The sequence below is a fragment of the Aedes albopictus genome, chromosome 1 (genome assembly GCF_035046485.1).
Source record: "Aedes albopictus strain Foshan chromosome 1, AalbF5, whole genome shotgun sequence".
In the NCBI taxonomy this organism is placed as follows: Eukaryota; Metazoa; Arthropoda; class Insecta; order Diptera; family Culicidae; genus Aedes; species Aedes albopictus.
Window position 1 is genome coordinate 167,924,858 of NC_085136.1, and position 72,089 is coordinate 167,996,946.

Consider the following 72,089-nt stretch of genomic DNA (forward strand, 5'->3'; position numbering starts at 1 on the left):
CTCTCCAGGAGCAGTGATGTACCAGTGATGTAGAGGTACTAAGCATCAGCCACAATCAGGGCCACAATATATTCCGCCCTCCGGGGCAATGCTATAGCCATTCTTTTCCAAACGCTCTCCGGGAGCAACGCCGTGCAATGCACCAAACTTTATTCCGCCCTCCGGGGGCAACGATGTGCTACGCACCAGCCGTTTCTGAATCCGCCCTCCGAGGGCAACGTATTTGCTTTTTTTTTTTCAAACCGCTCTGCTCTTGGCTCTGCTGCACTTTCTAACTGCAACCACCAATTCACCAGGATCCTGCAGAACAGGACTTGTTGCGACCTGCTTTCCACCGCGATTCAGCTGATTCTCTATATCGACCAATACTCAACCCTCTTACCATTTCACGGTCCCAATCCTTGTCGCCACTGTGGGATTCAGTATATTAACCGTTCGGGAAACCTCACCGGAACGAACCCGGATAGCCGGACACTAAACGACCTCCAAGCGGATCCCGCACATTGCTCCTTCTTTCCTGGCCTGCTGTCTTCACTCGACTGTCAACAACACGCTTAATGTAAACTACTCAACTGTCATCAGTTAGCATGTGTTATCACGTATAACATTCCAAATATCTTATATGGATTATTACAGGGCACCACAGAATGAAATATTTATTTAATAAACATGTTGTTCTCATTTCATCAAAATGATGTGGACATGGCCTTACCACAGACAAACAGACGTAACACTTGCGAAATTTCCATCGACCACGCTTTTAACGATCATTTTTAATGATCATAGTTGTGGCTTTCACAACCAGAGGCGCGCGCATCATTTTTCTATGCGTTTGACGTTTCACACTAGCGCCTTCTGTTGACGATATTGCACAACACAGTGCTTCGTGCAACTTTTCCACCAGGTGATGGTAGTGTGAACTGGGCGATGGATTTCCATGAAAATCGTTCAAGGTGTTACGTCTGTTTGTCTGTGGTTTTCCCATGGGAAATGTGTTAAACTACTGTTACGCACACGCAAACGTATGCATTGTGTGGGGCACTTTACACCCCTTCTGGGCCCCTCTATTGGCTTATTAAGCGATATTGAGGCAATTGCATATTCTGAATCTGCATGCCAAACTGAGCAGGAATCCAAATTTTCATGAATTTTGGTTCCCGGAAACCTAATCAAAAATCAGTTTCAAATTTGTATGGGAGCGATTTGTTGAATCACCCCTCGTCGCATTTTGTACTGGGCGGAGCTGTCAAGCAGGTTTTTGAATAGGATCTTTTCTAGCATCCAGAAGGTGGCCAAAGCCGGAAGTATACGATGGGCGGGGCATGTTGCAAGAATACCGAATAACAGCTCTGCAAAGATTGTGTTCGCAAGAAATCCGGATGGTACAAGACGATGTAGAGCACAGCGGACAACGCGGGCTGATTATCTATAGATCGAGTGTGATTTGGCAAGTACATATAGGACGTTCCTGAGTTTGGAGTTTTTCGGTATTCCACGTTTCATATATTTTTGTTCGTATTGGAGCTCTGCTTAAAATAAAATTGCAATATTTTATGTAAAACCGTTGATGTGCCGCACTTGTTGCTCTCATTTCTACTGTTGTTGCCTATAATTTCATCTTATAAGTAGGTAAGAAGGGCACGAACCGCGTCCATTTCCAGCTGCAAGCACGATAGGAAAATTAGACATTTAATCTTGTATTTCATTTATTTGTGTCATCACTTACCTTCTTAACAATTGCATTCCATACGGGAAATCAAATGTTGATTGTGTTCCGTCGTTCACAATATTCTCGACGTTGAGTGCCATCTCATTACTCCATGCTTTTAATCCACGCTCCTCTGGTGTCCCTGGTATTAGATTGTCCAGGATGCATCCCAGACATCCGCCAACGAGAATGCTTGTGCCAAGTAGTACTGATAGCGTCGAGTCCACGGTTTTATTTCCAGTCTGAATGAAATCTGGATGATCCTTCAGCCACAAACACAAAACAAGAGGGAAGAAGATCGATAGTCCTAGGATGTACAGGTTCCGCGCAGAACGTAGATCAACGTATTGTAAGGCAGATAGTCCAAATGCGGCTATCATACCAAACATAACACAAAATATTCCTCCAACCACCGGATCCGGAATCATGATAAAGGCTGCACCAAATTTGTTCAGAACTCCTTGTAAAATCATGATCATAGCAGCCCATTGAATAACTCGCCTACTGCCTACTTTTGTAACGCCTATGGCGCCTACGTTTTCGCCAAATGTGTTTGTACCATTTCCGGATCCCCATAAGCCAGCTAGCACCGTGCCAAGCCCCTCAGTTCCAATTCCTCGGTTTATGGCGTGAAGTGGTGGCGGAGGAGCGCCGCACATTTGCGAAACAGTCGGATAGTAGCTGATGGATTCCACAGTACATGCCAACACTCCGGCTAGCATTCCTAACACCCCGGCTAGGGTAACTGTCGGTACGCCAAACTGTCCTGGGTACGGTATGCGGAACCACGAGGCATCTTGAAGCACACGCAGTCGCACATCTGTGCGCGCTGGATGGCCCTCTGGAAAGATGTTGGTCGCCGTTAGCACTGCACATAATGACCACATAATAATGATTGTCAGCAGGACTGGGAAAAGTTTGAACAACGGAAACCAGCCAATCTCTACACCGTGTCCTTTACGGTATTTTAGCGTTGGCACTTGTACATTGGTCATGGCCTGTGAAAACAGTGTCATCAGGAGGATCGTTCCAGCTGCTATTCCCCAGTGTTTTGATGCGGTTTCACTAGCATGCGAAAATAGAGTTAGGCCCACCAGAGACACGGTAGGGACTATGGTCAGCGGAGTTATAATCCGTAGCAACTTCCCAACCAACCCCGTGTATCCAATGAAAACTTGAAACAGTGCCGACACTGCAATCGCCCCGGAAAGTTCTCTCATTCTTATCTGCCACAGTTCGCTTTTGTCCTCCGGACTCATGGCCGCGATCACATCTTTTGCAGGGCATTGCCATTCCGGTAGGTTGAGAATGGCCAACGTTGGGACTAGGAAGGAAATGGTACCCCCTTGGACAATCGGAAGGCGACATCCCCAGGTGGCTTGGATGTATGTTACCAAACCGGTAACAAAAATCATTGTAGAGATGATTATTCCTCGAGAGGGATCTTCGTCTTCCATGCACAGAGCAGGCGTCAGTATGAACGGTATGGAAACAATAGCACCGATCATGGTGAGGTAGTGCTGAAAAAAAAAGAAACAGTGATTTTGTTAAGACTTTGAAGGTTTTAGAAGCCTGTACTGCCCATGATCGCATATCAGTCCCATCTTTGCTGGGTTTCCTATTCATATGGGACAATTATGCGATCATAGGCAGTGTAGTATATAACAGAGTAGTTGTTATCTGTCGATTAACACTTAAACTACAGACGGAGTGAAAATTCCTGCGAACTAGCAAGGGTCCGAAAAAAGTCAGAATTCCAACTTTAACAAGGCATATCTCGCTCGTTTTTCAACCGATTTCAAATCTTTTTTGGCGATATCTCTTTAGCAGACAGTCGTGGATGAAAAAAACTAATCATTATTAAAAATCTCTTTCGATGTACTTTCTGAAAAGGGTATACCCTTGGTATATATATACCCATTTGCACCTTTTTGCTTCTAAGAAAGATATTCATCCCGAGAAGTCGATGAAAAACATCATGGATTTACCAAAAACTCGTCTCATTGAATTCTTACAGTATTGATGTGTTCGACAAAATTGCGTATGTTATTGATACATACAATTTTTCAAAACATTGTATGTGCTTAAAAATTTAATAAATGTATGTTTTGCTTAAGAAACGTGTTTTTGGGATTAAATTTCAAGCACAGGCCTGTATTTCCATTGGTGTGAAAATTACAACATTCACGTCCTTATCAATGGTTTTGAATTAAAATATTCTACATATAAAAAAAATATTTTACCGAGATATCAGCTGTTGGATTCTCGGTAAACCGTTTACCGAGATCAATTTCTGAATTTAAGTGTGTTAATACTCAGTCGTACCTCGTTCTGCAGAAGTATGTAATCTAGAAAAAATGCTATTCAAACCTCATTTTTCGCAATGACCAAAAAAGTGTGTGCAATTCGTTGCAAAACTCGAGTTTTTCAGCACTCATTGTATTTATCTAATTCTGCAAGCCACGTTGGATAAATCAACGACTCGTACTGAAAAAATCGTTGTTTTGCAACTTGTTTCATAAATATTTTTTTGCAATTTCTCATCGAAATAGGCTGTTTTACCTCACGCAAGTTTGACAGGAAAAGGCCTACTTTCCCACATCAAATTAACAGTGCTGTAATGGTTCATTACAGCACTGATTTGCGTTGCGTAATGAACCATTACAGCACTGTTTTCAGTTTTGATCAACTTCTTGATGCTTTCAGGACGAAGTTTTGAAAAATTGTGACAACTGCGCAGTATAACCTGCTATGATCAGACTTTCTTAAACATGACTATGAACATCAGTGTCCAGCTTGATGAAAATTTTTTGTTAAAAACTATCCTCAAGTGGTAATTTATGAAATTGCAAAAAATGTTGTACGCAACTCGGTGCAGAACTCGATTTTTACAGCACTCGTCGTAATTATCCAACTCGGCAAGCCTCGTTGGATAAATGTACGACTCGTGCTGTAAAAATCTTCATTCTGCACCTTGTTGCGTAAACTACTATACTGATTCTCGGTAAAATTTTTACCGAGATTTCGGTACACCATTACCGAGTCTCGGTGAACTTTGCCGAGATCTCGGTAAAAAGTTGGATTACCGAGATCTCGGCAAAGTTTTAACGACATCTCGGTAAAACTTTTACCGAGATTCAGTGAACATTATTACCGGATTCTCGGCTGTTGGATTCTCGGCAATCCATTTGCTGAGGTCGGCGATTTAATTTAAGTGTGAAGGTCAATCAACCTCATTTAACATGGAGTTCATACTTCTATTAATTACACACACGAAAATAAATAAAAAAGGATGCTAGCAAAAGTGCCGAAAAGTGCTACTTTTCAGCACACGTATCGAAAAGTAGTACTTTTCGGCACTTTTGTTTTAATGAAAAAAGTAGGCCGTTTTAGCGCTCTTTTGCTCTGTGAAAAGTTGACGTAATGTCAAAAATGTTGAGTCTGCAAACACTGCTTCGTGCCCCTACTGAATATTATATGCCACACCTATGTATTTGAACGAATGTCAAGTGCTAAATGTTTATCTTTTATTGTCAAGTATTATAACCCAACTTTGAATATACAGAACGTGTTGTCTTTTACTCCGTAACTGTTCCGGGTTTTATTGCCGTGTCCGTTGTCCCGACCATAGTAACACTTTAGGTTACGGGTCCCAGTTGTCGCGAGTCGCGTAGCGTTGTCGGAAAAAGTGTCGAAATGGTGGATGACGAGAAACACGAACGGTTTTTGTTGCCTTTGTTCGATGGCACTAACTTCACCGCGTGGAAGTTTCGGGTGCGAGTGCTGCTGGAGGAACATGAGCTTTCAGATTGCATCGAAACGAAGGTGGAAGATTTGGTTGAGCTGATCGAGCAGGCGGACGATTCTGCGGAGGTGAAAAGAGAAAAGAAGGCAAAACGGGAAGCAAGAGCGAAGAAAGATAGGAAATGCAAATCCTTGTTGGTATCCCGGATCCACGATTCCCAATTAGAATATGTACAGGAAAAGGTTTCGCCAAAAGAGATTTGGGATGCATTGTCCCGCGTCTTCGAACGCAAAAGTATTGCCAGCCGGATGCATTTGAAACGTCAAATGTTATCGTTGCGTTTCGAATCCGGTTCGCTGCAAGATCACTTTCTCAAGTTTGATCGGCTGGTGAGAGAATACCGTGGAACGGGAGCTGTCATTGAAGATTTGGACGTCGTTTGTCATCTTCTTCTCACTCTGGGGCCGGCGTATTCCACCGTCGTAACAGCACTTGAAACCATGCCAGAAGAGAGTCTATCCTTGGAGTTCGTCAAGTGCCGCTTACTCGACGAGGAGATCAAACAGCGAGGAGCGGGTGTTGAATTGGCTGCTTCGAAAGTAGACGGAGCGGCGTTCACCGGATCGAAGAAGCAGAGGAAAAAGAAGAAATGGAGGTGTTTCGGTTGTCAGGAGGAAGGACATAAACTGTCGGAGTGCCCACGAAACCAACAACGGGACCGAGGATTTAAGCACGGAAAACAGCGACCAAATGCGAACTTAGCGAATGATAAAGCAGTGTCGTTCGTTACTTTGGCTAACGGCAGTGGAATTTCTGAAAAACGGCGAGTGCAGTGGTTTGTGGACTCGGGATGTTCTGACCACCTAGTGAAGGACGAAGAACTTTTCGAAGAGCTAAGGCCGTTGAAAAAGCCTGTGGAAATTGCAGTAGCCAAAGACGGAGAGACTATTGTGGCTCGGCATAGTGGGACAGTGAAGTTGATTTCCGTGGTCAACGGTGAGTGCATCCCTTGCACTGTAAACAATGTGCTTTATGTACCGTCACTGCGTTTTAATTTGTTCTCTGTGTTAAACGTAGAAAAACGAGGCATGAAAGTAGTGTTCAATGACGGAAAAGTGCACATCTGGAACGGTTCCGAATTAGTTGCTTCGGGGTCGCGTCATGGCAAGCTATACGAACTGAACTTGTACACTGTCGATGAATGTGAGAGTGAATCTTTGATAGCTTGTGGTCGTATTAAGAAGAGTCTTGAGTTGTGGCACCGCCGGTTCGGACATCTAAATAAGAGGCAGCTCGAACAATTGGTGTGCAGAAATTTGGTTGATGGCATGCAACCCACACAGTGTGATGGTTCGGACGATAAAGTGATTGTGTGTGAGCCATGCATAATTGGCAAACAGTCGCGTAAACCTTTCTCCGCTCACGAGGGCAAACGATCGTCGCGAGTTCTCGAGGTCATTCATTCCGATGTGTGTGGGCCGGTACAGCCAGCCGGTCGGAACGGTGAACGTTATTTTGTGACATTCACGGATGATTGGACCCATTTCGTGATGACATTTCCTATGAAGACGAAAGACGAAGTGCTTGGTTGGTTCGAATATTATGAGTCGTTGGTTACCGCGAAATTCGGACTGAATATTTCCCGGCTCAAGTGTGATAACGGCGGTGAATATCAGAATAAGGCTTTGTTGTCGTTCTGCCGTCGAAAAGGGATACAGGTGGACTTCACTGTTCCGTACACGCCCCAACAAAATGGGACTAGTGAGCGAATGAATCGCACACTTGTCGAGCGAGTGCGGGCGATGCTCGAAGATGCGAAGATTGAAAAAGTGTTCTGGGTGCAAGCGATTGAAACAGCCGCGTACATTGTAAATCGGTGTCCAACTAGTGCAAATGACTCGGGAAAAACTCCTGTTGAACTATGGAACGGACGTCGCCCTGATGTGTCACGACTGCGAACTTTTGGATGTGTCGCTTACGTACATGTACCGAAAGAGCGCCGTAAGAAATTGGACGCAAAAGCATGGAGAGGTGTTTTTGTTGGATACGCACCCAACGGGTACAGAGTGTGGAACCCAAAAACTGGATCAATCGTAGTGGCACGTGACGTCGATTTTGTGGAATCGAAGAGCGCGGAAGAAGAAAAACATGCGCAGAAGAAAGTGAATATCAAGAAGAACGATGTGATTGAGTTTGCTATTGAAAATGAAGAAAGAAGAGAAACCGAAGAAATTAGTGAAGAAGAAGAAGCAAATAGCGGCGAAGAAGATGATGAAGATGAAGAGTTTACAAGCATGATTGAAGAAGAAAATCCTAGTGCAGAAAGTGGTCCTGAAAATCCTGAGGAGAGTGTTGCTATACGAAGATCGGTCCGAAATCGTAGTGCACCTGTGTGGCATAGGGACTACGAGGTGGATCATGCGAGCTTTGCGTTGAATGCTTTGTCATTTGTGGAGGATCTACCAGAATCATTGTCGGATTTGCAGAACCGAGACGATAGGAACTTGTGGCAACAGGCAATGAAAGAGGAAATGGATTCACTAGAACGAAACGGTACGTGGACTCTGACGAAGCTCCCAGCGGGACGTAGTGCAATCTCGTGTAAGTGGATTTTCAAAATCAAGCCAGGTGAAGACGGGCAGCCAACCCGATATAAAGCGAGATTGGTTGCAAGAGGATTTAGTCAGAAGCGAGGGTTCGACTATTCGGAGACTTACTCTCCTGTAGCTCGCCTGGATACACTGCGGACGGTGCTGGCAATGGCAAATCGCGAGGGAATGGTCGTCCATCAAATGGACGTTAAGACGGCCTTCCTGAATGGTGAATTAACCGAAGAGATATATATGGAGCAACCGGAAGGATTCACCCGCAAGGAAAACCTCGTATGCCGTCTGAAACGATCGCTTTACGGCCTGAAGCAAGCTTCAAGGCAGTGGAATGAATGCTTAAACGAGTTTGTGAAACGATTAGGATTCGAGCGAAGTGTCAATGATCCTTGTCTCTACATTCGTGGTACCGGGAAGGATCAGGTGGTTCTAGTTCTGTACGTCGATGATGTTCTTATCGTGAGTCCATCCGAAAAGCTTATCTACACCGTCAAGGCGTGTCTCGCGAAGAAATTTGAGATGACCGACGTAGGAGAAGTTCGTAACTTTCTTGGGATGAAGATCCATCGAAACAAGGAGAAGAAAATCATGTGTATTAGCCAGCGTCGCTACCTGGAAGGTCTTCTGTCCCGTTTCCAAATGGAGGACTGTAGTCCAATCTCCACGCCGATGGAAAATCGATTGAAGTTGCCAAAAGGCGAGGAATCCAAACGAACGTCAAAACCCTATCGTGAGCTAGTAGGCTGCATTATGTATGCGTCGTTAACATCAAGGCCGGATCTAGCTGCAACCGCCAACTACTTCAGCCAGTTTCAGGCCTGCCCAACCGACGAACATTGGGTGCACTTGCGAAGAGTTCTGCGTTATGTAAAAGGAACACTAGACCTTGGACTAATCTACAGAGGAGACGCTGACGAGACCTTGTTGGCAGTTTATACGGATGCTGATTGGGCCAATGACATCGTAGATCGTCGATCAGTATCGGGAGCCGTTTTCAAAGTATTTGGCGCTAGCGTCTGCTGGTTCGCTAGGAAACAACCAACAGTGTCCTTATCGTCAACGGAAGCCGAACTAGTGGCCTTATGCGGTGCTGCGTGTCACAGCCAATGGCTGGTTCGTGTCCTGTGCGACTTGGGGTGGCCATCGAAGGAACCAGTCCGGTTCTATGAGGACAATCAATCCACCATTAAGATCGTATCCAATCCTAAGGACTCAGGCCGTTTGAAACATATCGACGTGAAACATTTCTACGTTCGAGAGCTTTTGGAGGGAGGCTGCATCCAGATCGACTACATTCCTTCGAAGATGCAGCAAGCAGATATTTTTACTAAAAGTCTACCAGCTCCGGCCTTCCGGAATCTTCGAGCCAACCTAGGAGTGGATGTGTGCAGAGTTTGAGGGGGCGTGTTGAGTCTGCAAACACTGCTTCGTGCCCCTACTGAATATTATATGCCACACCTATGTATTTGAACGAATGTCAAGTGCTAAATGTTTATCTTTTATTGTCAAGTATTATAACCCAACTTTGAATATACAGAACGTGTTGTCTTTTACTCCGTAACTGTTCCGGGTTTTATTGCCGTGTCCGTTGTCCCGACCATAGTAACACTTTAAAAAAAAATAATTTTGTATCTCACTTTTAGGGGGATTAATCCGGAATCTTCAACTATCAAAAGATGGAGCTGGTCTTCTTCTTTATGGCTCGACGTTCACCATTGGGACTTGGCGTTAATTAGAGCACTTTCACAGTTATTAATTGAAGGCCTTTCTTTGCTTGCCATTCCCGGGTAGAAGAAAATAACTAACGAAGATCAAATTTTGCCATTAAAAATGAATAGCTGAACGGCAAAATTTGTTATTGGTTTGTTGGGAATAAGAGCTAAAGAACAAAAATAATAACTGACTTTGTACCGGAAAATAACTCAATAATAACTAATTGTGTCCTTATAAGAACAAACCAATGACAAAATATTTCAAAATGGAGAATAACTGAATAAGTTATTATCGAGTTATTGAGAACAAAGTAAGAACAAAATAAGTTATTTCAAATAAAATCATCATAATTGTAAATTTTGTTCTTATGACTGGAAAAAACTATATTTTAAGTTCTGACATGTTTTGTCCTTGGTTTGATCTTAAAATAACAAAATAAGTTATTATTTACTTTTTTCTGGAACAAAGTGAGTTATTATTTTTTGTTCTTTTAGCTCTTATTCCTAACAAACCAATAACAAAATTTGCTCTTCATCAATATTCTATTTAAAATAAAATAAATACTAAATAACTCATCAGCTTAGCTTAGCTTAGCTTAGACTGACTGCACATTAGCCTGGTACACGGTTTATATGGGAAAATACAAAAAAAATGGAAAAACTCAAGCTCCTGTATACTTTTTGAGTTACCCTTTGGTCCCATATCAGCTGTGCAAAATTTCAGATCGATCGGAAAATAGTTATTTATGCAACAAGTTGCAAAATGATGATTTTTTCAGCACGAGTCGTACATTTATCCAACGAGGCTTGCCGAGTTGGATAAATACGACGAGTGCTGAAAAAATCGAGTTTTGCAACGAGTTGCATACAAAGTTTTTTGTAATTGCAAAAAAATACCCATCCAGTATAATCCTTGGTATAATCTTGCTACACGTACATGTATCAATACGAACCACGTGGCAGCATTCATGCGCGTCAGCGTGGTGCTTTTGTTTGATCAGGTAGGCTATGATAGGGTAGGTGTCAGAAATTTGCAAACTCCCGTCGTCGTCGTCGTACCGCAACCGCACCATGGGCAAGAGCAAAAGTAGCTTCAGCTGCTACTTCTACTCCTGATCTGCAGTCTTAATCTGAATCTGGATAGTCCTGATTCAGATTCGAGCTTATTAGAGGATGTAGAAGTAGCAGCTGTGTCTACGGTAGCCTCGAAAGTTATCGAAAAGTGGGCTCTGGCAAAGGTGCCGAAAAGTGCTACTTTTCAGCACTCTTAAGAGTGCCGAAAAGTAGCACTTTTCGGCACTTTTGTTTTAGTGAAGAAAAGTAGGCCGTTTCAACGTTACAACCGCGAGTGAAAAGTAGGGGAAAACGCAACGCAATTACAAAAACTATATTTTAGCGCCCGCCATTCTTAGTTTTTCATACGATTTACTATGGGGAAACTTTACTCCTGCAAAGAAAAATCGCTAGGAGTCACCCCTAGATCCCTAAAAATAAGTAGACGAATGATTTCTGTAGAAAACTTCACTAGGAATCAGACCTCTGAAGACAGAAAATCGATGCGACGTTCCTGGAAAAAGTTATTAGGCCTCACCCAATCGATTAAAAAAACGAGATTTTATTGTTTATTGTTATTCCTTACATGTTAAACAGCGTTTGCATGCCATTCGGTTTTCAGTCAATAACTTTTTTCACATGCCTCAGATCGCTTTGCAGTCTTCGGAGGGTTGGTTCCTCGTAAAATTTCCAACAGAAATCGATTTATTTTTAGGGGTTGAGGGGCAAGCTGTGGCGATTTTTCTTTGAAAAGTGATTTGCCCCATACTAAATCGTATGAAAACTTAAGATGGCTGGCACTAAAATATAGTTTCTCCGATCGATCTGAAATTTTGCACAGTTGATATGGGACCAAAATGGAGCTCAAAAAGTGTACAGGAGTAAAATGTCTTTTTGTGTCCCACGCTAGTAAGCATCCCGCAGAGCAGTTGAATAACATCCATTGATTGTTCTTCGTTTGCAGCTTGATCGCCAAATTTGCTGTACGATGTTAAACGACGAAAAATGTAGTTATTAATTGGATAAGTTTTACGACATCTTCTAAATAGCCGGGAATTTTAAACTACATAGAATCCCCTGTCAAAGTACCACGATTGGATAAATCAATTGAATTCCCCGTCATTTTTTCATCGGGATTCCTCGGCTGTCACCTTGTAATTAGAATAATAATCAGTAAAGTATGGTTCAAATCAATTATTTTGAGCAAGATAGACAGCCAGTGATACTGGTGTTATAATTATGAACCTAACGAGTGGAGCTAAACCGCGATGCACACGATATAGTGGTTTTGTTTCGTGCTTGTGGTGTTGCAATGATATAATAAGATGATTGTTCCTATAGGAGGCTGTGATTCCAATCAAGTGCATCGGTGAATACTGCTACAGCGGGAAAAAAATGGACGGATAATACTTTAATTGAGGTGTGAAAATGGAGCATTTTAGATCAATATATTAGTTTCACACTATTAATTTATTTTGATAGCAGTTGTGTCAAAAATTGTATGGTATACACTACACGTTGAGATGCTAACAATAATAAGGCCCCTCAAATATTTCCGAAACACGGCGTATAACTTGCAGTATTGACGATATTTGGTAGTTGATCAGCAAATCATAAAATCAGCTTGTCTGAACAAGACATCTTCGTATGAATTGGCTTCTTTAGCGGTGTTGAGATAATTCCATATTCTAAATCTGCATGCAAAACTGAGCCGAAATCCAAATTTTCATGAAGTTTGGTGCCCGGGAACCTATTTAAAAATCAATTTGAAGTTTGTATGGGAGCGATTTGTCGAATCACCCCTCGTCGCATTTTGTACTGGGTGGAGCTGTCAAACAGTTACCCAGCTGTCAAAAGGTGATTTCAAAAAATCTCTTTGAAATTGATTTTAGGTATCAAAATAAAGTTTCAAAAATCTGAAAAAAATCATAGTGGCTCAGAAAAAGGTGCTCTTTCGTATAAAATCAAAAATCAATACATTTTTCTTAATTTAAAAACCCAATTCTTATGATTCTAGGTCTGAGAATTTGAAACCTTTTCTTTTGCAATGTGAAGTGTTTTTTGCTAATTTTTTGCTAATAGGAAGCAATCAGTGAAGTACTAGATTGAAAGTAGTGAGCTGGATTTTTGTATGGTGAGATGATCAATTCTCCGTTTCTGCAATGAAATGGTGCAAACAGCTTGGGTTATTTGATTTCTTGCCTAATTTGATGCTGTTTGAGCAAAAGTTTGGGTAACTGTGTTGTTGTATTATTTATTTCTTGCAACCTCAACAACACAGTTACCCAAAGTTTTGCTCAAACAGCATCAAATTAGGCAAGAAATCATATAACCCACACTGTTTGCTTCATTTCATTGCAGAAATGGAGAATTGATCATCTCACCATACTAAAATCCAGCTCACTACTTTCAATCTAGTACTTCACTGATTGCCTCCTATTGCCGTGCTCCCTTTCATTTTCTGGCCTGGACTAAAAGTGTTGCATTGTAAAGCCACAGACAAACAGACGTAACACTTGCGAAAATTCCATCGACCACGCCACGACCACGACATTTTAAATCTTCATAGTTGTGGATTTTACAACCAGAGGCGTGCGCATCGCTTTTCTTTGCGTTTGACGTTCCAAACTAGTGACTTCTATTGGTGGTATTGCACAACACATTGTTTCGTGAAATATTTTCACCAGGTGATGGTAGTGTGAAGTGGGCGATGGATTTTCACGAAAATTGTTCTATGTGTTACGTCTATGTGCCTGAGCCTCATTTTCACCCAATTTCAAAACTTCAAAAATCTGATTCTCAGCCGTTTCTCAACGAAAGTTAATGAAATTTTGCAAGTTGATCACAAAATCCTTCTAGTTTATGTAACCGGTATCATGGTTCCGGATTTTCCGTTGTTCCGGATTTATGGTCGGGGGTACGGGGGTAACCTCCTTATCAGATAGAGGTGCAACCTATTATTTGCCTTCGAAAGCTAGCTTGCGGCATATAAAACTTCAAGATTTTGCAAAATAAGAGTATTGGACCTTGTTTCCAGAGATTTCAGATACACTGGCCTCTTCTCCGGATGTTCCGGACCCTGGTGCCCCCAGGGAAAAGGCCACTTTACTGACCGGTTCTGAAACCTAGCTTGCGACATATCATACTTTATGATTTTGCAAAACAAGAGTATTGGACCATGGTTCCAGAAATTTCGGATACACTGGCCACTTCTTCGGATGTTCCGGAAACCTGGTGCCCCCAGGGAAGTGGCCACTTTCTGACCGGTTCTGAAACCTAGCTTGCGACATATCAAACTTCATGAAGAAGTGGCCAGTGTATCCGAAATCTCTAGAAACATGGTCCAATACTCTTGTTTTGCAAAATCATGAAGTTTGATATGTAGCAAGCTAGGTTTCAGAACCGGTCAGAAAGTGGCCACTTTCTGGGGGCACCAGGTTTCTGGAACATCCGAAGAAGTGGTCAGTGTATCCGAAATCTCTGGAAACATGGTCCAATACTCTGGTTTTGCAAAATCATGAAATTTGATATGTCGCAAGCTAGGGTTCAGAACCGGTCAGTAAATGGCCACTTCCCTGGGGGCACCTGGGTCCGGAACATCCGGAGAAGTGACTAGTGTATCCGAAATCTCTAGAAACATGGTCCAATACTTTTGTTATGCAAAATCATGAAATTTGATATGTCGCAAGCTAGGTTTCAGAACCGGTCAGAAAGTGGCCACTTCCCTGGGGGCACCAGGTTTCCGGAATACCGAAAAAGTGGCCAGTGTATCCGAAATCTCTAGAAACATGGCCCAATACTCTTGTTTTGCAAAATCATAAAGTTTGATATGTCGCAAGCTAGGGTTCAGAACCGGTCAGTAAGTGGCCACTTCCCTGGGGGCACCTGGGTCCGGAACATCCGGAGAAGTGGCCAGTGTATCTGAAATCTCTGGAAACATGGTTCAATACTCTTGTTTTGCAAAATCATGAAGTTTGATATGTCGCAAGCTAGGTTTCAGAACCGGTCAGAAGGTGGCCACTTCCCTGGGGGCACCAGGGTCCGGAACATCCGGAGAACAGGAAAAAATGTGAAGGTTTCGCAATAGTTTTTTAGCATCTGGCGACATCAGCATTGTACACCGCATCTAGACCAAGCAACGAACCTGACAAGCATGACATGGCGACCGTGACAGGACCCAAACTTGCAATCTTTGGATGAACATATATTAAGTTTTATCTTTATTAACGAAAGCATCTCAATAAGTTCTTATGGGACCAACCACTATAGGTACACTCATTGCACAATTATGGGTCACACACAATTATTAGTCACTTTCCACTTCAATAGATAAGTACTATTTAATTGCAAGCTTTTGTTAACCATTATCATTTTTCGTTCATAAGTTGATGTGTTTTGTGTCACTACACGTATCGCACACAGGCTTATACGTCAAAACATACATATTTTCAATAATTTTTTGTTCGGCGCAAAACCATCTGTCAAAGTATCGCTTCGATTGTGAATATCGGAAAGTGCGTGCGCTGCTTTCGTAAGCTCTGTAAAAGCAAACTTTAGTGATTTTCAAGTGCAAAATGGTATCGTCACCAGAACAAAGGTATAATTTACATTCTAAATGTATACATTCATGTGACTGCAGCTAATTAAAGCTTATTTCAGGCAAAATTTAAGTGACTCATTATTGTGCCAAGGAACACCGAAAATCACACAATTATGGGTCACTTTTTGTGCAGTATAATATTGAGAGTTCTGCGTACATGGGCACTGCATACTTTTAGGCGTTTATTGGTGGTTGTGTTGGAGATATAGTCCCAATTTTAAAAAATGGATTCCAAATTGTGAAAACACGCTTCGTTAAGAGGTTTGAGACCAGTTTCAGATTTTACCATAGTTGATCTATCGAGAATAAATGATCATTCATTGAAAAAATGGACAAAACATTATTGTTGAGCCAATTCCTCTTGAGTGACCCATAATAGGCAACAAATTGACCCATAATTGTTACACAGCGAATTTTGACCCATTATTGTGGTTTTCATAACGCACCAACATATTAGTAATTTTCACCGCCTAAAGTGAATTTTTCAAGCAGATTTTTATATAAAACAATAAAAAGGAGTTTCAATAAAGAGAATATAAAATAAAATAATAAAAGTGTTATTTTTGTATGAAAAACGATTCATATTATGAAATGATTGTTCCTTGAGTGACCCATAATTGTGCAATGAGCGTACAAAGGAGCAGGGCCGGATCTAAGGGGGGGGGGGGGGGCGGGGGGGCCCGGGCCCCCACATTTTAGGGGCCCCCACAAAAATCTTTTTTGGTTGCTAACATTAGCTTTATTTTTCATATTGCTCAAGTACTGTTCGAAAATAAGGAAAAACATTTTTGGTCATCTCTCCGAGGGGCCTCCACATCCGCTCGGGCCCCGGGCCACCACAAACCTTAATCCGGACCTGCAAAGGAGCAAACATTAAAATCAAAATGTTAAAAATAGGTTTTTGCGCAAATATCAAAACAAAACTCCAAGTCAGCGTGTGCTCTGTTGAGCCACCGCGTCACCATCACTTTTCTTTTCCCATCACAACTGGACTGATTGCGATGGCGGGTAGATACAGTATTGTTCCGATTTTATCACCCCCCTTTTTCAAAACTGCTTTAAAATATTCTACAAAATCTATACGCATTTTCAGCTTGAAGAAGAGGAGAAACACTTGCTCTCGAATGTAACAGCAAATTAATGAAAAATAAAGGACTGACGCGCGGAGGTCGTGATAAAATCCGAACATTACTGTATCACAGATAGACCATCTAAAATTCATTTAAAAATCAAAATAAACACTTGAAGTGATGAAATTTAAATATGTGTACAGAACAAAAATCGCAAAAATATCAGTTCAGTTGCTATGATAGTGCTCTGGAGTGTGGGTCAGTATCAAGCCTTTGCCGGTCACTATCGTTTTGATATTGATCGGCCCACAGTGATAGAGACGATGGTGCAAAATCAGTAGTCAACTGACATGACTTATATTTAGCAGCTCTGCCCTAGTGTGACAGGCACGAAAGTACTCTATGCCCAATGAAATCGAGGAAATTTACATTACAAAAAGTTCTTGAATCAACCGGGAATCGAATTCGTCACTCTTTTGCGCGTGCACTGTTTAGCTCTTTTGGCTGCCACTAGTATTAAATAATGTGACATAATACTTATACGCGGTACAAAAATGTTCAACACATTGGTCACGTGATCGAATAATTAACGAAAGACCTGTTCCAGAAACAGGATTGCCGAGAATTTTCAGCAGTGCATCAAAAATTCAGATAGGTATATGTAAATACATTTTCTGAAGTAGATAATTTCAAACGATTTATAGTATCAACGACAGCTAACACGCCTTCCTGTTTAGAATAACAAACAATTTTTGCATTTCATGAGACTGAGTTGCTCAACTCCTATTAAGGTTGAAATTCATTAATAGTACCAGCCAATTGATCGTGCAATAAACTGGACAAATCTGCTTCATTAAGTTATGGATACCGTGATCCGAGGTAACACCTCTCATCGGATACATGGGGGAACAATAAAGTCAAATAGGGCTGATATATATTTTATTTTTGTCATGTTTCTGCCACGACTATTAGTGAATGTATAAGAAAAAAAAACACCTTTTCTCCTTATCCTGCATCCAGTAATTTATTAACTAAATAAAAAAATATCTCAAACGTATGCTACTCCCATAATTCCGTGCTGTTCCTGTTGTCTCGAGATTGACTATTGAACCCTATATTTTTGCCACTCACCATGAGGAGTGAGTCAATTAACGTCGAGTCGTCGAATATTAATAAACCGAATGGGTAACTGAACCAAGTATTAGATAATTGGTTGATGCTAAATAGGTTCGTATACGGTCATTAGTGGCTAAGCATTATAATTGTTTTCAATCGATGCGGCTACTTGTAAAAGTGATTTTGGTAGCAAATTGTTGTATGTGTTTTTTCGTTACATTTTTAACAGTTAGTGACTACTGACTAGCTGAAGCTGGAAATCTTTTCAATTAACCTTAGTAAGGTCTTGGGGTCTTTTTTGACCTGTTTCAAATTTCAATTCTCTGTAGCTTTTGTTTAACGAATCCTAGCAATCTGAAATTTTCTGACAATTATTTTTTCGCGGAATAAATCTTTCCCAAAAAATAAAAACATTGAATGACCCCTAGGGTGCTCCCATAAAAAAAGTTACAAATAAGACCCTGGGGTCATTTTTTACCCCAAACTTTGGACAGCTCGCAAAAATCAGTGGCTTGTCAGTTTTTGGATCTCTTTGGCTCAAATGAAAGGGGCACAAGTCTAGTTTTCAAAACCACCGGAGAAATCCGGATTTGGCCACTGTGGCCACCGGGAACCTGCTTCAACTAAAAAATGCCGCTTTAGATACCCTAACTTTGGCAAGCTATAACTTTGCAACCAAACAAGTAATCAGGACCGTCGAAGAATTGTTGGAAAGGTATTCACGTGGACTTTGATTATTGACATTAATATTGACTAATTTGAGAACCGGTTCTGGAAATCCGGAACATCCGAAATATTAGTTTTCATCATTGCTATGTGCTTGAAAATCCACAAATACATTCCCTTTATGCATTTTATTGCATAACTTCTATGCATACTTCACTGAAATGAGAAATATATTGTTTAAGACCATTTTTGAAGGGTTCTGGGCAGGTCTGGTCAATGCGGAACGGGTTACAGGGATTCCGGAAGGTGGTTAATTGGATAACGACAATGAACTTCGTATAGTTTTCGCCACATGGTGCAACCTTCTTGGATTTTCATGTCTGTTGTTCTTGTGATACACAAATAAATTGATGATCATCTTCTTCTTGTTGGCGTAACATACCTACTGGAAAAAAGCCTGTTTCTCAGCTAAGTTGTTTTTTGAGCACTTCTACTGGTATTTACTTAGAGTTTTCTCTGCCAATCATTATTTTACATATGTATATCGTGTGGCAGGCACGAAGATACTCTATTCCCAAGGGAGTAAGGGTAATTTCCCTTACGAAAAGTTCCTAGCTCGATCGTAAATCGAACCCGTCATCCTCAGCATGGTTATGTTGAATGCCTTTACAGCTATGATTATAGGGGCCCCAAATTAATAGTCATATTGGTTCCATTGGTTCCACTGGAGTGGCCGCCGGAGAATTCCATAATGTATTGCTCTCAGATTTTTACAACAAATGTAGGCTTTCGACAGCTAAATTTTAATCATTTACATTTACCTTTATAATTTGTAATGTTCAGGTATAGAAATGAGCCAAATGATGATCTCGATCTTGTCTTGCGATTTTCGACTGTGACGATTACAAATTGGGATCCAAACGTTGAAGCCAAGACAATAATTTCGTAGGCCAATTTATTACGCAAGCCAGACCAAAGTTCGTTCACAGATGATCTCGACCTTTCCAGGCCATGGTCACCAGAGAAACTCAAATTGTGTTTTACAACATAAGTAGACATTTAGCAGCTGACCTCATATTGTGTTTAACGCTTGAGGTGCAAAGTGTGGGAAACCAGTCTGTCATTTAATTCTTTTGTGATCAAAGAATTGATTATAAAATGATTCCGTACTTTAGAAAATGAAGTTTTCCGTGATTTAGAAATAGAAGTTATACAGAGAGTTACTCCAAAAGCTACACCAGGAATTTCTCCAGAAGGTGCACCAAGAATTTTTGTAAAAGTCATACCGGATATCTTGAATACCTTGAGGGATTCACCGATAAATCATCTAAAATTTCCGCGGAGAATTTCTCTAAGAGCTTCCAGGAGAATCTATTGAAGGAATTGCCAGGTTGATCTCCTTCGGAACTTCTGGAAAATTTATTGCAAAAGTTCCGAAGGAACTCTTGAAGGAATTTTCGGACGACCACCAGAAGAAATATCCTGAGAGACTACTGAATTCTAAAAATCTACTGAAGAACTTTCTGCTTGAAAGATTCTTGGTAGAAACCCTAGAAGAATTAGATGTGGAACTCTTAGGACAATTCCTGTGGAAGTCCTTGAGGAATTCCTGGTGGAACTGTTTTTTGTTAGTGTTTTTTTTTCAAATTAAAGAAATAATAAAATTATCTCTTGGAGGAATTACTGGTATAACGCATGGTGAATTTTTAACAGAATTTCCCTGTAAAGCTTCTTGATGATTTCGATAGGAAATCTTAGAACTAAAAAAATCAAATAAAAGTCTTTGAAGAATTCCATGTGGAGCATCCATTGAAACTATGAACTAGAAACATTGAGCATTTAGTGGAACTCATAGAGAATTTCCCGATGAAACTCCTCTGGGTGTACCTACTATAAATTCCAGAGGAATATCCGTTGTTGTAAATCCAAGAGGAATTTCAGGAGGAGCTAGAGGAATTCACGAAGCATCTGTGTTGAGAAGCTTCTACCTACAGGTATTCACAGCAGAACTCTTGGAAGACTATCTGATGGAGCTCCCAGAAAAATTTCCGATTAAACTTCTAAAAAAATACGATGAAAATCTAAGAAAAATTAGAGTGGAACTCTAGATTTTCACACAAAAAATGCATCATGGTGTGAGAGGGAACGGTACGAAAATTCAGATTTAAGTATTACGTAATAAATTGATGCTGCCTAGATAAATTTCCAAAGGAACTCCTAGAAGACTTTCAGCTGAATTTTCTACTGAAATTTTCTAGCACTATTTGGTGAAACTTTCGATGGAATTCCTGCCGGAATGTACGGTGGAACTTCTAAAGTAATTACTTAGAGAAATTCTTAGTGGAGCTCCTTGAGGATTTTCCAAAGGTATTTTGAATAGAAATTTCCACAAGTATTCTCGGCGCTATTCCTGTTAGGAAAGTATCCCCTGTGAATTAAACTTTCAAAGGAATTCTTGACAGAATTTCTCTAGGGAATAAAAGTATATCTTCTAGAGGAAATTCGCGGCGAAACACATAGAGAAGTATTATGAGGAATTCTTGGGGAAATTCTCTTTGGAACATTTAGAACGATTTCTGAAGAGATTTTCGGTAGAACTCCGAGAAAAAAAATTTTCCACAAGAATTCCCGGTAAAACTCTTACCGGACTTCGAGAAATAATCGATGCAACTCCTAGAGAAACTCCTTGACGAATCCCTAGTGGATTTCCTAGAGGAATTCTTGCTGTAACTCCTAGGAGAATCTCTGGTCGAAGTCTTAGAGGAGTTCCAGTGAATGTACAGGAGAAATTCATGGTGGATTTGCTGGACGGATTCACGGTGGATCAACTACTACAATTTCTGGATATTAGCGGTGGGGCCTTTACAAGTATTCACAGAGGATCTTCGGTAAAACTTCCGGTGTAACTGGAAGTACTTCCGTTGAAACTTTGAGCAGAATCCCAAGTGAAACTCTAACAGGAACTCCTAGAGGAATTCCCAGTTGATCTACTAGAGAAATAATTGGTGGAAGTAGAAAAAAAAACATTGAGTGGATCTCCTAGAGAAAGTCTGTTTGGAACTACTAAGAGAATTCGTGACGGAAATCCTAGAGGATTTTCTTGAGAAACTCCTAGAGGCATTCTCGTTGTAACTTCGGAAATAGTTCTTAGTTCAAAAAATTACTACTAGCGAGAAAATTTCCGGGGCAACCTCTAGTGGGATTTCTGGTGGAACTCCTAGAAGAATTTTCGTTGAAAGTTCTAGAGGAATTCTTACTGGAACTACTAGCGAGCACCACTACTGATCTAGAGGAATTCCTGCAGGAGCTCCTGCGGGTACTTCTAGACGAGCTTCGTGAGAGATTCTTGTTTGAACTCCGTAAGGGAAATTCTGCCGGAATTCCTAGTGAAACTCCAATAGTAATAATCGTGGAAGCCCCCAAAGGATTTTTTTAATTTTCACCGGGGATGGAAAAGACCGCTGGAATAGAGCAATTTTCAACAATCCTTCCTCTAACACAGGGGTTCCCAACCTTTTTGAGGTGGCGACCCCCTTTGAAAGTTGTCAAAACATCGGGGGCCCACTGGAAATGTTTAGAAAAAATATGAATTAAATTAACTAAACCGAGTTTAGGGTACAGTGACGTAGCCAGAAATACCTCTTCTTTTTCATTCGATACTCACATTTCGCAAACAATGAAGTCATGTACATTCAATTTGAGTCGTAGCTGAAAAATAGCGGCGCAGCCGAACATTTTTTGTCTCTGAAGGCGTTTTAAACTAAAGAATTGTTCCTCAAATTGTGGCTTTTGGGGGTGGCGGTATACAAAATTAAAAATTAGTATAATTTGCACAAAATTGAATAAAAGTTGAACAATTTTTTTGGTAACATCGCGGCCCCCCTGGACTGGCTTCGCGGCCCCCAGGGGACCGCGGTTCACTGGTTGGGAACCCGTGCTCAGGATAATAATTAATCAACGATTTACGCTGTTAAGTGAATCCCTCTCTTGATTTATTTTTCTATAATCAGATAATCTTGGTTTACGCAGTTATTTACACTGTTTAATAAATCCCCTTATTTAGTCTACCATAGAAGAGAAGGGCATCTCGGAACAAATCGACGACACAAAAAGTGATAAATCTTAGACGACTCGATTTATTTTGTTTCTGTTTATTTCGTTTCCATCGCGTCTAAACGTCAAAATAACTGCATGGCTCAAAGTATGTTGATTACTTTCAGGTATAACCGAAATTAATGAATAAATGACATCATATCTATGATTGATTATCTTATTTTTTTGATAATTTGTTTCATTGATACGCTCTCATCAATTGTTGTTTCGACCACTATGTCAATAATATGGTAGACGTACCTACGATGTTTTGCAATTGCAAGCTGTTATAAAGCATAATAAAGATGTTTAACATTTTTTCTGAATTACCATACACATATTCTCACCATTTTTGTATCGCGTGCCCTATTTACGATTTTGATGAATAAGCAACGTTGACTGTGTCCCCGAAGCACATTCCAGTTGAACACAATCTTTTTGCGAATCAATTTTTGAGTTGGTGTACTTGCATGCAAAATACTTTGCTCTATCGTGTCAACACTGTTGAAATTTTCCATGTAAAAAGTATGATTTTAACCGTCAGGTGTCGCGACCAACAGCATGAAATTTTAATCAATTTCTGACTCGGGAGATGACCTTCTTTTCTCTGATTAAAGCCATTACTTGCTCATAGTAACATGACGTAACATTTTTTTTTTGTCTCAAAATCAAACTTATGTGTCTATACACAGAAAAAATATTCATGTAATATTCAGCGATAAGTAATGCACATAAAGGGAATACTAGAGTTAGTGCATATTTACATGAGATCATGTAAAATTACGTTCGTGTAAATTTCCGCTAAAAGTTACGTAACCGGTTGGAGTCCATGATGGTATGCGCGATGGTTGGCGGAAATTTACACGATGGTAATGTAATTTTACATTATATCTCATGTAAAAATGCAATAACTCTAGCATTCCCTTTATGTGCATGATTTGTCGCTGAATTTTAATTACATATTTTTTCTGTGTATAATGTGGCAGGGTTGAAGATATGTACTCTACGTCCAAGGAAGTCTAGGAAATTTCCTTTACGAAAAGTTCCTAGGCCGACTGGAAATGAATAGTCGTATTGGTTCCACGTGGTCACCGGAATGACCACTGGAGAAATCCATATTGTATTGTTTTCAGATATTTCAACAAATGTAGGCTTTCAAAGGCTCATTATTTTCATTTATCATCACTGTATCACTTGATATAAACATGAACTAATGATGATCTTGATCTTTTCAAGCCATGGTCTGCTGGTGTGATCCAGAGAAACCCAAATTGTGTTTTTGCAACATAAGTAGACAGTTAACACTGCCCATAATCGCATAGTTGACGTAACCACCATTGACAATGTCAGCACTCGCAAGCTGATATCTATCAAATGTGCATTATTGTGGCCCTTTTTATTCAATAGAGCACAAGATCTCACTAGCTAGATATCGACGTGAAAAAATCATAAACTTTTCATTATTCATTGTTAAAATTTCTAAAGTGTGCTGAAAACTACAGTGGCGCTTACGTCAACTATGCGATTATGGGCAGAACAGCTGACCTCGTTTCATGCTTGTGGTGCAAAGTGTGATAAACTCATCTATCATTTGGTTCTTTGTGATCAAAGTATTCACCATAGGATAATTCCGGACTTTAGAAAATGAAGTTTTCCGTTCTTTAGAGATAGAAGTTATACTGAGACTTTGTCTAGGAGCTTCACCAGGAATTTCTCTAGAAGTACCATCGGGAATTTCTGTAGGACTCAAACCTAGAATCCCTCCTAGAAGTCCGCGGAGAATTCCTCTAAGAGTTTCCCGGAGAAACTATTGAGGGAAGTCTATAAGAATTTTCTGCTAGAGAGATTCTATGTAGAAACCCTGGCCTAGAAGAATTAGCGGTGGAACTGCTAGGATGATTCCTGTGGAAGTCTTTGGGGAATTCCTGGTGGAACTGCTTTTTGTTAAGAAGTAAGAAGAGTATAAATATCGAAAAACCGAGTTTCGATCCGATGCCCGGAGGGCCCAGTCTCATTTATTAATCAACTCAGCTCGACGAACTGAGTGTGTGTGTATGTGCGTTACAAAAACAATCACTCACGTTTCTCAGACGACTGTCAATCGATTTGGGTACTCTTGGCAGCAAATGAAAGCTACAACATCCTAGTAAATAGAATGCTACTAAATTTTATTTCGATTGGACATTTGATTACCATGATATCTTTCAAAGAGTACTTGGGAGAAGTATAACTCTACTATTTTAGAGATTTTTGACAAAGTGTATCATAATACATTTCTCAGTCGTCTATCAACTGATTTGGGTTCTCTTAGCATCAAATGAGGGGTCATACACAAATTATGTCACGCAAAAATCGACCATTTTCAACCCCCCCTCCCCCCTATGTCACACTTTTTGTATGGGACCTCAATGTTTTATGTAAGGGTCGTCACGTTCTGCAAAACCCCCCCTCCCCCCTAAAAGCGTGACATAATTTGTATACGGCCCCTGAAAGCTACTCTAGAACTCTCTTGAATTTCATTTAGATTGAGCATTTGGTTATCGAGATATCTTTCGAAGAGTACTTGGGAGTATCGCAACTTCATTTTTTGAGAGATTGCTGAAAATATGTTTAATAATAAATTCACCAATCGTGTGTTAATCGATTTGGGTTCCTATAATCAGAGCTACAACATCAAAATATCGATCGTTGTTTCTATATGCAATGGTTCACGTCAACCTCCATCTATCGACATTTCCTACGACCTCACGAAACACATTGACTGGGGGAAGTACGCGGAAGCAGTTATCGACGGTGAGCAATTGGTAGAAGTCCTTCCACCGCGAGAAGAGTATCAGTTTCTATCAGAACTGATCATCAGTAGCGCGCTTCAGGCACAACGTCGACCACTGCCAGGTCCTTCGGTTCGCAGGAAACCCCCTAATCCGTGGTGCGATAGCGAGTGTACAGAAATCTATCGCGAGAAATCCGCGGCGTTCAAAGAGTTTCGGAAACGCGGTTCTGTCGAAAACTTTAAGCGGTACACTTCCCTTGAAAGCAAGTTCAAGAACTTGATCAAGGCGAAGAAAAGCGGTTACTGGCGTCGGTTCGTCGAGTGTTTATCGCGCGAGACATCAATGAGAACTCTTTGGAACGTCGGGAGAAGAATGCGTAACGCGTCGCACGGTGTCAAAATTTCGATTATTATCGAACTTTCTTGTACTTACCTCGGATTTTTCTTCATAGAATGTTAGAATTTCGGCTATAATGTTTAAATGCAAAACTTGAAAATATTCTATCGGGGAAAATTTGAGTTAGCTGAGATTTTGGCTATTTTCCATACTAAAAATCAGTAATTACTATTTTTGCCCAAAAACGTCCCATACAAAATGTATGGAAAATTTGTCGCCTATGAAATATTTTCTAGTTTTCCGATTATGAATATATAGCCCAAAAACTAATCATTTTCGAAGAAAAATCCGAGGTACAAGAATGTTCGATACCTGATACCTTGTTGGCTACAAAGTAACTTTACTCCAATGCCGAGCGTATAGTAGAGCACCATCTTCGTCGGTCTTGGGCGATGTTCCTCCAGTTTCCCCGAACGTGTAGGGATCGTAGATCTTCTTCAACCGCGTGCAGCCAGCGAGTTCGCGGCCGCCCACGAAGTCGCCTACCTCTACCGGGTTCTCTGCTGAATATTGTTTTCGCTATTCTTTCTTCCGACATTCGCACTACGTGTCCAGCCCACTGAAGTCTGCCGTATTTTATACGTTTCACAATATTCGCATCTTCGTACACTTGGTACAACTCGTGATTCATGCGTCTGCGCCACACTCCATTTTCTTGTTTCCCACCGAGAATTGTCCGCAGCACTTTGCGCTCAAAAACTCCAAAAGCTTTTCGGTCTACCTCCTTTAACGTCCACGCTTCGTGACCGTAGAGGGCAACCGGAAGAATCAGAGTCTTATACAGAGCGAATTTTGTTTGCGTTTGCAAGTTACGGGACCTAAGCTGGCTACGCAATCCGTAAAAGGCCCTATTCGCAGCTGCAATACGCCTTTTCACTTCACGGGAAACGTCATTGTCACATGTCACAAGTGTTCCAAGATAAACAAATTCTTCAACAACTTCAAACACTTCCCCATCAATCACTACCTCAGCACTAACACCACTAGGCCTGCTTCTGTCTCTACCCGCTATCATGTACTTCGTCTTGGTAGAGTTAATCGTCAAGCCTATCCTCGCTGTCTCTCTCTTCAGAGGAGCATAAGCTTCCTCCACTGCCCTACGATCGATGCCGATGAGATCAATATCGTCCGCAAAACCGAGGAGCATGTGCGACCGTGTGATGATAGAGCCATTCCTCTGCACGCCTGACCTCCTAATCGCTCCTTCGAGTGCAATGTTGAACAATAAATTTGAGAGAGCATCCCCCTGCTTCAATCCATCCAAGGTCACAAACGACGTAGACACTTCGTCCGCGATCCGAATACTTGATTTTGATCCATCCAGCGTTGCGCGTATCAGCCTAATTAGTTTCGCCGGAAAACCATGTTCTGACATTATCTGCCAAAGCTCATTTCTTTTCACTGAATCGTACGCTGCTTTAAAATCAATGAACAGATGGTGAGTCTGCAAGTTATATTCCCGAAATTTATCTAGGATCATCCGCAGGGTAAACATTTGATCCGTCGTTGATCGGCCCTCACGAAAACCAGCCTGGTATTCGCCGACGAAGGACTCCTCAAGAGGTCGCAGTCTGTTGAACAGGACACGCGACAGTATCTTATACGCCGAATTTAAAAGGGTAATCCCTCTGTAATTGGCACACTCCAGTCTGTGCCCTTTCTTGTAGATTGGGCATATGAGGCCATCCAACCAACTGGTGGGCAATTCTTCATCCTCCCAAATCTTTATAATAATCTGGTGGATTGATTGATGTAGCTGCTCGCTTCCGTGCTTAAGAAGTTCGACCGGGATCTCGTCCTTCCCAGCAGCCTTGCTGTTCTTCAGCTCCTTAAGGGCCTTTTTAACCTCATCCAGTGTTGGTGGTTCCACTGCTTGACTGTCATCCATTATGTTAATCCTATTCCTGGGTGCTCCTTCGCTGCTACCATTCAACAAATCTTCGAAGTGCTCCTTCCACCTGGCTGCCACCATTGTTTTGTCTGTCAGCAAATTTCCTTCCCGATCATTGCACATGGCGGACACTGGCGCAGTCTTGTGCCGCGCGCCATTGACAGTTGCATAAAATCTCCGCATATCGTTCCTGTCCATACTTTCCTGCGCTTCAGCAATAACACTCTCTTCGTGTTGCCGTTTTTTTCTGCGGTGGATTCGTTTCTCTTTTGCTCTTGCAACCCTGTACCGCTCTCTGTTCTGCCGGGTACCGGCCACTAGCATTCGACTTCTGGCGGCATTCTTTTCGTTCGTCGCTCGTTGGCAGTCCTCGTCAAACCAACCATTACGTTGGCGTCGCTGAGCGGTACCAATCACCTCTTGCGCTGTTGTTGTCACTGCTTCGTGGATACTTCCCCACAAGCTGTTGACATCTCCAGATCCGTTGGTCTCTCCTATCCTCTCGTCTAGCTTCTGATGGTACTGTGCAGCAACCCCTTCGGCTGACAAGCGCTGGATATTGAAACGCATCGTCCTGTTGTTTCTTGAACTCGTGACGCTGGATAATCGCGCCCGAATTTTAGCGGCTACAAGATAATGATCCGAGTCGATGTTCGGGCCTCTGTAGGACCTCACATCTATGACGTCCGAGAAATGTCGCCCGTCGACCAGCACGTGGTCTATCTGGGAGCAAGTGTCACCACTCGGGTGTCGCCAGGTGTGTTTTCGGATATTCTTACGTGCGAAGTAGGTACTGCTGATTGCCATCCCTCTAGCAGCAGCGAATGTCACAAGGCGCAGACCATTATCGTTGGTAACAGAATGAAGGCTTTCCGTTCCAATGACAGGCCGAAAGAAACTTTCTCTGCAAGAATGTTCGATAATAATCGAAATTTTGACACCGTGCGTCGTCGGTAAACGAGGATAGAGAAAGCTCTCCTCGGTGGATTCTCAAGTTCGCAAAAAAAGTTTGTCCAGATTCCGTACCCGTGGAGCGAATAATTCGTGATGTTTCCGAGGATAGGGACGACATGGATAGGCCGTTTTCGATGGTTGAATTCTCACTTGCTCTTCTTTCATGTAACAATTCCGCTCCAGGAATGGATCGAATTAAGTTCAACTTGCTTAAAAACCTCCCCGACGTCGCTAAGAGGCGCTTGTTGAACTTGTTCAATCAGTTCCTGGATAACAACATCATTCCGGATGATTGGAGGCAAGTGAGAGTGATAGCTATTCAAAAACCCGGTAAACCCGCGTCGGATCATAATTCGTACCGTCCAATCGCGATGTTGTCTTGTCTACGGAAGCTGTTAGAGAAGATGATTCTCTTTCGACTGGACAAATGGGTTGAATCGAATGGCATGTTGTCAGATACACAATTTGGTTTCCGCAGAGGCAAAGGAACGAACGACTGTCTTGCGTTGCTTACTTCAGAAATTCAGGTTGCCTTTGCTCAAAAGCAGCAAATGGGCTCAGTGTTTTTGGATATTAAGGGGGCTTTTGATTCAGTTTGTGTCGATGTTCTTTCCGACAAACTACACGAAAGTGGCCTTTCACCAATTATAAACATTTTTTTGTATAATTTGCTGTTTGAGAAGCAGATGAGTTTCGCTCATGGCGACTTGACAGTTTCACGAATTAGCTAGGGTATCGCGCTACTTGGGCGGTGGTTTTCTTCGTCTGTTATTTTCGTCTGTTTTCCACTGTAACTCGGTCAATTTTGAACCGATTGACTTGAAATTTTGTACACGGGTAGATACTATACCTATCTCACCGCATTCCAAGAATTGTGTCAATTGGTTCAAGATTGACTGAGTTATAGTGGAAAACAGACGAATATAGAAGCCACCGCCCAAGTAGCGCGATTCCCTACATGGGCCTCCCCAGGGTTCATGTCTAAGCCCCCTTCTTTACAACTTTTATGTTAGAGACATAGATGAATGTCTCATGGAAAACTGCACGTTAAGGCAGCTTGCGGATGACTGTGTTATTTCTGTGACGGGATCAATAGCAGTCGATCTGCAAGGATCACTACAGGATACTTTGGACAATTTGTCTACTTGGGCTCTGAAGCTGGGTATCGAATTCTCTCCGGAGAAAACTGAGATGGTTGTCTTTTCTAAAAAACACAAACCGGTAAAGTTTCCGCTCCATCTGATGGGTAAGACAATCACTCATAGCATGTCTTCTCAATATCTCGGCGTCTGGTTCGACTCCAAATGCACCTGGGGAAAGCACATTGTGTATTTGATACAGATATGCCAGAAGCGAATCAACTTTATGCGAACTATAACCGGAACATGGTGGGGAGCACACCCGGAAGATCTGATCAGGCTGTACCAAACAACCATTCTGTCGGTTTTAGAATACGGTAGCTTCTGTTTTCAATCCGCGGCGAAAACACACTTGCTGAAGCTTCAACGGGTTCAGTACCGTTGTCTTCGGATCGCGTTAGGTTGCATGAACTCGACTCACACTATGAGTTTAGGTACTTGCTGGGGTACAACCTCTGACAGACCGCTTTGCGGAGTTATTGTTCCGGTTCCTCATCCGATGCGAGGTTGTGAATCCATTGGTCATAGAAAATTTCGAAAAGCTGCTCGAACAGAACCCTCAAACTCATTTTATGACTGTGTACTACTGGTACATGACGCTGGAGGTAAGCCATCTCCGGTTAACACAAATCGTAACAACTTCTCAAACTTCGACACTTGCTCTGTGGATTTTGATCTGTCCATGAAGGATGAAATCACTGGAATACCAGAATCTTTTCGTTCCGTGTGTATTCCACAAATTTTTGCAAGTAAGTTCGGGCATGTTAGCGGGGACAGACAGTTCTTCACAGACGGTTCGAAAACCGATGATTCGAGTGGTTTCGGTGCCTACAACGAATTTCATAGCGCCACCTACATGTTTCAAAAGCCATGTTCGGTATACATTGCTGAGCTAGCGGCTATATACTACACCTTAGAGTACATTCGCACTCTTCTACCTGAGCACTACTTCATTTTTACCGACAGTCTAAGCTCTCTGGAGGCTGTTCGGTCAATGAAACCGATGAAGCCCTCAGCGTACTTCCAAGTCTTGAGTGCTTTGACCAAACGCTCATACACCATCACCATAGCTTGGGTCCCTTCACATTGTTCAATTCCGGGCAATGAGAAGGCGGACTCGCTGGCTAAGGTGGGCGCTAGCGAAGGCGATATTTACGAGCGTCAAATCGCCTTCGACGAATTTTTTGCATTGGCCCGTCAGGAGACCTTGATCAGCTGGCAACACAAATGGAGAGATGGAGAGATGGGTAGATGGTTGCACTCCACCATTCCACAGGTGTCGAAGAAGCCATGGTTCAAAGGATTGGATTTGAGCCGCGATTTCATTCGTGTAATGTGTCGGTTGATGTCCAACCACTATTTGTTGAACGCACATACCTTCCGTGTTGGGCTCTCAGAAAGCAATCTCTGTGTCTGTGGCGTGGCTTACCAGGATATCGAACATGTCGTGTGGGGATGCAATGAGCATCGTAAGGTTAGATCTGAGCTGCATGAAATTCTCCAGGTCCGAGGAAAACAACAGAAACCCGTTAGAGAAGTGTTGGCAGACCTTGATTTGGAATACATGAATCTCATATATCAGTTTTTGAAACGTGTTGATGTCAGAGTTTGATGTACGTTCCTTGTTCACGTTGTCCGCCGTTTGGTTTTGCTGTTCGCCCCTGGATTCTTTTAAGAATTTCTCCAGGGATTCCTCCAAAAACTTGCTGGGATTATTCAAGGCAATCTTCACATGAGCTTTGCCTTCAGTGTTTCCTCCTGGAAATCTTAAAGGATTTTTTTCCTGGGATTTCTCCAAATATTCATCATTGGATTCCTCCAGGAACTCCTCTTGACTTTCATCCAGTAACTCCTCCTGGGATTCCATAAGCGATTCCTGATGCCTCTAATGTGTCAGCAATGCCTCCTAGGTCTCCTCCAGGTATTCTTATTGTGATACCTGCAGGAATCCCTCTAGGGATTTCTTCTGGCATTCTTGCTGGGATTCTTCTAGGCAATTTTCCTTGGATACTTTCAGAATTGCCTTTGATTCTTACAGGGATTTTTCTTATCCAGGAGATCCTCTAGAGTTTTTATTCATGGATTGCTCTAGAAATTAATCATGATATTACTCCTGGAGCTCCTCTTGGTCTTCTTCAAGGAATTCCATATGAAGAAATCCCAATATACTTCTATAGAGGATTCCCTAAACAAATTTTGGGAATAGTTGAAATTTCCTGTGGAATCCTAGGAGGTATTACTAAAAAAATCTCTAGTGAAATCCTATAGGAATGTACGGGAAAAACTTGTAATTGATTAGAAGGCACAGATTATAGCTAATAGACAAATTGAGAGATTGATGGGATTCGAACCCACGGCTCCGTGTTCGCTAGACCGCAGTATGGCTATTTCTTTGCAAGTTCCTTCAGCATGGTTTTTTTATTTCTGTGATAGTTTCATTGGAATTTAATTTATTTAATTTCTTTGGTTTACTTTTTATAATTTCAATGGCCATTCTCCTGAAATTATTTAAGCATTTTTTTTTTCAATTGTTTTGCAAATTTCTCAGGCAATCGTATCGTGATTACTTTTGCAATTCTTTATGATTTAATTCTATTTATATCTATTGCTTAAGAAAATTTCTGAATTGGAAAATCAGAAATTCTAAACTTGGCTTGCTTGAAGAAAACCCTATGAAATTCTAGGAAAACTTCCCGACAAATTCTAAAAGAAATTACTGGAAAAAATTCAATCAAGATTACCTTAGAACTTTCAAAGTAGTTGCAAAGGTATTCATATAGGAATTACCAGTGGAATTCCTAAAGAAAACATTAAGGCTTTTTTTTTTAATTTTCTAAATCCAATCTCAAAATAAATTGCCGAAATATATTCTATAAAAATTTTCACAAACATTCACAAAATATTTTCGAAGAAATCCTCAAAGAATTTTCCGAAATCATCAAAGGAATTCCTGAATAGAATTTTGAAAGCATTCTAAAAGTAATTGTCGTAGTATCACCGTGACAGAATTTTTAAAAACCACCAAAGATTTTTTTTTCAAATAAATTTTCGAATTAAGGAAATTGCCGAATCAATTTCCAAAGGAATTACCGAAGAAGTTCCCAAAGTAATAATCGAAATTTCCAAAATTTCCAAGGAAATTGCTGATATAATTCCCAAATAAATTTTCAATGCAAGTAATATCGGAATTGCCGAAGGTATTCCAAAACTATCTGCTGTAGGAATTCCTTAAATAATTACTGAAGAAATACAGAAGAAATTTTCTAAAAATTTTTTATTAAAATTCGATTTATAAAAAAAAAATTCAAAGGAATTGGCGAATAAATACCGAATAGCATAGATAATAAAAGTCCAAAATATCGACGAAAATCCATATAAAAAGTAGGATGATTTGCCGTAGACATTTCCAAAAAAAAATGTGAAGAAGTTCCCAGAGTAATAACATTTCAGAGAATTTGCCAATGAAATTAATGCCAAATAAACTCGTAATGGAGTTGTCGAAGAAATTTTCAAAGTTATAGCCGATAAAATTTTCAAAAGATGCGTGAATGGTATTTATTAAGAATATTACCAAATAAATTAATAAAGAAATTGCCGAAGGGGATTCAAAGATATTACCGAAGAAATTTGCCAAATCCAAAAGAACTACTGAGAAATTTTCAAAAGATGTCTTAATTGAAATAAATTGCAAAACAATTTCCAAACTACAAATTCCATTAATTATACGCAATTAAGTTATTAAGTTTCCAAACCTCACATTAGTACAACGGTTTGGATTTTCCAAAAAAAAAAACTGTTCTTTAAAATATAGCGCGTTTAAATTTCCGTTCTATTTTTTTTCCGCGACGCAGTATAACATTATACTAAGAAATTGATGGTAGATCGGTACCTATTTCCTTTTACAAAAAAAGCAAAATAACCTAGAAGCCACTGAAACTGGCACCCCCTAGGCACCCCCTGGGAAAAAATCCTAGATACGCCAATGCCCCCCGACCCCCCGACGAATAATAGGTGGAACTTTTCTTGAGCTTTTTGTTTGAACTTCGTGAGGGATTCCTGGTGGAAGTTCTGCCGGAATCCCCTGTGAAACTCCTATAGCAATCAATTATTGGGGAGCTCCCAGAGGTATTCTCTTTGGATTTTCATCGTGTACAAAATACGATTAAAAAATCTACTCACATCTGTTCTGTTCCAATTACACTAGTTTACAGCATTTTTGAACTCGGTAAGCTGATGATCATTTTTGGTGTAGAATCATGCCCTGAGTTTGAAAACGCGAAGGAAAAAAATTACAGTAGAGCGGAAAATTTTTCGACTTTCCTTACAAGGTTGATGATTTGAAATCGATTTTTGTTCTATTTTTAAGCAACGTCGCTCACTTCACACACCTCATTCTCCGTAATCAATGCTTCGATTGAGCTGAATTTTTTACTGTAACTCGCCTACATATGATATGTCAAATAAACGTCGAGAAAGAATTTTTAAGTTGGTTTTTTCTTATTGAAAAAAATACGTTTCTTCAAAAAAATTAGGGAATTTTGCTAAAATTTAAGAAGATCGTCCCTAAAACTCGCCAATATCTTGAATTTCATCAATCTGATGCAAAACCTGTATTCAGATGACCGAATGGTATTGTATTCAGCTTTTAATTTATGGAAAAAGATTTAAAATTGGTTGAACAAAACGCAATATATTTGAATTTCAGTAAATTACATATTTTGAAAAGTTGCAAAACTCGATATTGAGCTAAATCTCAAAAACTGTTCTACTTTAAATTTTTTGAAGGTCGGTTTCGAAATCAGCACTAAATTGTGCTTCAAAAATTTTGGTCGTTGACAGAAGTTCACGACTTTCGTTTTATTTTGTAAACTTGTGTTACCATTTACCTTTACCTTAGCCAACCATCGCATCGCATGGAGGCGCAAGGTGGTTTAGTTTCGCGAACACGGTCGTGGTTAAACAATGTCTTTGGCAAAGCGAGAAGATGTTCCAAAATTTATCTCCATTGAGCAAACAATTCGTAGTTGGTCAAGATATTTACATTCATTCACATCAACAACGCACCTCTTTCTTTCCTATTTTTGGCGTAATGTCCACACTGGAGCTAACCCCGCTTCTCAGCTTATTGTTTTATGAGCACTTCTACTGTAATTAACTGAGATGCAATAAATACTTTACATGTTATATACATCGTGTGGCAGGCACAAAGATATTCTATGCCCAAGGAAGTCATGAAATTTCCATTACAAAAAGTTCCAGGACCGACTGGGAATCGAACCCTTCACCCTCAGCATGGTTTTGCTGAATACCCGCGCGTTTACCGTTGTGGTTATCTCAAATCTCAACTCATCCATACCTGCAAAGCCATAAAGATACTGAGGTACCATGGTGGCGCATCGTCGATCCCATAGTTGATGTCGGCGCCTCTCTTTTGGGGCATCTTTTCCGAAGCGCCCAGGTCCACGTTCTGCAACAACATAATTTACCCATTTCGGTTAGTAAACTTCCTTGCACTTTCCGAGCACTTATGTCAACATTTACCGCTGGTGCACCACCAGTTTCCACCATTTCCATTGCGAGCCGCTGAATGGGAAAGCACACCCGTTCGTCGTTAATTACTTCAATCACGATCGGTTAAAAGATGAATTGAATTAAAATTGGCTCCTCTATTCCCGGCTCGTCGCATCGGAGAAGCGGAAGATGTGAACTTGGGCGAGCTTCAAACTCAACTGTCGCTATCGTACCGTTCTCGAGTGCCTTGAGCGTGAGGAAAAGCTTCAGCGTACACATGTGCTGGACTTGGACGCGCGCTCGGGAAACACTATAGAGTTGATTAGAGTCCAGCGACGACGAGGGAAGCTGCTTCTGGTTACACAGTGGTCTTGAAAGGGAGCATGGAATCACGATAAAAACTCATTGACGCTGCAGATGATTGACAAAGGGCCGCGACCGGGCCCCGTCTTCAGCCAGAGGCTGTACAGCCTGAGAGGGGACATACGGAGCATGCACCAAATGGATACGGAGAAGAAACTATTCTCACGAAAAGTTTCATCGCCCGGAGCGAGAATCGAACCCTCACCCCATAAGCATGGTGCGATTAGAAGTTTGGTGACCCTAACCTCAAGGCTACGAGGCTCTGTTCGTTAAAATGATTGAATAAGCCACACTGAGTTGCAAAAGTGTCAGTTTCCTCAGCAACAAGCAGGTTCACGAAATATCCTTTGGACACGAATGCCAACTTTTTTGGTAAAGTGTCTTTAATAAAATATAATAATAATAATAACGAAATATCCTGGAAGATGAGTTTAGTCGAGATATGTACATTATTGGACGTATTAGAGGTTTAAAACCAATCGAAACGCAAAGTTGTGATCTGAGTTTGACCACTTCAACAACTAGCGCAACTATTTAGCATATCATTACGGTCTAAACAAACCAAACCATCAACTACCTTGCGCACGCGCCACCGACTGGTTCACACATTTGTCAACCGAAACCACTGTGGACACGCGTTGGCTGAATGGACGCATGAAAGATCTTCGACGATTGCAAGTGGGTAAGCCGAGCACATGCCTACATATATTCCTTCTCGCTAATTGTAGTTGTACCCGAGCAGGAGAAAATAGCTAAAGAATAACAAACTCAGGTATGGAAAACCGAATACCTACAACCTGAATGAGGTATTAAGTAGCCCTGCATAAGAGGTAAAATACCTAAAATAATAACTGGTGTATATTCTGTGCATAACGCGTAAATAATGACATCAGGTATGGCAATACCTAAAAAATAATCGGAGATTTTTTCATACAAATAGCGATTTTTCCATAATTGAATAATACCTCAATCAGTCCTCAACACCAAATCAATAACTCGTAGAGGTATTGTATCAATACCTACAATATACCAAAATAAGTTATTTTCAATACCTGGACAACCGACCAATACCTTGTCTTGGTATGATACCTGACTTTGGTATGCTCCAGTTATGTGGCAGTTATTCATTCCTGCTCGGGTAGTAGCACCAAGCAGTTGGCGTTTTATTTTCCTGATGGAGGGTGATAAACGAATTGTATATCGCTATTTACTGACACTTGCATCAATTAGATAAACAGAGATATAGATAAACAGTAAGGAATTGTCATTCCTTGGAGTGTTTGAGGTTGCCTCGTCTGCAAACCAATGTTGACCAGCCATGGGAAAAGTACTGATACGGTAGTGGTTCAACTTTGTGTACCCCCCTTTTCAATTGCGATACCAGCAGTGTATGAGGGAATTTCAGAAAATAAAAGCATTTATACATGTAAGTTATGCTACTTCTTTTCTTACCGTTTTACATGTACGGTATAAGGCCATACGTAGAACTGCCAGGTTGGCCTCTATGATCACTAGCCCATCTACTAAGCAATGCCTTCAAGCTGGAGCTGAAGAGATGTAGGGTTTGGCAGCAATGGGAATGTGTTTAGTTGTTCCGCCTCCTCCTTTGTTGGAGGCGGTCCCCAACCTGGCCCATCCTCCTGCTACTGGTTACATTTTCGAACGCCTTAGATGTGAGGTCCTCCAGAGGGGTCCGAACACTGACTCGGATCTTGTAATCGCAAAAATTCGTGTGCGGTTACCCAGCGATACGAGTTCAAGAAGTAGCAGTACCACGCGTTTCGATACCCAATAACACCAGAAGCTAGACGAGAAGATAGCACGGAAATGGCATTTCGGTTGTCGCAGTGAATTACGATCGCTTCCTCCTTCTCGAACAAGTCAGGTAAACGCTACCACCATAGGGCTACTTGAACCGCTACCGATAACACCATGTATTCAGGTTCGCCGATTGATAAAGCAACGGTTTGTAGTCGTCTCCGGCACCTTGATGTGCCGGAGTGCATTTTTGGTGGCCGTGATTTGACATCCACTTTACATCGGAAAATCTGTTGATAATCGATTCCTTGTTTCAATAATACATCAAACGATACTTGATGGTCCCTACCAGGTATCGCAATATTTAGTTGCTTCCATGCGTTTCAGTATCGCTTAACAGGATTACAGTTGCATTAGGTGAGCACGTTCACGACGTATTAGGAAATGTGCTTCTCTGTAGGAGACATCCTACAATCCTACATATGCACTCCTTCTCATCAGCTGTCGACAAACACATTTCCTTTGTCAGCTTCTCGCTTCCATTCATCGGGTTGTTAGCCGGTGTTGTATGACACCACTAGCAGGTCTATGACTTCGGCACGATGGGAACGCAATGTAATTTTCGACCTACAGAAAGGCCGTATCGGACCATCATGGCTGGAGTATTTGTTTACGCTTTTAAAAACCATACGGAGAAAAATCTGCTTAACAAACACCCGAAAAGGAAGGTCCTGGTAGTGTGGTGTTAAGGCCGTCTTCTACAACCAACGCAAAAGCCAGGACTACTCTCTCCTGGACCCACTAAACACATTCCTATAGTCGCCAAACCCTTCGTCTCTCCGGAACCATCAAGAAGGCATTGCTTCAGAGAGGGGCTAGTGCACATCGCACCCTCAAGGTAAGTTGCGTAACCTGCAACAACGAACATCGATGACTCGCTTTGGAGAGTCCATCACGGTGGCATGCTAGCGCTTTGCCAGTTTCCCGAATGGTCCTCATCACTCCCTTTGTCAATCCCCCGCCCGCGCCCAACTGTTTTGAAGTTATCAAGAACTGATGCCTACGTGCAACCAGATCTGACCTGCTAAAGGCAAGGGTATCACTACCCTTCAGGCCCTATCAGCTGCACCAGAAGGTTACTGACAGTATGATCTCCATCTGCCCATGCCCTTACCGGGGACCCCTTTCCAACCGCGGGCTCGGATCCAACTCAGTAGATCGTCGCCAGGACAGCAACGCTACCAGGACGTTCTCTCCGCGGCCACTTTATCGTTGTAAGGGTCGACCGTATGGCACCGGCATGACCTACTAAGCCTACTCCGAACCCCTCTTGTACCGGTTTTTGAACTAGCCATTCTCTGAGTCCACGCGCCACCTTCTCTGTAGCTCCAAGACGATGTGGGTGATAGCCGATGGAACGGCATTCCAACCACACTCGTCTTTCCACATCATCTGGACAAGATTGTCCGGAGTAGTGCCCTCCCCCACGCATTGCGTGGAAACGCGGGTACAAGAACAAAACGTGTTCCGCCGTTTCCTCTAAGCCAGCACAAACCGGACATTCGGGAGAACCCGCATGATCAAAACGGCGTGGACTGTAGATACTGTCTAAAGCAACCGAGGCATGGCCCGAAAGGACCTGTGTCAGGTGGAATGTTACTTCCCCATGGCGCTTATTAACCTAACTATCTACCCTCGGAATCAACCTAAGTAATCCACCTTCCTTTGGTGGAATTGTTCCACTCGCGCTGCCATTTAACCATGGAGGCCATCCTGGCAGTCCTGCGTATGTTTCGTGTGCCGCGCATTTCGAAGCACTGTCCTCCCTAATAAGGATGACGATAGGCACCATACCAGTGATGACACAGAAAGCGTCGTGTAACACGGTACAGTACGCGCTCGCAATCCTCAGTCACATCAGCCTAAAAGTACTTTCCAGCTTACAACGGTAACTTTGGGTACCTTAAGTATGGACGTAGCGACACTAGCCAGAAGCTTGCGCTCCGGGACAGTGCCACTGTGAAGACTCTTTTACATGCGTAATCAACGTGGCTACCGAAGGAAAGCTTATCGTCGATCATCACGCCCAAGTGTTTGAGGTAGCGCTTCGACGTGATAGTGCAATCGTCTACACTGATCACCGCTTGCCGATCCGACTTCCGGTTGTTCACAACCATCACTTCAGTTTTGGGGTGAGCCTACTTCAGTTTCCAGGACCTCTTCACACCTCCACAACCTTGTCCGAGTGGGCAGCAGTCAACTACACTTCTTCGATCGACTCTCCGTAGACTGCCAGCGTAATGTCGTCAGAAAAGCCGATGATCTCCACTCCTACCGGGTACTCTAACTCAACATCTCGTCGTACATGACATTTCATAACACTGGACCCAGGATGAAACCTTGCGGGACTCCTGAGGATACGTGAAAGCACTTCCGACTCACCTCTGTGTCGTAAACTAGTACTCGATTCTGGAAGTAACTTCTGATAATCTTGTACAGGTACCCGGGTATCTCCAGACACAGGAGTGCCGGCCATTTGGCGCTATTGAACGCGTTCCTTATATCCAGAGTCACTACCGTACAGTAGCGAATCCCCCTTATCTTGCGCTTGAGCGCTATCTCGGCAGTTTTTGTAATCGACAGGATAGCATCTACGGTCGACCACCCCTTCCGGAAGCCGTACTGGCTACTCGATAGATCATTTGCGTGCCTCAACATTCTGTTGAGGATGATCTTTTCGAGCACCTTCACGCCATGTCGATCAAACATATTGGTCTATATGCGGACGTGTCTCCAGGTGGTTTCCCCGCCTTTGGCAATAGAACCAAGCTCTGCCTCTTCCATACTTCTGGGAAAACTCCCTTGTCCAGGCATTTCTGTATAGCGGACCTCAACATTTCGGGAGCCTTTGCAATAGCTACTTTTAAGGCCAGGTTCAGAACTCCGTCCGGACCTGGGGCCTTACCTACATTAAGGGATTTCGCTATCTCCGCAAGTTCCACAACGAGGACCTTCTCCTCGTCGCCAGCCTCAGTCCCCGGCTATCCTACGAAAGGAATCCAAGGAATTGGATCATATCGCGGAAAAAGCCCCTTGATGATCCCCTCCAACATCTCTGGAGATTGCTCTGTAGGAGCCATTACACCTCTCGTCTTGGCCATCACGATCCTGTAGGCGTCACCCCACGCATTCGCATTGGCACTCTTCTGACAGAGACCCTCAAAGCAGGATTTTTTGCTTTCGTTCGATCATCAGTGCGGTTTTGCAGTGGCGAACACCACCGGCCGTTCGTTTCGCTCTTCCTTAGATCGTGCTCACTGCATCCGCCGCCTAGCCCGTAGGCAGCCGCGGCACAGGTTCGCAATCGCTTGAGTCCACCAGTAAGCCGGTGGCCTCCCATTTCTAGGGTGGACTCGTCTAGGCATGGTCGCATCGCACGCACGCAAGAGCACTGCTACCAGCTCGTCGCCGTCTAAACGGTTTCGCTCACGGCGGAGTGCCTCCCTAAATACCCCTTCGTCGAATTATGATGTCCTCCACCTACGAGGTCTTGGCCTTGACCTAGCCGCCTCTTCCTCTACTCGCTGCCTGTTGTTGTTGTAGTCGAAAGTGTAGCGAACCGCTAGGTGATCGCTGTGAGTCTACTCTCCGATTCGAACTACTTGTTAGACCAGGACTACAAAAAGTAATGTCAATAATCGACTCTGCACTGTTTTGAGTAAAGCTACTTTGTTACCGACATTAGCTAGGTCGACATCTAGTATGGCCAGTTATCTCTAGCAGGATCAGACCCCGCTGATTCGTGAAACGGCTTCTCTATTCCACGGCTCACGCATTAAAGTCACCCGCTATTATCACCGGCCTTCGCCCTGTTAATACGATCATAATACAGTTCAGCATCTGCGTGAACTGCTCGATTGGCCACCGCGGAGGCCTTGGCGGAGGCGCATAACAGCTTTAGAAGAAGACCCACGAAGCCCTCATAGGCAGTAGAAGGAAACTCCTGGACGGGGCATTTCCCGTCGTCCATATCGACGCCATTTTCCTGGACCCATTCGCGACCCAACTGCCGTTGCCGGTGGGTACTCGGTATGGATCCGCTATGATGGCGATATCCGTCGCCCACGCCCCACCGCCAGACAAATCAGTTGCTGAGCTGCGTCATAGTGGTTCAGGTTCAGCTGCGGAGGAGACGGATATGGCACTTTGGTTGACGTAGTGAATTACAATTGCTTCCTCCGCAATAAGATGCTTCCTTCCGTTTCAGTATAGCTCAACAGGATTACAGTTCAATCAGCTGAGCACGTTTACTGCGTAACAGATCAAGAAGTGTGCTTTGGGCGAGATACATTCGACAGCCCAAAGCTTCTCTGTAGGGGACATCCTACATGTACTTCGTCTGATCAGCTGTCGACGAACATATTTCCTTCGTCAACTTCTCGCTTCCGTTCATTGGGCTGTTTAGCCGCTGTTGCGTGACACCACTAGCAGGTCTATGATTTGATTGGGCAAGATGGGGACGCAATGGAATTCTCGACCTACGGTATGGGCCTAATCGGACGATCATGGTTGGAGTCTGAAAACGTCGAAAACGGTAAATTTCTTTCGTAAATAATACAAGTTTAATTCCACCATGACTAAGAATTTATTTTTTCAACGATTGTTGTATTCTTCAATAAATTTGATTCTAAATATTTCTTTCTCTATACAGACATAATAGTTTTTTAGCACTAAAATGGGGTTCGTTCTTTTCCTGATTATAACTAAAATAAATGTACAAAATCCATTCTGTCTTATTCATCTCTCTCTCATAAGCTTGATGGTTTCATTCATTGTTCTTCTGCTGTCACCTTTGGCGTTGGAAAGTAACTTGTGGACTAACGTTAACATTAAAATGCTATTCCCTATGAGTACAATTAAAACATTTGTTTACACCTAGACATATCAATTGCTTCTCAATCGGGCCTCAAACGGCCAACCGCTAGAAATCGTAGTAAATATCGCAGTCATTGTTCACTGACGATCATACGTTGGTGGGGTTCCGAGGTATTGACGAGTTTCTGAGACGACCATTTCTGAAAAGATTCCAAAGAACACCTATTAGCCGGACGAACGGTTGAACGAACTTTGAATTGGATGATGCGCAAAGCGTGGTTTGCAAAGCTACTCGTCCACGATGAGGGCCTGTAAAGTAATTTAGATGGTACCTACATTTTACTCACGCGACTAAAGCAAATACCTAGGTTGCGTTATCGGAGGAGCGATACCTTGTCGTTAGGCTGTGATAAGGCCGTCGAATTGAGGATGGGGAATAGGCAATCGGTGCGGTTAACTGGTCTTGAGCTTCAAACAAAGGAAGTGGTCCCTGTATAAAACGGATCGGACAGGGCTGAACCGGGTTTCACTGTTTTTCGGTTCGGAGCCGAACAAACGTTTCAGAAAAGAAGATATTTTTCTGGAGATTAGTTTTGGCAGTATGTATCCAATTGGGAAAACATAGAAAACAGTACCATATACAAGATCGTAGGCTTAACGTTTTTAATGAGTTTGTTGCGTATTAGGGTGGGTCAAGGGTTATATGGAAAAACGTGAATTTGATCGTATCTAGCCAGATCAAGGTTTTTTCGATTCCATTTGGGGTCCTTAACAACTGGCCAAAATTTGAGAGGAATCGGTTACGCCTACGTTTTGCGCATCGCGATTGAAATTTGTATGTGCTTTTTTGTATTTTTCCTATTTCATCTACTAATTTAACTCAAGTCATAATACTAAACCCGTTAAAGTATAATTCATGATATACCTTACAACTTTGCCGAAGACAGCAGGGTGCTAAAATGCTCACAAAAAAGTTATTATGCTCCAAAGTGAGGTATATCGAAATATATGCTGAAAATGACTTTTTCTGCCATCACTGCCCGCTGGGTCAATTATAAACTGCTATAGAACTTTGTGGATGCATTCTATCAATTTGGTGTCTTCAGCAAAGTTGTTTGGATTTACATGTTCTTTGAATTGCATTTGGACATTAGTTCGAAATCTCCCCGCATAGGTGGCGCTGCGATACAAACTTTTTTATTTCGCATCCTAGAGCTTTGGCGTTTTCGGCAATGTTGTAGAACATGAAAAATTATTTAAATTTGTCGAAGACACCAAAGCTCTAGCACTTAACCCAGCGAAGTTATAGCGAAAATAGTAAATCATATCTCAAAGTTTACATTTTTGTACTACGTGTGACATATGTACTACATTGCAGCTACCTTGAAAGTAGGTAATTGTACATATTAAAATATATATTTGATAATACTCCTTCCTTATCTGCCAATATAACTAATATATTACGAATGATATTTCTTTTAATCATTATAGTGCGAGGTAGATGTATGTTCAAGTAGTAAACTCTAAGCGTAAGCGAACTACCAACGCTATTGAGGATGTAGCCCCTTTGATTTTTTTTGATTCACTTCCTGTATAGTGACATACTAAAACATTTTTATGTGCACTATACTCGATAATAAATCTTTTAATTCCTATTGTACTAGTGATATCACATTTTCCGAAATAACACTTCGTGAAATGTCATTTCCTGGACTGTTGTCCTTAAAGTCATTTGACGGAAAGAAGGCAATGTTTCGTACTATGTTAATATAAACATCCTATCCATCCTATCCTATTCAAAGAGATCGATCATTCCGGCAAGTGTGTCATTCCAGGAAATGGTATTTTGGGAGACAAAAGAGTTATATTTGGTATAAAATACAAATATCTACGTATCTATGTATATAAAAATGAATTTCTGTCTATCTGTCTGTCTGACCCTTATGCATTCGGAAACTACTGAACCGATCGATGTGAAATTTTGTATGTGAATTTTTCTGAAGCCGGGGAAGGTTCTCAGCTTGGTGTGAGACGTCTCCGGTCTCTGGAACGGTAGGCTCCAGCACCGATAACTTTGCGGGAAACCAAGGTTGCGACCATTCATTTGCAAAGATTTACATTCATTTGCTATTATCTCAGTTCAGAAGCATGCTATCGAAAAACAATGTATGGATGAATTTAACCTTGTAGTTTTATCTGAAAGTTTGCCGAATAACATTAAGGTCGCACATGCATACCAAAGTCGTGAGCGAGCTGTGAAGGCAACTTTCCACAGCGTGAATGTAATTTACATTCACCGCGTGGAGAGTTGCCTTTACAGCTCGCTCACGACTTTGGTATACGTTTGCGACCCCAATGTTATTCGGCAAACTTTCAGATAAAATTACAAGGTTAAATTCATCCATACATTGTTTTTCGATAGCATGCTTCTGAACTGAGATAATAGCAAATGAATGTAAATCTTTGCAAATGAATGGTTGCAACCTTGCGGGAAACGTCCCTATGGAGCTGTATGTCAAAAAACACAGTAGGCAGGCAGTACGACGTTTACCGGGATAGCTAGTATAAGATAAACGATTCATGGCACTAACAGAAGTATATAAAAAGTGCAAAAACGTAAATTTTTGAATATGATTAACTACTTCTGCTGTAACATCGCTGTGTTAAGTGCTAGAGCTTTGGTGTCTTCGACAAACTTTCATATTTTTTTGTGTTCTACAATATTGCCGAAAACGCCAAAGCTCTAGGATGCGAAATAAAAAAGTTTGTATCGCAGCGCCACCTATGCGGTGAAATTTCGAACTAATGTCCAAATGCAATTCAAAGAGCATGTAAATCCAAACAACTTTGCTGAAGACACCAAATTGATAGAATGCATCCACAAAGTTCTATAGCAGTTTATAGTTGACCCAGCGGGCAGTGATGGCAGAAAAAGTAATTTTCAGCATATATTTCGATATACCTCACTTTGGAGCATAATAACTTTTTTTGTGAGCATTTTAGCACCCTGCTGTCTTCGGCAAAGTTGTAAGGTATATCATGAATTATACTTTAACGGGTTTAGTATTATGACTTGAGTTAAATTAGTAGATGAAATAGGAAAAATACAAAAAAGCACTTTTCCTATACGAATTTCCATACAAATTTCAATCTCGATGCGCAAAACTTAGGCGTAACCGATCCCTCTCAAATTTTAGCCAGTTGTTAGGGACCCCAAATGGAGTCGAAAAAACCTTGATCTGACAAAAATGTTCCGATGACCCACCCTATTGCGTATCTTAGATTGTGTGAATTTCAAATTGCATTAGTTAAGAATGGTGTGTCTAAGAAGAATCAGTGAATCAAGACGTGTAGTATCCGACAAAAATCCAATTTCGAAAATAATCAAAAATGCCTTTCCGAATTCACTTGTTTTGTAGTAACCCGAGATCACATCATGGTTATGTAAAGACCCTTCACTAGGATTTCGTATTTCCATCTAGAACATAGGGGTAGGCGGGGCAATATGGACACCCTCAATATTTTGAAATATGCGAACTTTTTTGAACTTTTAATGAATTGAGAATATAGTCCATTTGTCTAAAACGTAGTTTCAGGAAAGAAACATTCGAAATTAAAATTATACTTGATTTTACACGAAAAAGTTGCGTCCTCCGTTTTTTGTGCATGGAAATTATAATTTTCACACCATCTAAAATAAGATTTAGTGATTAATTTATTGCAGGTCGATTAAATCCTGATATTTCTAGAATATCTGTATCTACATTCTAGTTTTGCTGTATCTACATGCTTAACATGTTTATATTTTCTTCTTTATTATATCAAAAATGAAGTTTGGAAATATCTTCTGCTGCCGGGGCAAAATGGACACTCACCTTTTTGAAAGAAGCGGCAAGGGAATAATATAACCTAAATCACAAACCAACCAAATTCTTCGATTTCAGTATATTTTCGTTCAAATGTTCACTATAGTAGACATAGGGTGAAACAAATTGGTCAAAAAATGACAGCAGTGGAAAATAGTTGTTCTAGGCACAGCTGTACATGCCGACAAAAACGAAGCTTTATCCAAAACAGCCTGAATTTAAATTAAGTGAACAAAAATGAACTACTTCGGCGTATTATTCATCCATAATAGTTGTTTTGTAATGAAATGTATAAAGTCAAATAATGTGTGTAAATAATGTACGAAATTCGTAAAAGTCTCATGGTGTCCATATTGCCCCATAGGGGTGTCCACTCTGCCCCGTATGCTTGAAGACGGTCATGAAAAACTAACATTTTTCATAACATTTTTTGAAGTGGATAAATCATTTTTCTTCGTGAGCATTCTTATGCAATAGATGCTAAATAGACTTTAAAAGGATACATGTATCAAAAAACTAAAATTTTTTGACATCTTGCCAGGTAAAGTTGGCAAAAACCTTAGGGTGTCCATATTGCCCCGCCTACCCCTATTAAGCACTTACTCTTACCCTACCGATCATGCTTTCAAAAACATTAACCACAGAGCAACCGACGTGCTATTCTATTGATCGCAAATTTAAGGTTGACTTGAATACTTTGTAATTGGTCGAACGTCCACTGGCAGTGCTCACATCGGTTTTGCTCTAACGTTTTGTTTTTTTCTATCCACTTATCCGCGAGCGGTAATGGCGGCGGCGGGCACAACTATTTAACCGGTTCGGATTTTGACCTTTCTTGGGGATCACAATCGGTTAGTGCCAATGAAACTGCTCTGACATTCCCCCAAGAAACGTTAAAATCCAAACCGGTTGGTTGTGCCTGCCGCCGCCATCACCGCTCGCGGATAAGTGGATAGCTCATAGCTCGGTCAAATTCAGAATGGCTAGCATTGGGCGGTTATGTTTCGTGACGATGTTTATACAGTATTTTTTCTTAGTTCTACGTCCGTTTCCCTGAGCATTAATGTTATCATTATCAAATAAAACTAAGTTTGTAGTGCCATTAGCATCTTGTTTGCTAGTCTTGCCTGCTGTTATGTGGAATATCTTGTTTGTATGTTGTTTATTCATGCCAAATACAGTAGTGGCCTGTGTTCTAGATAATACGCAAGGTAATGCGGTAGCACAGACAAACAGACGTAACACTTTGATAATTCCCATCGTACACCGGTTTAACGATCTGCGGTAAATAACTAATTAATTGATTAGAAATGTTGAGTTTCTTGAAACAATATTTAATTCTCGAAATCTGTAAACTGCTAGAAAAAGTATTCTTCTTGACAACTCCAGTTGCAATGCTCACGTCCTTCATTCCCTGGTTGCTATGATGTGCATTCTAGCTCCCATATCACCACATCTCCCTTCCTTTAGGGTGATTTATTTATCGGATGATACATGAGCAACATAATCCTTCTGCCAAAACGGTCTTTGAACTGTCCTAAGTGGTCGAAGATCTGATGAGCTCGTAGAAGGATTTGATGCCAACAACGGATCGATTATACTTCCAGAAGATGCTGCAAAGTCGTTGGTTTCCTTCGTCGAGCTGGGTTTCTTTTTGACAAGGTTTTGCAGCAACACAAAATCTCCTTTATTGATTTTTGTAACTTGGTCATGTCGACGAGAATCCCATTTAATTTACCTTTGTACTTCATGACAGTATCCCTATCTTGAGCTTCACCATCTTTGGGCGGCGCAGTCACAATGTCGCTGATGAATGGAATTTTCGAGCTAATCGTTTTCTTATTGATTAATTCGGTTGGCGTTTTTCCCGTCGTTGAGTGGGGTGGGGTGTTGTACATCAACAAGTATTCAAGAAGGTCTGTTTTCCAGTTCCGATGGAGAGCATGGTTGATCTTGAGGCGCTTCAAAAGAGAGCTGTTTTGGCGCTCAACTTCTCCGTTCGCCTGAGGCTAATACGGTGCTGTATGGTTGAGTTTTACCTTCCTTACATAGCAATAATCGTCGAAATCGGAACTGATGAATTGCCGGCCGTTTTCTAAGGTTATGGTCCTCGGGTATGGTCACGTAGTCGCGTAATCATACCTGTTTCCCCTTGGATACCCTTCGTGAGCCAGTTGTGGCATCCTGGGTCGTACTTGACGAGGGATTACCAATCTGCATCCTCGAATGACATGGTCTTCAAGTAAGTTCAAATTTTTCTGAAAGGAATGTAGTCCTTTGCGCATTCCTTGAAGGTTGCGGTGTCCCACATACCAGATGATATCGCTTCCTTCACTAATTGAATTTCCAGATCAGAGTTCACTCGGTGATAGCATGGATGTACAATCGATCGTCAGTTTGATCTATTTCGTTCGCTTCTTCAGACAGGCATGGCTTCGACAATGGATCGGCAATATTCTCCTTCCCAGGCCTGTACACAACGCGAAACTTGAATGGTTGTAACCGGAGAACCCAGCGTTCGATTCGTCCAGAGGGTTGAGAAGTAGGTTTGAAGATCATCGTCAATGGCCTGTGATCGGTCTCAAGCTCGAATTGCCGGTCCAATACATAGGTACAATTACAACTTTTCAACACTCCAAACAATCGCGAAAGCCTCTTTTTCTATCTGGCAATATCGTCATTCAGTGGGAGATAGAGAACTGCTGGCATATGAGATTACTATTGGTTCGTTGTCAGATTCTGACTTCCATGAGTGATTTGAAAGTAATTTCGTGACTTTTTAACCATGTAATGTAAACTGTGCGTCACCGCCAATCATCAATTGCCTTAGCTCGATTGGTTTGGTGACTAGATCCGGAATAAAACGACCGACTTAGCCGACTAGACCGAGAAAACTCCTGATTTCTTTGACATTTTTGGGCGTTCTGAATTGTTGGATTGCCTTTATTTTTTCTTCAACTTTATTAATCATGCCCTCACCGGACCGACCAGCTGATTGTCTGTGAGGGACTTTGATTTTTTCCGTATATCTTTTTGTTGAATAGCTTACCTCACAACTTCAGGTTCGCTTCAGGGTCCGCTCGTCGCCAATTATGTGGTAAATAACTAATTAATTGATATAGAAATGTTGAGTTTCTTGAAGCAATATTTAATTCTCGAAATCTGTAAACTGCTAGTTAAAGTATTCTTCTTGACAGCTCCAGTTGCAATGCTCACGTCCTCCATTCCCTGGTTGCTATGATGTTACATTCTAGCTCCCATATCACCACAGGATCTATCCACTTATCCGCGAGCGGTAATGGCGGCGGCGAGCATGATCAACCGATTCGAATTTTGCCGTTTCTTGGGGATCGCAATCGGTTGGCTCCACCAATCGGTGGGTGAAGGGGTGAAGAGGAGAATGAAACTGTTTTGACTTTCCCCCAAGAAACATCAAAATCCAAACTGGTTGATTATACCCGCCGCCGCCATTACCGCTCGGTGATAAGTGGATTGGAAAAGTTGACAGTTGGCCAACTGGCCTTCCGTGACGCTCGCATCGTTTTTGTTTGAGTTTGACGTTTGACCACTACCGCTATCTACTTGATGGTTGGCCAAGCTCAGTCCTTTTAGCATTGGGCGAACATGTTTCCGTCACTATGATTTGAATCGATAATCTTTGAAGCACAGACAAACAGACGTCTCACTCTACTCACTTCTCATCGTTACCCTTTTTAACGGTTAGTTCAAATATTTCGTAGTTCGCAAATCGCTCGGTCACGCCGCTCGCATCTTTTTTGCTCTTGTTTGACGTGTGCTCACTACCGCTACCTACTGAGTGGTTTGTGTAACACAGCTTGGTTAGCATTGGGCGATTATGTTTTCATGACGATGATTTTTGTCGCTATTCGTCCACACCGCGAATCGAGAGGCTACGGTGGGCGGGTCACGTCATCAGGGTGTCGGATAGCCACCCGATTGGAATGGTGCTCGAGAGCCATCGAGAAGACGTGCTGCGCAGCGAGCTATGCGGGTCGATCAAGTGGAGGACGATTTGCGGACCCTTCGCAGAGTGCGGAACTGGAGACGCACAGCCATGGACCGAGTAGAATAGGACGACTCCTACGTACAACAGAGCACACTCAGGCCTTAGTCGTACTGGTGAGGTAAGTAAGGGACAAACAACTGAGGGTCAGGAGTTTGGCCCAGCCATCACAAGCGTCACACCGTAGACATCTATCCGGTCACCAGAGGTCGTCAACCCAGGTGCATCCATTTTGAAAGGGCCCCGAGGTTAGACGACTCGTCAGAAATCGCGACTCAGAATGCGTCTAAGGGCGTCCAATCCAACAGAAGGCGACAGAAAATGGTATAGTAGCGGAGCGAGAAGACGGGACCCGCCGACTACATAGAAGAAGAGAAAGTGAAGTAGGAGCTTGCCAATAAAAAAGGGCAATCAAAAAGATACCTGTTTGTGTGAAAGAAATTGGTTAAAGCGGGTTTGTGTTAAGTGAGGGTGTTCAAGTGTTTCTTTGGCCACGATAGTCACCACCAGTGCAGAGCATTGTTATACCGTACCGAAAAGAAAACAATAAAAGATCTCAGTGACCAAACAGAACTTGTAATGTAAAACTCGGTACGTGGAACTGCAGATTCATCAACTTCATCGGGAGCGCCCGCATTCTCACCGATGTACGGAAGGGCCGTAGGTTCAGCATCGTAGGGCTACAGGAGTTGAATCGGGCAGGATCCATGGTGCGAACGTTTGGAGGTAACCATATCGTCTACTAAAGTCACATGCGAGAAACACACTCGAGCTGAAAACAGCTTGTTACCGGATTTGACAACAAAAATAAATCGACTCACTGATAAAGACGCTGACCAGACGCACGATGTCGGCGATGTCCAAGAAACCTTCACATCCCGTGAAAAATATGAGAAACCGATCCAAAACCCATAACAACCTATCGTGGTGCAATCATAGACTAGTACCTTGATGAGATCAAACTGTGCCTAAAATTTGTCAACAATGATCGATACAGACGTCCGCCTCGGTATGACCTAGATTGATAGAAGTAGAATCTCGAGGCAGCGTTGCCGGATAAGGGCGGGTTTGATGACGCCCTTCTTGAGATCTACCGAAACAAGGTTAACCTTTTAGGACGCGCGCCTGTTCAAGCCTAAAATTGCTCCGCGCCAACGCAGTGTAAAACGAGCGAGTTTTTTTTTGGTTGTGTTGTACTTTTTACAACAAGGCGCGTTCTGAAGGGCTCAAGCAGCCACAAGCGACACAGTAGAAACAACATAAGATGATCGCAAGATGGATGTGCTATGACGACTACCGAAATGGTGTTGGAAACGCAGGCACGGATGATCGAGGAAGCGTCAGATCTACCCGCTGCAAACGCAGGGAATGAAGGGTTTGATTCCTAACCCACCAAGGAGGAGTGGAAAAAATAGATAATTTACCCTATATACAAGTGAGGTGACAAGTTAGAGTCTAAGAACTTTTTCGTTGTGATGGAGGAAATCGTCCACTGCGGATTCTTGCTAATGGCTGACAACAACGTTAACCGTGTGGGATGTCAATTCATTACCACATGTTCAATGCACAAAGTGCCGATAATACCAGTTGCTCTTCACCGGCATGAGACTTGGACCATGCTCGAGGAAGACTTGCAATCACTTGGAGTGTACATGCAATGTGTGCTAGCTACGATATTTGGCGGAGGCTGATGCAGAACGGTGTGTGGCGGCGAAGGGGTTGAAAAATTGAGAGAGATTCGCTTTATTTTAGAGACTTTCAGCCTTGGGCTGGTTCATCTCTTTTCCTGGGGTTGATTCGAAGCAGCTGCGAACCGAGTTGTAAGGCTTAGAAAGGTTGACTCATGTTTATGTATGTGAAGATGTTGTACAAAATACATGAAAATAAATAACTGTTTAACGAGCTCTACGATTCTTGTATATGGTTTTACATGAAACATAGGTAGGCGGTTATCACGTTCTCACAAGGTTGACAAGGTTTTACATCACAGTTTATGAGGTGCAAAATATCTAGGTAAATTCTGATCCTCAAACAGGGAGTTTGGAAATCCTGAAATTTAGAATCCGTAGTTTTGGCGTATAAACATCTATTATGGATTTTCGCGCAAGCGTACTAAACACTTTAAATACTACATTGATCTTACCTGATGATCCCCGCGCTGTCGTAACCGCCATATCGCGACTCTTTGAGGGAGGTGGAATTCAACATCGAAATGCTCCGGTTGTCGTACGGTCGCAGCTTCCGCGAACTACTGCCCTGGCTAGGCAAGCCTTCCGACGCGGAAATCGTGGTAGAAGACGAGGAGTTTGTTGCTGTTCCACAGGGATGCCCAGTAGCTGTTGCAGCCGTCGCCGTCGCCGTCGCTGTCGCTGTATTCTTTGGCACAGTGTCACGCGTGTCTCTTCCTGTGTTGGCAGTGTCTAATGCTATCGATGAAGAGGACGAGGTTAGATTAGCTGTTGTGCTATTGCTGGTAAACGAGGATCGTCGCCGAGGATTGTATGTGGCGTAGTACGGTGGTGACGAGGTTTCGTAGTATGTACTTCTTAATGAGGACTTGCCGACAGTGTTATAGTTTAGGTTATCGGAAGAATCGTTACTGGAGAAATTGAGTTTCCGTGACGAGTTAGACAAAGGAAGATGGTAGTGGTGATGGTGGTGATGATGATGATAGTAGTCACTATTGTTTAACGAAGATTTGGAATACTCGTCGGTTGAATCCGCGTACTTGTTCCTGGAGGAACTCGGCGTCCTGGTAAGTGAGCGATAGTAGTCGTAGCTGTGTTTGGAGCGATCGACACTAGTCAGAGCGCTCGCCACCGACGACGATGAAGACTTACCATACTCCTTCAAACGAGTGGACGAAGGGCCACCTCTGGAAAGAGACTGATCGCGGTAGTACTCCTTGGAGCTGCTCGGCGCTAGGATAGTGCTTACTCTCCGAGGCTTTTGCTCATTGAAACGGGTGTAGAAACTTTTCCGACGAATCCGTTCAATTACGCTTTCGGAATCGTTATCTACCGGAGAGACAGAGTTCACATAGGTTAGCCTCGACAGTCGCGACACAGATGGCGAAGCGCTAAGCATGTTGTTGTGGTCATCCGAGCAGATCGACCAGTTGTCAAAGTAGAGTTCGTGTTCTTCTGATGGAGACATGAATGTACTGGAGGAGTTGCAATCGTCGTAAGGACTACTTCTCGATCCCGAAGAGTAATTGGTGATGCTGTCGTATGATGGTGTAAGCATGTTCATATTCATAGTGTTGTTGTTGTTTGTGGTGGGCACGTGATTGCTGTTTTGCATTATTTCACTGGGTAATGGGGGTGGATAGCTGTAGTTGTTGTTATTGCTTTGAACATGGCGGCTTTCGCCGAGCTTGCTCAAGTCCAGGGTCAGCGCTCGGCGGCTGTTCCTGACGCGTTCTTTCTCGTCCTGCGAGTGGTTCTTCGCATCAGTCAAAGCGGAGGAATGCCTTTTCGATACATCTTTGTTAGTATCTTCTTTGTTACAGTCTGGACAACTATACTTAACCGGGATGTGGGTTTGGTGGCCACCGTTTTGTTTCTCCGGTACCGTACCATTGGACTTACACTCTTGCTCCGTCATGGTGAGCACAGTATCGCTTCGTGCCCCTGCGTATGGTTTGCGAATTTTGCTAACGAAACTTCCAGACTTGGGCCTTTCCTTTCCTTGTTCCTCCGCTGGTGCCATTTGACTATCCCTCTGCGCAATGGCTGTTTCCAACGCGCTCAGGGTTTCGGTGGTATCCATCGTGCTGATGTGACTAGATGACTTTGTATTGAGAACTCGATTATTTTTGGTGTCTTTTTCAATCTTCTTAAAAAATCCTAGTACCTTGTTAACGCTACACTTGTTGAATGTTCCAGGCATTTCTTCAACGCTAACGGCTCGCTTTATAAGGTTGGACTCGGTCAGTCCTGACGATCGCGGAACGGACATTTCTCGTAGATTCCTGATGACCTTGTCTATTCTGGACTTTCGGGTATTCTTCTCTTCACTCACTGGTGCATCGTCCGGCAATGCTGCCGCATTTGTCACACTGCGGCTCTTCTTCTTCTCCTTCTTCAGAGTATCCGTTGCTCTGTCATTATCTTCTCTGGCTGTTGGTTCTACCACTTTATCTACAGCCTTGCCTTCGGGAATAGTTGCTTTCTTCTCTTTCGTCATTTTGCTTGATTCTCGGAATTTTTCAAACTTCTGACCAATGCTAGCGAGGAATCCTTGTTTAACTTTCTTCTCCGGAGATTTAGATTTTTCTTTGGGAGCTTTTGGAATTGGCTCTGGGGTAACTATTTCAACACGTTTTTCTTTCACTTCCTTCACTTCTTTAACTTCACCAATTACTTTGGATACGGTCGATTCTTTAACTGTTTTCTCGTCACTACTACTTTTTGTGGACGAATCACTTTTCGATGTGGTAGTTTTCTTTACAATTCGTATGACCTTACGTACTTTCTTGGTTGTTCCTGGGGTTGCTGCTGGGGTCAATGGGGTTTCATTTGCAGTTGATCCGTTGACAGTTGATGGTTTTGGAGGTGTTTTCTCCTTAGTTACTGCTTGTGAAGATGCGGATTTTTTGTTTTCCAGATTTTCCGAAATCACGTTTAGTGGCTGAGCTTCGGCCAAACTTTTGACAATCTTCAGATCCTTAGGTGGGGTCAACTTCGAGGCTGGGAAACTCTTCGGTCGAATTATCTTGCTAACCGGTGTTGCGCTTGTCGTGGCGTTGGATGGAGTGCTACAGGATGAAGGTTCGGATTCATTTAGTGGAGTTGTGACAGGTTCGCTTGTGATTGGTTTTGCCAACTTCAGCGGTTCCGGATCTTTCGATGGGTAAGACTTCGGCCTTACCAATTTGGATTCTTTCTTCACGATACGTGGCTTCTCGCTTAAGCTCTTGTCATCTTCGCGAGTATCTTCAACGGGAGTTACCGCAGGGGTGGCTTCTGCACTAGACTTAACCACCTTTTTAACTCTCCGTACGGTTACGGTTACTGGATTGCCGTCGGCGTCCAGCTTAGGTTTCATTTTGATCTTCTTCACCTTAACAACTTTTGTGGTGGCAATCGGCTCAGTAAGTGGCTCGTCAGCAGCTATATTGTTGTTACTCGTAGAACTGGCTTCTTCTGAATGTTTCGGAACGCTGCTACTACACTCAAGACAATTGGTAGTTGAACTTCGTTCAGGGGTTACTCTCTTGATCACTTCTGCTATAACATTGTCCGGAATTAGTTCCTTGCTTTTGCTTTTCCTTGGTGCCGCTTCCTCAGCTACAATTTTAACACTCTGCGATGCGGCCAAGTTTTGAAGTTCGTCAAGTATTTTGTCTGCGAATGTACTGTTCGCTGTGATCTTATCTAGTACGGCAATGTTCGAATCTATTACATCTCTCGGCCTGGATACACTTCTTCGATTTCGTTGTTCATGACTGTCTCTGGGTGGATCTATCATTTCGTTTCGTTCGCTACTATTATACCTGTATAGATTACTATTCTCTGCGCTATAGTCCTTCTGATACTTCTGAATGAAGTAGTTCAAACGATCGGAACTCTTATTCGTGTAGTCTGCACTGAAGGTACGATCTACACTTCTCTCGCGACTCTTTTCTCGTATTTCCCTCAAAATGCTCTGGGTTTCTTGTTCTCTCTTCTGTTTCTCCTGGTCGCTGGATTCTTTTGGTGGATCAAAAAAGTCCGGACGCAGGAATCTGGAGATTCGTCTGGTGGAACGTTGGCTGGAATATCCGGATGACGTGGATATGGGTGGGGGAGAGATGCAACCGCTCGGCGGTCGGCCGTAGCTTTCGTTTGTCGGGCTAAGGCAAGATGTGCGTGGAGGAAGCGATTCATAGCAACTGAACTTCTTGTCGTATTCAAGCGATTTGCTTCGTTCGTGTTCTGAATCGTTGTGGGAGGTCGTTAGGTAGGGTGTGTACTTCTCGTATGATCGGAATCGTTCATGATTCTCGTTTGCGTAGGGAAAACGAGATGATGAAGATGTTCCATAATCGTCATTGAAATTAGGTGGCGGGAGTGGAGGGGGTGATACGATATCCCGCGAGTTGCTGGAACTGCGTGAGCTCCTGTCTAGTTTCTTCGACGATCGTTTCTGGAGGTACGCATCATTATCGAACATATCGTTAGTAGGTGTAATACTGTCTCTAGAATCATCTGCAGTGCGACCCGCACTACTGCTTGAGCTACGTTTGTATAATTTGGTTGTTGTTGAATAGGGATTGGATATACTGTTTCCGTTTTGCATCGACAAAGTTCTGGAAAGCTTTTTGGCTTGTTGGGGAGGAAGCTGGGCTAGAAGTTGCTCCTGTACACGTTGCGACAGCGACGGTGTGATACTGGAAAGTGCCTCTAGGTCTTTCTTCGACAATCGCAACTGCGACAAGTCTAGGTCGCCCAAATCTAGTACTTCTTCGCCATTTTCGTACAGATCTTCGGTATTGCTTTGGCTATCATGGTTAGAACAGTTATTGTTAATCATATTACTATTGCTATTGCTACTGCTTCCGTAACTAGTCTGATATGCTTCTGTTCTACTGCTGCTACCGTTTCTATAGGACGATGACATTGTGGATGACAGATTATTATTGTTGCTATTGTTATTGCGACTCACACCATCGGATTTGTTATGAGCTACATCAAAATTGTTGTTATTATTGAATTGTGATCTGTATTTAGCCCCTGGAAGAAAATCGAAAAGAGAGGGAGAGAGAAAAGAGAAGAACAAACAGTATTGACAGGCCGAACATTGATGGGAGTTTGTTTCTGAATGGAGAATTCGGAGGGATTAATATTGCATAAATTGATAACTAAGAATAACAACTTTATTCGATAGGAGTGTCGGATTTTGCGCCTTAATATTTGTTCTAATCTTTGAGTGTGTATTTGTTTTGTTTTGGGTTGTATCAATCATGGACATGCTAGCTATAATTATTGTATTAGATTGCAATTGGGAAACGTTACACGTGTCACTTACCTTTAGTCACAAATCTCTATCTCAAATCGTTGCAACTTACCTTTTCATAATGCATAATAAATTTTCATGATCAATTATGAGGTGTTCTAGTTATCCCTCGCTCTTCGTTCGTTAAAAAGTCATGCTTGAAATGCCCTTGTCTTGTTCTTTTTGTTCCGTTTGATTACATTTAATTACAGACATTATTTCTATTTGTTTTATTCATGGTTAGGCTATTACAGAATTGAGACATAAATTTCCAAAGAAAACTTCAAATCGAACGCTTACTACGGCAATACGATCTTGACTTTTATAAGTATGAGCAAAGATGTCATATGACCGTACAATTCCTAGTTGCTATACTGCAATCGAAATTACACAGAGAATCGGCGACCCGTCGGCCTACAGCACTATCTGCCTTCTTGACACCACCGGAAAACTGTTGGAACAATAGACTTAATAAACTATAGACGACGAATGTCGCTGGTGTTCCTTTTGTTCTCTTTCGCAAACATGACGGGTATCTACCTGTCGAACTGCATGCTTTTTCGCTTTGACACTTATATCCCTCCCTTTCTCCGCCAACAAGAGATGTTGCGGCGGTGACGCCAGCGACATTCTTCCTCTGTAGTTTATTACCGCTATTGTAGGAACGGATCATTCTGTCGCGGCTGATGTTCTATACCAAGAAACCCGATGGCTTTGGCCTCTTGGATAACCAGTTCGGCTTCTGGATGGGTCGATCAACGGTGGACGCTATTAGGGCTGTAACCAAAACGGCTGTGATAGCGCTCCAAAAGAAGCGAACAGAAATCCACGCTGAACGTAAAGAATGCGTTCAACAGCGTCAGCTAGGCCGCCACCGAGTGCGCTATATACCACCTAAGAGTGCCGGATACTGAAGAGCTACTTCCAGAATAGGGTGCTAATCTATGACACCAAGGAAGGCGAGAGAAGCTACAACATCACCACTGGGGTACCTCAGGGCATCATCCTGGGTCCGGTATTATGGAACGTGGCGTATGACGGCGTATTGAAGCTCAAACTTCAACCGGGCTCAAAGCTGGTCGACTTTGCCGATGATATTAACACAAACAAACAGACGTAACACTGGCAAAATTTTCATCGACTACGATTTTAACGACCATTTTAAATCTTCATAGTTGTGGCTTTCACAAACAGAGGCGCGCACATCGTTTTTCTTTGCGTTTGACGTTTCACACTAGCGCCTTCTGTTGACGATATTGCACAACGCAGTGTTTCGTGAACCGTTTCCACCAGGTGATGGTAGTGTGAACTGGGCGATGGATTTTCACGAAAAATGTTCTAGGCGTTACGTCTGTTTATCCGCACGGTCTCAAAGCACGCGTTATGTGTGCTAGCGGACATGATGCCCATAGCGCTAGTGGAGGCAGAGGATGGGGAGTGTTTCGAGCGAAGTGGCATAAGAGGCGCGAGCCGGATCTCCAGAACATCGGCTATGCTGAAGTGGCCAAGGGAATGGGATTCACCCAGCAAGGGTAGATGGACACATAACCTCATAACGAGCGTATCTAAATGGACGAGCAGGGTCCATGGTGAAGTGTATTTTCATTTGACACAATTTCCGTCAGGCCATGAGTGGTATCTGCACAGATTCGGACATGCAGGCTTCCCTGCATGTTCACAATGTGCAGACCCAAGCTTCCAGGGGAGAGAGGACAACTTAAGGCGGTAGCTGGTGGAACGCCTACCAGAGAGTACCCATGTAAGGTCCCCCCCTTCTCGAAGTCATATCCCTAATGGGGGTACCGCAAAGGTAAGGAAGAGAGAGCATGAATCTTTAGTCGGTCGATCCTCACATAACCCGAGGAACCACCTCTTCGGATCTGATCAGCAGATTTTCTCATTCTATAAAAAAGGGAATCAGCAAATGGAACTTAAAAGTGGTTAACCTTCCTCAATGTGTACCTCCACGTGAACTCTATTACGTCAATAAAAAAGAGATTAAGAATACCTCTGCATCTCCACGGTTGACACGGATAGAATATTTTATTAACGTAGAGAGGGGATAATCTGGGTCTATGCAATTTCAATTTGTATCAACACAATATTTTTTTATTTTTAACTGGAACATGAAATAAGATAACACCTCCGATGGCTAACAATTTGATTATTTGTTTCAAAATGCAAGAAAGAAAACTTAAAAACAACATGAAATTAATCTGAAACAAATGAAGTCGACCTGGTGTGATAGTTAGAGCATGCGACAATCACGGCGAGAACCTGGAAATGAACCCGACTCCCGAAAAACTCACAAAATGCTGAGTTCTTCCTTCGAATGGAAATGTATGTCCCGAGGTAAACTAGTCACGAGCTTAAAATCTCGTTATTATCTTAGATCATCTTCCGTAGCATGTTACCTAAAACGAATGAGTTTCTGGGAAGTTATCAAACCGGCTTCGTCGACGGCCGGTCGACAACAGACCAGATCTTTACGGAACGGCAATTCCTAAAGAAATGCCGTAAATTCCAGGTTCCAATGTATCTACTTCAAAGCGAGATATGACAGTATCGACCAAACAGAGCCTGTTACCTTCCAAAGTGGAAATAATAAACCGCACCCACTCGAAAGAGGCCAAGAAGTTGCTCTAGTAGTTAGATTTTGGTGTAGGAGTTTTGTTCACGTGGCAATTTGTGTAAGATAAGGGAAACCAGCTGAGCTAAGAAACTAGATCTCTGATTTCACATAAACATACGCCGCCCCCACATCTCTCACTGACTCTACGAATGTGTCGAGATGCCGTCGGTGCGAGATATTTGTGACTGGATCAAGGAAATGTTCACTGGTATTGCGGATACCAACCCCCGGTAGACACGGTTCACCGATCTGGCCCAGGAAGATTGGTGGAAACTGAACGGCGAACTCAGCACTGGTGACCAACGAATGACACCATCGTTTGGCACACCACGGGTACCGCGATAACCGCAGCCCGAGGTCATCCTCGGCTAGTGAAATCAAGTCCTCCGAACGCCGTTGGACTAGTCGGACATCAAAGACCACCCGAACACTGCACGTGGCCTGGAGCGCCGACAATATTAAGCCTTTTGAACCGCACCTCAGGTTGCTTCGGCAAACCTGAGCGTCTGTTCTCCAGGAGGAGCGGTTCACAACAGCGTCTGATCTCCATGTTAGGGGCGGCTGATCTACGTCCGAGTGCCAGGGAAGGACTCTAAGCTTAACTGTGCACTATGGTCCTCCGGAAAGTAGGGGGTTAGTGTCAGGCCCTACGAGCCAGCCGTAAAAAACCATTGTAGCGGAAAATCAGCAACAGAATAATACGAACCGAGACCAACGACAACGACCCCAGCGAACAAAAAGGACTTGCGATTAGAAACTCGGTACGTGGAACTGCCGATCTCTCAACTTCATTGGGAGCACCCGCATACTCGCCGATCTACTGAAGGACCGCGGGTTCGGCATCGTAGCGCTGCTGGAGGTGTGTTGGACAGGATCCATGGTGCGAACGTTTAGAGGTAATCATACCATCTACCAGAGCTGCGGCAACACACGCGAACTGGGAACAGCTTTCATCGTGATGGGTGATATGCAGAGGCGCGTGATGGTGGCCGATCGACGAAAGAATGTGCAGGTTGAGGATCAAGGGCCGGTTCTTCAACTTCAGCATAATAAACGTGCACAGCCCACACTCCGGAAGCACTGATGATGACAAGGACGCATTTTACGCGCAGCTCGAACGCGAGTACAATCGCTGCCCAAGCCACGACGTCAAGATCATCATAGGAGATTTGAACGCTCAGGTAGGCCAGGAGGAGGAATTCAGACCGACGATTGGTAAGTTCAGCGCCCACCAGCAGACGAACGAAAACGGCCTACGACTCATTGATTTCGCCGCCTCCAAAAATATGGCCATACGTAGCACCTTTTTCCAACACAGCCTCCCTTATCGTAATACCTGGAGATCACCACAGCAGACAGAATCTCAAATCGACCACGTTCTGATTGACGGACGGCACTTCTCCGACATTATCGACGTCAGGACCTATCGTGGCGCCAACATCGACTCCGACCACTATCTGGTGATGGGCAAACTGCGCCCAAAACTCTCCGTCATCAACAATGTACGGTACCGGCGACAGCCACGGTACAACCCAGAGCGACTGAAACAACCGGATGTCGCCTCAGCATACGCGCAGAATCTCGAGGCCGCGTTGCCAGACGAGGGCGAGCTCGATGAGGCCCCTCTAGAGGACTGCTGGAGTACAGCGAAAGCAGCCATCAACGACGCAGCCGAGAGCACCATCGGGTACGTGGAACGGAATCGACGGAACGAATGGTTCGACGAAGAGTGCAGAACGGTTTGGAGGTAATGTTGCAGCAAGGGATCTGACAGAACGTGGAACGTTACAAACAGAAGCGGAAACAGAAGACCCGCCTCTTTCGGGAGAAAAAGCGCCGCCTGGAAGAAGCGGAGTGTGAAGAAATGGAACTGCTGTGCCGTTCCCAAGAAACACGGAAGTTCTATCAGAAGCTCAACGCATCCCGCAACGGCTTCGTGCCACGAGCCGAAATATGCAGGGATAAAGACGGAGGCCTCTTGACGGACGGACGTGAGATGATCGAAAGGTGGAAGCAGCACTTCGATCAGCACCTGAACGGCGTGGAGAACGTAGGCACGGGAGCCCACGGTAACGGAGGAAACGACGACGCCAGTGCAGCGGAGGACGGAAATGAACCAACTCCCACGCTGAGGGAAGTTAAGGATGCCATTCACCAGCTCAAAACCAACAAAGCAGCTGGTAAGGATGGTATTGCTGTGTGCATTCGAAATGCAAATATCAAATGCGGGAGCACCAAATGCGGTAAGATTTTATAACAAGTAACCCGATGTCAGTGGGAGCTTTTGAATCCTAGGTTGGCGGTGGTTTTGTCTATGGTTGCTAAGTTGCCTTTGGTAACACTGTGTTACCGCGTTTGGAGCGCATTTGGGCACCGTTTGCATCTTGAACGCATACAGCAATATCGCAGCTGAACTCATCAAGATGGGCCCAGAAAAGTTGGCCACCTGTCTGCATCGGCTGATAGTCAGGATCTGGGAAATCGAACAGCTACCGGAGGAGTGGAAGGCAGGGGTAATCTGCCCCATTCACAAGAAAGGCGACCATTTGGAATGTGAGAACTTCAGGGCGATCACTATTTTGAATGCTGCCTACAAAGTGCTATCCCAGATCATCTTCCGTCGTCTGTCACCTAAAACGAATGAGTTCTTGGGAAGTTATCAGGCTGGCTTCATCGACGGCCGGTCGACAACGGACCAGATCTTTACCGTACGGCAAATCCTCCAGAAATGCCGTGAATACCAGGTCCCAACGCATCACCTGTTCATCGACTTCAAAGCGGCATACGACAGTATCGACCGCGCAGAGCTATGGAGAATCATGGACGAAAACGGTTTCCTGGGAAGCTGACTAGACTGATTAAAGCAACGATGGACGGTGTGCAAAACTGCGTAAGGGTTTCGGGTGAACTATCCAGTTCATTTGAATCTCGCCGGGGACTGCGACAAGGTGACGGACTCTCATGCCTACTCTTCAACATCGCTCTGGAAGGTGTGATGCGACGAGCCGGGCTCAACAGCCGGGGAACGATTTTCACAAAAATCGGTCAATTTGTATGCTTTGCGGATGACATGGACATTATCGCTAGAACATTTGGAACGGTGGCAGAGCTGTACACCCACCTGCACGCAACGCGGACTTAACGCGAAGCAGCAAAGGTCGGACTGGTGGTGAATGCCTCGAAAACAAAGTACATGCTGGTAGGCGGAACCGAACATGACCGGATCCGTCTGGGTAGTAATGTTACGATAGACGGGGATACTTTCGAGGTGGTGGAGGAATTCGTGTACCTCGGATCCTTACTGACAGCTGACAACAACGTGAGCCGTGAAATTCGGAGGCGCATCATCAGCGGACGTCAGGCCTACTACGGGCTCCAGAAGAAACTGCGGTCGAAAAAGATTCACCCACGCACCAAATGCACCATGTACAAAACGCTAATAAGACCGGTGATCCTCTACGGGCACGAGACATGGACCATGCTCGAGGAGGACCTACAAGCACTCGGAGTTTTCAAGCGACGCGTGCTAAGAACGATCTTCGGCGGTGTGCAGGAGAACGGTGTGTGGCGGAGAAGGATGAACCACGAGCTCGCTGCACTTTATGGCGAACCCAGCATCCAGAAGGTGGGCTAGGCCGGAAGGATACGGTGGGCAGGGCATGTTGTAAGAATGCCGGACAACAACCCTGCAAAGCTGGTGTTTGCAACTGATCCGGTTAGTACAAGAAGGCGTGGAGCGCAAAGAGCACGATGGACGGACCAGGTGGAGCGTGACTTGGCGAGCATTGGGCGTGACCGAGCATGGAGATCTGCAGCTGCAAATTGAGTATTCTGGCGGCAAATTGTTGAGTCAGTATTATCATGAATTTGATGTTGAACTAAATAAATGAATGAATATAATGTAAATATACAATACATTTTTGAACTGTGACGAAGGTCATGCTGGCAGGCGAAACCGGGAACGACAGGGCAAGCCTAGGCAGCAGTGTTACGAAAGACGGGGACCCGGTCGAGGTTGTGGAAGATTGCTTCTACCTCGGATCCTCATTAACGGCAGACAACAACGTTAGCCGTGAAATACGAAGGCGCATCATCAGTGAAAGTAGGGCCTATTATGGGCTCCACAAGAACCTGCTGTCGAAGAAGATTCACTCCCGCACCAAATGCACCATGTACAATACGCTGATAACACCGGTGGATCTCTACGGGCACGAGACCTGGACTATGCTCAAGGAGGACATGCAAGCACTCGAAGTGATCGAGCATTGAGTGCTTAGGACCATCTTTGTCGGTATGCAGGAGAACGGTGTGTGGCGCTATCGGCGAAAAATAAACCAAATGAACTGCACTCTACGGCGAACCTAGCATCCGGAAGGTGGCAAAAGCTGGAAGGATACGATGGGCAGCGCATGTTGTGAGAATGCCCTGAAAAGCTGGTGCTCGCAAGAGATGCGAGTGGTACAAGAAGACCTGGAGGGCAGCGTACAAGATGGGTAGACCGGGTACAGAACGATCACGGCAAATGTGGGAAGCAGCCGAGGATGGAGGACTGTAGCCACGAACCGAGTGTTATGGCGAAAAATGGTTGATTCAGTTTTATTGGAATAACTTTGTAATACAAATTAAATGTAATACAATTTAAATGAAAATGAAATGAAATGAACAACGGTTGTCTTACTAACATGCCCTTCCCTCCTCGATTATAGTAAGGATGTGGCTAGCGGAGTAGCAACTGCGAATTGTGCGGTCATCTATTCTTATGCTCGTTCTCATACCAGGTCCGCTCCAAGAGTCTAAGCTCCAGGTATAATCTGATTAGATTACTTTGCAAAAGAAAAAATATAGGAAGGCGTAGCACCACCAGAAGTTTCACCCCACGCTGCAAAATGCAAAATAAACGATAATTTTTCAAAATCTCAAAATCTCACCGGATCTCACCAAATCGTCTGGGAAAATACAAGTAATGTGGAACCCACGGCATAAAGATCACAAGGCAGGCTAGTAACCTATGTAAACATCTTTTTTGGATGTAAACATGTGACGTCGTTCTTATCGTCTTTCACGTTGATCAAATTGGTGTGGAGTACTAGATTACCTATGAACGATTTGAATTACGTCATCAAAAAGCTGTCAGATTTCGGGAATATATCACCTTCTGTACACCGTGGTGGAACCAACTTTACACCCATGCCCAAGTAACCACAAGCATTATATCATTGCGCGATTTAGACTGAATATCAACCTCTGCAATGCAAAATGCAGTAATTCCACACTTCTCATGCAATAATCCTTTAGATTGGCATTATCAATGTATTGATGCATTACATTTTTTCTTTACATTAGGGTGCATTAAAAGGTGATATACGATAATTCAATAATTCAACACTGCAAAAACTGAATAAATGCAATGTACAAACTAGCAAAGGTTGCTCTAACAATACAATTATAAAAGCTTGACTCTAATGATAAACAAATGAAATCAAGAAAAGTGAACAACTTCGGTCAACTCTAGCGGTCTTTAACACTTCTGATTTGACTCCCGACCAACTTAATCCCCGTTTGAACCACCGATCCACGACTTTCTTCAGCAAAACCTTTTTAGAGATGACCTTTTCTCTTTTCTGTTGCCTACTATCGCATGCCAATAATGCTGGAAACCACAATTAACATATGAGCAATGTGCGAAGGGTGTTTTAATTTTCTTATATTCATAAAATATCTTCTAAAATGCATTATGTATTTTTCAGTGATTTATCAGAATGTAATTACAGGGATTCTATTACATATGACATAGTCGTTTTGCCCTCTACAGCAATGATTGAGACAGAAGAACAGTCTCCTTATAGTTAATGAATTATCTGTTGTTATCACTGCAGCAGAAACAGTCCAAGGCGCCAGCACGTATGGAACTCATCTAGCGGTCTTCAACACTTCTGGTTCGACTCCCGACCCGGCAACAAAAAAATGATGGTTAAAACATTCATGTGGGGGGCATTAGTACCGTCGATAACAAAACGGTGCTAAAAATAGATTTTTGTTTTGTTTTTTTTGTGTTGCACGTATTAAGCATGTGCAAATGCAAATGTACAGCACATGTATTTATGTCACTTTAGCAAAGCTGTCAACGTGCTGCAACATGTGGCACTAATTTAATTTTAGTGGGGCCCTTTTCGACTTTAATATTGCTTCAATGAGGTGTTTAAAGTAATGCAGCATTATTTACACAAGTTTAAATATGAATATATGGCAAAATTGATGCACTTATATACGGCTTCGTGGTTACTTGGGCGGTGTACAATATTTAGAAGGTGATATCTTCCGGAAATCTGACAGTTTTTTGATGACGTGTTACCAAATGGTAACTTTGTGTATTGATTGATTGTGGGGGAATGTAGGGAGTAAATTATAAAAGCTAAGTTTAACGCTCGTTTCAAATGAGGGGGCGTCGTGCTGAATGTGATGAATTTCGGCATCCACCTGAAGTGGGCGGCGATATGGGCGGAAACACCGAGAGTGCTGAAAAATCGGAGAGAAAACCGGGCAAGAAGACTGCGAGATGGGCAACTGCGAAGGATCGGGATTAGTCATTCAATAACCCCTGAACTGAAAAGAGGTGTTTATACCGAGTGAGACCTACTGCGTTTTGTGGAAAGTCGAGTACTGCAGTTTTGGAAGTGATCCTTTTTATCGAACAGTCGTTATAGTTAGTCGAAGTGTACGCCTCCGTTTCCTCCCACTTCTAAACGGGAATATGGATCTTGAGCCAGCACCACGCCACGTGGGGCTTACGGCACGCAGTTGCCCGACGGACGACCACCCGCGGCGGCCAAGGCCGGCCCTTCAGTCCCGATAATCTTGCGACGGAGTTCCGGCGACGTCGCCCGTGAATCCACTCCTTGGAGTGCCTACCGAAGTTAAATTCGACAGTGCCACCCGCTGTTTCGCCCGCTCGTTCCTCCGGCCAGAGAATTACGTCCGCCGGTCCGTGACAGGCACATCCGCGTGGAACTGCCTCGTGGAACCTACGTGGCCCGCTACGGCCCGCCAACCGCAGCGCTCTTTGGTTCTTCTCCAAATGTTCCGCCCACCCGCCGAGGTGAATCAAGCCCAACTGTTCAGCACACGCAGCCGATTTCCGTGAGTACTCTCGGCCGCTCTCGGGCCACCTTCCGGGAATCTGAAGTTTGTTCCGGTGTCGACCGCTCTTGGAACGTCTGCTGCGACGCGGGAGCATTACGTACCCTTTCGTCAATCCGCGCCGCTGTCCGGTGCCCCGCTGACGACACGACCGCAAGCCTTCGAGGACGATCCCAGTTTTGGCCTGTATCTGGACGACGATTGCGGTGTAGGAAAGGCCCGGTGCACCCACCGGCGACACGATCGACCGCCGACGGAATCTGTGTACCTGTGCACCCCCTTCAACTGTGCGATGCCCCTCTGGAGAAAATAAATTTGTAAAAGTTAATTCCCATATTTTTTTTTTGGGCCAACCCCACCGAAAGCTCCCCCATCCGAAACGCCCTGGGACCCGGGAGTCGGAAGAGGCCTTGAGTGCCCACCCCAGAAGCTGCCGTTGGCTGGACCAGCAGCTTGGGGCTTAGGAACGTCCCCTTCAGGGACGGTGCGAAAAACTCCCGGGGTCAAATACAGTTTCAAACGTAATTCAAATCGTTCATAGGCGTGAACACAATGATCTAGTACTCCTCACCAATTTGATCAACGTAAAACGACAAGAACGACGTCACATTTTTACATTCAAAATTACTGTTAACATATGTTACTAGTCGGTCTTGTGATCTTTATGCCGTGCTTACACCCATATAAAATAAACCCATTCTGCATGTTTTTTTAGACTGAATCCTGAATCTCCATAAAACGGCCGCTATTTTGATTCTTTCACGCCATCTTGGATTTTTTCGTAATCATGGATTTTCTAATTATCAATTTCTCCATAATGGGTAGTAGTCGAAGACTGTATTATCAGTTTGATGCGAAACACCGTGCGTCTCCATTACCTTATCCCAACAAGGCGTAGAGACTTATAAGTTGCAAGACGACGAACCTGATGCATGCTCATACATTTTGTAAATCGAGGCCCCCCAGTTCGGGTACACAAATTACGTAACGCTAAAATCGGCGATTTCAGATTCCCCCCCTCCCCCTTGTAACGCTTTTTGTATGAAAACCAAAAATATTTTGTATGGCTCGTAACGAAAAGCTAGACTCCCCCCTCCCCCTGTAGCGTTACGTAATTTGTGTACGATGCCTTACAATAATCGCAGACAACTGCGATATTTTCAGTGACAATACAGTTGGGTCTTCTATAAAACGCTACCATCCACTTCAATTTCAGTATGCTCCCTAAAAAGTTTGTTTTTTTTCTGTGACAAGCTACCGCCACTAAATTTACAAGCTTATTTTAAGTCTAAGTCTAGGGGACCAAGTCTCGTTGGATAAACAGTACTATTTTTTTGGAAATTCTTAAAGGGCACATATACTTACTTTTTGCACTAACCTGAATTTTACCAATTGCTGTGATATATGCGTTTCATACTCCGTCGCCAAACTCAACACACAATCAAATCAAACACAGTTAGAACGGTAGTATAGGCATAGGGAACACAAAACAAAACAACAGTTACGACGATGCATTCAATCGATGTATTTTAGCACTGTTTTCGTAATAAAAGAAGTTTTATATGTTATTTTAGCATGGTGAATTTCGATTGTTTTTTAAATATGGTTTGTTTAGTAAAAGCGGTACTGAAGAAATGTGATAAAACTATCTGTTATTGTCCAACAACCTAAACTTATTGAAGGTTCATTTTTTTATATTTACTTGAACATATGTTAATAACTTTGATTATCTTCATAAAAAGCATTATAAAACACAAAACAAAACAATTTAGAGTTTGTTTCAAACAATGAATTGCATTCTATTCAAGTATTATTTATCGTGTAGGTATTGTCGTTGCAGGATGTAATTGACACAATATATGAGTGTATACATGTAAATGTATCTATGTGTATGTGAGTGGATGAAATTCTTTGTTTTGGTTTCGTGAAAAAGTTTGCGTTTATAGCTATCGTTAAGCCACTTTCTCCTATCATTCGAGGACTGTACACGCAGTGTCTGTTCTGGAGGGAAGAGTGGGAGGACTTGACGACACCGTTTCACCATGTTCGATTTATGTGTTCTCTGATGGTGTGGTACTAGCGGTAGTAGTGGTAGTATTGGTAATAGAAGTATTTGCACTTGTCGTGGAAGTAGCTCCCGGTTGCAAATTACCCCTACTGGTATTTGGTGCATGCGATAACGTTACGCGGAACCCCACTGCAATCACATAGAGAAAAGAAGATAAACAAACAAGCAACAGTCAGCTTTTGTGTTTCATTTCTTCTGTATTTGAATGTTTATTGTTTATTCATTATTCAACTGAACCAACTCAAAGGAAATGATTGTTAAGGTTTCGAAATCAGCGAGGGAAAAACTGAATAAGGATACGCGGGAAGGGTACAAAAATGACAAAAACGTTTCAAAAATGCCAATGGTGAGGATGAAACTTAGAATTAATTTAAAAAAATCGTAAAGAAGAATACAGAAATGCATTAGAACCAATTGGTGCTGCACTGTTCCGATGTTGATACCTTTGCAATGGAGTTTCCGCATCATCCGTCCTTTAAGATTTTTATTTTAGTAAAGTCACATTATTTAATCAATATTTAACAAGTATTTAGAACGTAACATTTCTGTATTCTAAAAAAAATCATGCAAAATAACAAAATGTGTCACGTAGAGAAAAATCTACTGTCATTAACTGCTCCTTATTTTAAGTAAGGTGTTGTGCGTCAGTTTGTGTGTGTTTGCTAGGTTTTTGTGATGTGTGCGTGTGTTTGTGCAATCTGCATTGCACCTTTTTTTTACAATTTTATGTTTTGGATTTGGTGTGCATCATTCTGTTTAACATACTTATTCTACTATTATTGCTAAGCATTAAGCATGAAAAATACGTATTACTTTACATGGCATTAAAACAATCTTGAAAAACTCAATAGTTTTTGAAGGATAAAGATTTAAATTTGTTTGAAGATGAGAAACCATTCAAACCCAGTATTTTCTACGAACAATTTCAAAACAAAAACATTGAAAAGATTTTACCTTGTTTAAATGTTTCGCCGTTAATGACATAGACCGCCAACTAAGAGTTGCGTGTTTAACTGGTAGTGCATCATGAATGTTTTTATCCTTTTGACTTCAACTAGATTGAGGAGGTGCGTCCCGAGCGTCATTAAACAGCTGAAATGCTGTATAGCATTGTAACTGTACTTTAGGTATCCTTATCGGAAGGGCGATACAGAGTGCTTTGAAATGCGCGGACTTCCAGGAAGCAAAACCGAAACTTCTAGACGTCGAGGCAACTCCCGACAGTTTACGAGATGATGGTATCCTACTGCCAAACACTCCAAGAAGAAGATCACCCGCTGATCAGTGATGTGTTCGGTCCTAGCAAATCGTTCCCTTGGTCGACGAGGTGACCAGTCGCGAACCCCCGTCGGTTGGAGTTGATCGACGCCATCGATGATATCTTGCGAGAACACCGAAGAGAGGACTTGTCGACCAACCACCGGCCGGTGAAGTATGTAGTACCCGAAACAGGTGAAACATTTGAATTGCGTACAGATACGAGTCCATGTACATCGGAATTTGGAAGAGACACAGCGGCTCACCCATCGCCGTGAACAGGCCTCGCGGAAGATCCGATACATCATCGGAAGCCTGGTATGTATAGGCAAACCATAAGTAATCCATCGAAGGTGTGCGTATGAGAAGAAATTATACCTGTCTTACCAGGAGTAAGCCAACCAGATGATCTTGGATCGCATTCCGGTATCGGAAATTGAGAAGCAAGATGAAATGCAGAAGGATATTGACTGGTTGCCAATCGAAGCGCTGCTAAGGATACAGCAGGTATCTGCGAGCTTGGTTGGTGGGTATCAATTTCAGGAAAGTGAACGGTGTGGAGCTTGGAATTATTGTGGACAAGCGGGTGCCCCCAGGAAGTAACTTGTGTTTACACTTTGACGTTCGCGACAGTTTGCGCGGCTACTAGATTGCTTGATGTGCATTTGGCAGACCATGTGCTGCTAGCGCAATGACAGATACAGGTGGCGCATATAAACATTAAAATCCACTAGTTGTCTCTTTTGTTCTACCGCTGATCAAATGCAACGCAATTAGTGACGTCACTAATTGTGTTTCATTTGATCAGCGGTAGAACAAAAGAGACAACTAGTGGTTTGCAATATTTATCTGCGCCATCTGTATCTGTACCTCATTGCTGCTAGCGTACATTGGAAGTCTAGTCGAATAACAATGTAGATTCAGTACCACACAAACGGGAGGCTTCTAAAGCATGCAGCGATCAGAACCTGTTTAGGAGGACACCTCTAACAGGTCTAACCGTTTTATCACGTTGAAACGGCCGTGGAGGACGAGCAGAAACAGCACTCCAGTCCGTTTTGTGTGAAGCCACCAAATTCAACCATCAGCCAAGCCATAACCGAAAAAGTGCCGAATGTATGGATATCTTCATAATCGATCAATCAGGAAAAGCTATACAACCATGCAGCGAAGATCGATTACGCGCGGAATAGAAGTGAAAGCGATACAGCGATATCCATCCCGGCGACCTAAGCAGCTGACGAGGCCCAAGTAACACACTTGTCACGGAAGAGTCACGGTGGCGTAGGTTTTTGTTGCGAAGAAATCACTGTGACTTACTTCTAGCAAGTAAGAGTTTATTTGTTAGAAGTTAGTCTCAGTGACTTCCGCGACAAAAACCTGCGCCGCACGAACTCTTCCGTGACAAGTGTGTTACTTGGGCGGTGTCAACTCTCAAGAGGAACTCGGATTCATCATCAATCGATGTGTGTTCGCAAGGACCTCTTCGATGCGTTTATAGTCGAATCGTCGATGCAGAGAGTGAGATCAAACTAGCCCTCCGAAAAGGTTTTTAGGACGAAAAGGTTAGCCCTATGAGCTTTTCGGCCTAACGACCTTTGCAGCACAGAACAGATGTGTATCTTCGAACAAATTAGAAGTTTCGAGGTGGAAGTCGTTAAATTGTCACTTGGAGAACTAGATTGGAATGAATTTCCATGGGAAAATAAAAAATCATCAAAGCGTGCTTGACTTCCACCACCAGGTTCGCTAGTGTTGAGCTTTCAAACGAGCAGTGCTTTTCGTGACGAAGATTCACCCCCGTGTTTGCAGCCTAATTACCTGTTCGGTCCAATGGTCTATTTGGCCTATTGACCTGATCGGCCTAATGACCTATTCCATCTAATGACCTAGGATTTTTTTTTTAAGCGAACCATGTATTCACATACCAGTGTGGACTTTCCATCTATGGCACCGGGAAGTGACCTAGCACCGGGGTATGCAGTTTGCTCAAGCGGAGTAAACCAAGGCGTGGCGGGGGCCCAGCGGTAGGCAACTTTGTACAAGCGATACGGCACCGCCTCTAAATTATCACAGTCCAGCTACGAGTGTCTCGGGA

At 42.9% G+C, this 72,089-nt stretch overlaps 2 protein-coding genes across 13 annotated transcripts in view; both read right to left on the bottom strand.

Annotated features, from left to right (window-relative positions):
* Window positions 1-1,469: 1,469 nt before the first annotated feature.
* LOC109412148 (solute carrier family 23 member 2) lies at window positions 1,470-35,283 on the bottom strand. The gene is made up of 4 exons (XM_019685798.3): window positions 35,064-35,283; window positions 34,879-34,989; window positions 1,727-3,228; window positions 1,470-1,661 (listed from the first exon to the last, which is right to left on the bottom strand). The coding sequence occupies exons 1-4, from the start codon at window positions 35,094-35,096 to the stop codon at window positions 1,607-1,609; spliced, it is 1,701 nt and encodes a 566-aa protein (XP_019541343.3). The 5' UTR covers window positions 35,097-35,283; the 3' UTR covers window positions 1,470-1,606.
* A 6,644-nt stretch (window positions 35,284-41,927) lies between these two features.
* LOC109412146 (platelet binding protein GspB) overlaps window positions 41,928-72,089 on the bottom strand; it is a 148,458-nt gene continuing 118,296 nt past the window's right edge. For 3 of the 12 annotated variants that reach the window (XM_062845764.1, XM_062845767.1, XM_062845765.1), the window contains 3 exons: window positions 52,063-56,635; window positions 42,377-42,558; window positions 42,102-42,229 (listed from right to left, as the gene is read on the bottom strand). In XM_062845764.1, coding sequence (XP_062701748.1) covers window positions 42,483-42,558; window positions 52,063-56,635 — 4,649 coding nt within the window. In that variant the 3' untranslated portion in view covers window positions 42,102-42,229; window positions 42,377-42,482. Of the gene's footprint in view, window positions 42,230-42,376; window positions 42,559-52,062; window positions 56,636-72,089 lie in introns of all 12 variants that reach the window. The other 9 variants (XM_062845768.1, XM_062845772.1, XM_062845770.1 and 6 more) reach the window with 9 other exon arrangements.

What these genes read in the sequence shown, in the direction of transcription:
- LOC109412148 (XM_019685798.3), bottom strand. Translation starts at nt 35,096, where the DNA reads ATGGAAATGGTGGAAACTGGTGGTGCACCAGCG. An exon ending in GTATCTTTATGGCTTTGCAG is followed by an intron (nt 3,229 to 34,878) that starts GTATGGATGAGT and finishes TTTTTTTTTCAG; the next exon opens with CACTACCTCACCATGATCGG. An exon ending in GGAATGCAATTGTTAAGAAG is followed by an intron (nt 1,662 to 1,726) that starts GTAAGTGATGAC and finishes TCGTGCTTGCAG; the next exon opens with CTGGAAATGGACGCGGTTCG.